This window comes from Helianthus annuus, chromosome 4 (assembly GCF_002127325.2).
Source record: "Helianthus annuus cultivar XRQ/B chromosome 4, HanXRQr2.0-SUNRISE, whole genome shotgun sequence".
Classification (NCBI taxonomy): Eukaryota; Viridiplantae; Streptophyta; class Magnoliopsida; order Asterales; family Asteraceae; genus Helianthus; species Helianthus annuus.
In genome coordinates, this window is record NC_035436.2 from 39,470,930 (window position 1) to 39,543,018 (window position 72,089).

General features: G+C 38.5%; 3 protein-coding genes across 5 annotated transcripts; all 3 read left to right on the top strand.

Annotated features, from left to right (window-relative positions):
• The first annotated feature begins 25,007 nt into the window (after positions 1 to 25,007).
• LOC110936376 lies at positions 25,008 to 31,876 on the top strand. 3 transcript variants are annotated; one of them, XR_004891700.1, is made up of 4 exons: positions 25,008 to 26,011; positions 26,505 to 30,053; positions 30,843 to 30,998; positions 31,085 to 31,876. XR_004891700.1 is itself a non-coding variant. In XM_035989580.1 (2 exons), the coding sequence occupies exons 1-2, from the start codon at positions 25,070 to 25,072 to the stop codon at positions 28,029 to 28,031; spliced, it is 2,469 nt and encodes an 822-aa protein (XP_035845473.1). In that variant the 5' UTR covers positions 25,008 to 25,069; the 3' UTR covers positions 28,032 to 31,876. The 3 variants fall into 3 exon arrangements, 1 of the variants encoding a protein (XP_035845473.1); XR_004891699.1 differs by having other exon boundaries at positions 26,505 to 30,998; XM_035989580.1 differs by having other exon boundaries at positions 26,505 to 31,876.
• LOC118491473 (xanthotoxin 5-hydroxylase CYP82C4-like) lies at positions 28,445 to 29,035 on the top strand. Its single transcript, XM_035989285.1, has one exon. It carries the CDS (start codon positions 28,445 to 28,447, stop codon positions 29,033 to 29,035), a length of 591 nt encoding a protein of 196 aa, XP_035845178.1.
• Positions 31,877 to 33,692: 1,816 nt separating the features above from the next.
• On the top strand, positions 33,693 to 35,729 carry LOC110933361 (PKS-NRPS hybrid synthetase CHGG_01239-like). Its single transcript, XM_035989286.1, has 2 exons — positions 33,693 to 34,047; positions 34,777 to 35,729. The coding sequence occupies exons 1-2, from the start codon at positions 33,693 to 33,695 to the stop codon at positions 35,727 to 35,729; spliced, it is 1,308 nt and encodes a 435-aa protein (XP_035845179.1).
• Positions 35,730 to 72,089: the final 36,360 nt, after the last annotated feature.

Genomic DNA, 72,089 nt, shown 5'->3' on the forward strand with positions numbered 1-72,089 from the left:
GGCCAAAACATGAGTTCTACAAGGTCTTTTGACCCGATTCCAGTTGCTACTGGTTTTAAATAATAAATAAAGTATTTTAAGCTTTATAAGCTGTTCGGGAAACTCAGATTTCCTGTAGAACTCGAAAAGCCCTTTTTAAAGTCTTTAAAATGACCGAAAAGCCCCTACGGGGCATAATAATAACTTAAACTCATTACGGGCGTCACGGAAGGTATCCTACTGATACCACAACCCATTTAAGGCATATTGACTTAGGAAATAAGCGTACGACTCTCATGGTTAACCGTTTCGCCTATTGCGCGCACGGTTCGGCTTATGAAACTAGTTTTCATAAATTAGCCGATACGGGTCAAATTATATCATTTGAACCCCAAAATCCAGAGTGTGAACCATTAACCCATATAAAACAAGTCTCTGAACTTGTTGGGACAGAATCACACTCCATTCTCGGTTTTCGCCTTTTCGCGCGATTAAACCATATCTATATATATCGGAACCAACCGGTCTAGGCTACGACCATTATAACGACTCGTTAGGATTCTAAGAGGTTAATTAAAACCTTCGTTCCAGATTAGGAGCCCCAGTAAAAGCTATCGGTGATTTAATCCAAATTAAGGAAATATACTTGCAAAGGTAAATACTTTAACTTATTTCCCATATGGGCTTGGGTTACGGTATATTAATACCGCTTGATTGAGCATTATATTCATCCATCGCTTAGGTGGTTATTTAAATAATATGATCGGCTCATTTAAACAGTTTTGTTGCTTAAAAGCCTTTGGGGGGTTTAATGACCGTTGTCCCGGATATCCTTGGCATCATTTTACGAAATGGCCACGACCATCGACATCCCGGTGTAGGCGTACACCCGGTATATAGTGTCGACATTAAATTAAAAGACGTAGCCGTTGGTTTTTATACTACGGTTTTACGCAAACGTGGTGTGTCTATAAATCTTTAACCCGGCACGACCCGGGCTACTGAACGCATAAAAGAACATGTAAAACGTTCACAAGATTTTATTATAATTTTCCCAAGTTATAAAAGAGTTTGTGCCTTGTGCATTCAAATCAATTTTTAATAAACATTTTCAAATGTGTCAGTTGAATGTATTTACCAGTGTAAACTGACGTATTTTCCCCAAAAAGATTAAGTGCAGGTACTAGACGAAATTGGCTGGTATTAGCCGCCTAAGCATCACGAATAGTCTTGCAAACTCGATGCCGTATCTGAATGAACAACATTTTAATATTTTGATCCGCTGTGGATACATTCGACTTCTGTAATACATTTGATATTACAACCAGAGGTTGAAGTTTATATATTTATCTTAAGCTTCCGCTGTGCATTATATAATTGTGTGGTTTGACTATATTGTTGCCAACATCGTCACGGTAATCCCCCACCGGGCCCACCGGTGAGACACGTGGAAATCGGGGTGTGACAGGTTGGTATCAGAGCCAACATTGAGTGAATTAAACACTATCCTAATGTGTTTAATCTCAATGACACAATTGCACATACTTGAGTCTAGACAAGAACTTAGGACAAATTCGGATTGATACTCCTTTTTGTCTTTATTTTCAATTCGATTTTTAATAAGTTTTGGAGCAGGAAAATGCCACCTGTTATATTCCGAGGAAGAGGAAGAGGAAGGAGAGGCAGAGGAGAAGTCGTGACACATCACGATAACGAAGCTGGACCATCTGGTACAAGACATCCTTCGATGACACGGAGCGAAGAGCCACAACGACGAAGGGATCTTTACGAACCCGCGAGGCATTCCACCTCGCACAGCTCGACGCCATCCTACCGGCACTCCTTTGGGCCAAACTCAGAAAATGATCCCAACAACCCACAGCCTTCCTTCATACCTCTACAACGTTCGGTATCGCACCAAAATTATGACGACCCTACTCCCTACTACATAGGTCAGTTTAATCCAGCTGACTACATACAGGAACCTTCAGGTTTTGTTCCACTAGGGCCACAAGACCACTTTTCTGAAGATCCCATGGAGGAAGATGAGGATCCTACTGAACCAGCACGTGGTACGCCCATGCATCCGATAGAAGTCTCTGATGGGTCATCCTTCCATGGCACACCCTATCAGGGACCAGACAGTTTCCAAGCGTTGTTTGACCGACATGAGTGGTACTACAAGCCACCTCAACAGACATCTCAACAACCACGACATCCACAGGATCCCTCTGAGGATTCACGCTTTGAGGCAGTTACGCCACCACCTCCGCCACCGGCGCAACCAGTAATACCTGATCCGCCAAGGCGAAGGAGGACAAATGCTCGTATGTCTACACGAGGAGGAGGGGGTATTCACTTCAGCACTCCTCGACATTCTAGTAGTAGCCACTATCCGCCACTACAAGAAGAAGGACCTTCAAGTCCTATACAGGAGGCGAACTCCGCACCAGCTGCACGAAATTCGCCACCATTTGGGTATGACCAACCCATACCTGCTTACACGGGTCCAACGGCTTACAACCCGTTCGAACCGTCACAAGCACAATACAACTACGGCTATGAGCGCGACCCATATGTGGTGTCGGCAAGATATAATGCGCGCTACCCTGACGGAGCACATGGAAACATGGGACCACCGGACTACTCAGCTCATGGGTATCCAATACCTCCCAGACCTCCCGTTCCGCATCAAGCGCCACAACCACGTTTCTCTCCTCCTGAACAGAAAGAAATACTCCATCGACTAGATCGTGTGGAGAGAGAGTTCGAAGAAGAGAAAAAGAGCCACCGAGGATTTCTCAAAGGCTTGGCGAACCTACTAAAGGGCAAAAAGAAGAAACGTGACCATTAACCCTTAATAGTTGTACTAATGTAATTTCTACTTTGAAATAAGTCCCTGCGTGGACACTTATCGTATTTCAGTCCCTACGTGGACTTATCTTTAGTCCTTGCATGGACACCTATCTTATGTTAGTCCCTGCGTGGACTTGTCACTTATTTTAAACCTCTATGGAGGTATGTATTATTTGAAAGACCCGTTTAGGGCAATATGTAATTGTATTTGAGATTTTGGAATGTATGTTATGAGTTTTGTTTTAATATGTATAAAATAAATTAAAACCATTCCTTTTATATTGATCTGCCTAAATAAAGAATCTTAAAAGGTGAAACCTAGCTTGGTGTCTTTTAAGATCCAGTCAAGATGGTACGACCTAATTGAAAAGATTCTGATTCCATGTTAACCTCTGTACGCATGTTAACGATCATGGCAGATGTGATTCGTTAAAAATCACGCACGTCATTCTTATACGTTAATCCTTTAAGGATTTCAGAACCCAAATAAATGATTTATAAATCGTAGGTTAAATCACCAATGAAGGTGATCAATCTTATTAAAACATCCATTAGTGATGTAGTGCCTACGGGCCAGTATTATTAAAACATCCATTAGTGATGTAGTGCCTACGGGCCAGTATTATTAAAAACATCCATTAGTGATGTAGTGCCTACGGGCCAGTATTATTAAAAACATCCATTAGTGATGTAGTGCCTACGGGCCAGTATTATTAAAACATCCATTAGTGATGTAGTGCCTACGGGCCAGCATTATTGAAACATCCATTAGTGATGTAGTGCCTACGGGCCAGTATTATTAAAACATCCATTAGTGATGTAGTGCCTACGGGCCAGTATTATTAGGCCATTAAACATCCATTAGTGATGTAGTGCCTACGGGACAGTATTACTAAAAACATCCATTAGTGATGTAGTGCCTACGGGCCAGTACTATTAAAACATCCATTAGAGGTGTAGTGCCTACGGGCCAGTATTATTAAAACATCCATTTGTGATGTAGCGCCTACGGGCCAACCTTATTAAAACATCCATTAGTGATGTAGTGCCTACGGGCCAAACTTATTAAAACATCCGTTAGTGGTGTAGTGCCTATGGGCCATAATAATTGTCTTATAAAGACAAAAGGCAGTGGTGGTCTATGACTCCCTGTCAGAAAGAGATAAAAGAACTACGGTTCAAATCTCTATGCCGATGATTCTCAGAAATCTCGGCTAAAATTATAAAACATCCTCGTGATTAGGCTTTATGCCGCCAATACTATTTATATAGCTGAAATAGGATGTATTCAAATCCTAATATGTAATGAAATAATAAGTTAACCAAATATGGTCTCTGTACCATGGTTGACAAATTGTCATAAAAGACAATTATATAATAATCTCCTAAATAAAATTTTGTTATCTTCTGTAACAGATTCAAGTTACAATGGCGGATCCCAATGGAGAGAATAGCCACACAAATGAAGATGACTATGACAATACGCCAGTGCATCTGACAGGCGCACAACTGAAGGCTCTGATTGACAATGCTGTTCAGGCAGCTCTTGAGCGTCAATATACTGAGTCCCAAGGCAGAACCGTGTCAAAACCACCCTCTAAACCAAAGACACACTCCAAACCACCCTCTGAACCCAAGAAAGATGACGACAAACACTCGTCCACTGAGAACAGCGTTCATCGCGATAGAGAATATACTGATGCATCAAATGCTAAGGGTTGCACTTACAAGTATTTTGTATCTTGTAAGCCCCGGGAATTTACAGGGGAGAAAGGTGCTGTTGATTGTATCACCTGGCTAGATGAGATGGACACTATTGTGGACATCAGCGGGTGTGCAGCGAGGGATGTGGTGAAGTATGTGTCCCAGTCTTTTAAGGGCGAGGCCCTGGCGTGGTGGAGGGCGTTGGTGCAGGCATCTGGTAAGTCTGCTTTGTACAAAATGACATGGGAGGAATTTATTGCTCTCATTAAGGAAAACTACTGCCCTCAGCATGAGGTTGAGAAGATCGAGGCTGACTTTGTGTCACTGGTAATGACGAACCTGGACTGCCAGGCATATCTGACGAGTTTCAATACAATGTCTCGTCTAGTCCCATACCTTGTGACACCAGAACCTCGAAGAATCGCCCGTTTCATTGGGGGCTTGGAGCCCGCAATAAAGGCGAGTGTAAAGGCATCTCGGCCGACGACCTTCAGGTCAGTTACTGACCTCTCCTTGTCTCTCACCTTAGACGCTGTCCGTCTGAGGACACTAAGGAACAAGGAGGCTGAGAAAAGAAAACGTGAGGATGATACCTCACGAAGATCAGGGAAAAAGCACCGTGGAAACGTTGAAGGCAAAAGAGGGTCGGAGGCAAAGAAGGATGGGCAAACTGGTGAAAGGCCCAACTGCAAGATCTGCAAGAAACCCCACTCTGGGAAATGCAGATTTGCATCGAACTCACAGTCGCAATCAAAGACTCCTTCCTGTGGACTATGCAAGTCCAAGGATCATAAGACTGTGGAGTGCAAGAAAATAAAGGATGCAACCTGCTATGGTTGTAATGAAAAGGGGCATATCAAGAGTAACTGCCCTAAGTATGCCAAGAAGGCGGAAGAAACAAAGAAGTCAAATGCGAGAGTTTTTCGCATGGATGCAAAGGAAGCGGTCCAGAACGACAACGTGCTTACAGGTACTTTTCTCGTAAATAATATATTTGCAAGAGTAATATTCGATTCTGGCGCAGATAAATCCTTTGTAGACCAGAAATTTTGCCAACTACTAAATATGCCAATCAAAACCCTTGATGCGAAATACGAAGTAGAGCTAGCAGACGGCGCGATAGAAACCGTCTCAACTGTTCTAGAAGGATGTGAAATGTCCATTAGGAACCATTCTTTTCCTTTATCTCTACTTCCCTTCAAATTAGCGGGTTTTGACATTGTGCTAGGCATGGACTGGTTATCCCATAATCAGGCCCAAATCATTTGCGGCAAAAGGCATATAGTATTAAAGACTCCGAGTGGTGAATCTCTTACCATTCGAGGAGATACGCAATACGGATTGCCCGAAGACGTATCTATGCTGAAAGCTTCAAGGTGTTTGAACAGAGGCTGTGTAATTTAGATGGCTCAGGTGATAATAGAAGAACCTAAGCCGAAGATCGAGGATCTTCCTGTCATTTCTGAATATCCCGAAGTTTTTCCCGAAGAACTACCTGGTTTGCCGCCAGATAGACAAGTGGAGTTCAGAATTGACATCATTCCTGGAGCAGCTCCGATAGCAAGAGCACCTTACAGATTAGCTCCGACGGAAATGAAAGAACTGAGGACCCAGTTGGATGAACTGCTGGCGAAAGGTTTTATCAGACCCAGTTCATCTCCCTGGGGAGCACCAGTCCTATTTGTAAAGAAGAAGGACGGATCGATGCGGTTGTGCATCGACTACCGAGAGCTAAATAAAGTTACCATAAAGAACAGATATCCTTTGCCAAGGATCGATGATCTATTCGATCAGCTGCAAGGAGCAAGCTACTTCTCCAAGATCGACTTGAGGTCGGGTTATCATCAGCTAAGGGTCAGAGATGAAGATGTACATAAGACAGCATTTAGGACTCGCTATGGTCATTACGAGTTCCTAGTGATGCCTTTTGGGCTCACAAATGCACCGGCTGCGTTCATGGATCTCATGAATCGCGTCTGCAAGCCGTATTTGGACAAATTTGTCATAGTCTTCATCGACGATATCCTTATATATTCCAAGAACCAAGCTGACCACGAGAAACACCTCCGTTGCATTCTCGAATTACTACAGCGTGAGAAACTCTACGCCAAATTCTCGAAATGTGAATTCTGGCTAAGAGAGGTTCAGTTTCTAGGTCACGTTGTAAGTGAGCGTGGTATCCAAGTGGATCCCGCTAAGGTAGAGGCAGTCATGAACTGGCAAGAGCCAAAGACGCCTACCGAAATCCGTAGTTTCCTGGGGTTAGCAGGATACTACCGGAGGTTTATTGAAAATTTTTCGAGGATTGCTGCGCCCTTGACTTCCTTGACCAAGAAGAAAGAAAAGTACATTTGGGGCCCAAAGCAACAAGATTCCTTCGAAATACTGAAGCAAAAGCTAAGCAACGCACCTGTGTTGACATTGCCGGAAGGGACTGATGAATTCGTAGTTTACTGCGATGCATCACACACGGGCATGGGGTGTGTGCTTATGCAGAAGGGCAAGGTGATTGCCTATACTTCAAGGCAATTAAAGGTGCATGAAAAGAATCACACCACCCATGATTTGGAGTTGGGTGCCGTTGTATTTGCACTGAAGTTGTGGAGGCACTACCTTTATGGTATTAAATTTGTGATTTATTCTGATCACAAAAGCCTCCAGCACCTGTTCAACCAGAAAGAGTTGAACATGAGACAGCGCCGTTGGATGGAAACCCTGAATGATTATGACTGCGAGATCAGGTACCATCCCGGCAAGGCGAATGTAGTCGCTGATGCCTTGAGCAGAAAGGAAAGGGTAAAACCCATTCGAATCAATGCCAAGAGCATTGAAGTCAAGAACAATCTAATTGAAAGGATATTAGCTGCACAGCGAGAGGTTGTGTTGGAAGCTAATTACCCTAATGAAAAGCTAGGAGTAACTGAGGAGCAGTTGACTCTTAGCAAGGATGGAATCCTTAGACTGAACGGACGTATATGGGTTCCGATTTATGGAGGACTACGAGATGTTGTTCTCCAGGAAGCCCATAGTTCCAAATACTCAGTCCATCCGGATGCAGACAAAATGTACCAGGACTTAAAGGCAAATTATTGGTGGATAGGCTTGAAAAAGTCTGTAGCCGCCCATGTAGCAAGGTGTTTGACTTGTGCTCAAGTCAAAGCCGAGCACCAAAAGCCGTCTGGCTTGCTACAACAGCCTGAACTTCCCGAGTGGAAGTGGGAATGCGTAACTATGGACTTCATAACCAAGTTACCCAAAACCAGGAAAGGAAACGATACAATATGGGTCATAGTCGATAGGCTGACTAAATCAACTCATTTTCTACCCATCAAGGAGACGTATAGCTCCGATATGTTAGCCCAACTTTATGTTGATAAGATTGTAGCCTTACACGGCATACCTGTGTCTATTATCTCCGACAGGGATACTAGATACACGTCTCACTTCTGGAAGAGTTTCCAGCAATCTTTGGGCACGCGTTTAAACTTTAGTACGGCTTACCATCCACAGACGGACGGTCAAAGTGAGCGTACTATACAAACGCTTGAAGACATGCTTCGTGCATGTGCGATCGATTTAGGTGGTAACTGGGATAAGAACCTACCCCTGATCGAATTCTCCTACAATAATAGCTACCACACCAGCATTAAGGCTGCGCCTTTTGAGGCATTATATGGTAGGAAATGTAGATCGCCTGTTTGTTGGGCGGAAGTAGGAGAGGTCCAATTATCGGGACCAGAGATTGTTTTCCAGACAACGGACAAGATTGTCCAGATCCGGGAACGTCTCAAGGCTGCCCGCGATAGGCAGAAGAGCTACGCTGATCCAAAGCGTAAGGATTTTCACTTCGAAGTGGGTGAAAAGGTATTACTTAAGGTGTCACCCTGGAAGGGAGTGATGCGTTTCGGCAGGAAAGGCAAACTGAGTCCGAGATACATAGGACCTTTTGAGGTCATTGAACGAGTCGGGTCAGTCGCCTATAAGTTGAACTTGTCTGAAGAGCTCAATGGAATTCACAACGTGTTCCACATCTGCAATCTCAAGAAGTGCTTCGCCGATGAATCGTTGGTGATTCCGCATACAGATGTGCATATAGATGAGAGCTTAAAATTTATAGAAAAACCTTTGTCGATTGAAGATCGACAGGTGAAGAAGCTTCGCAGAAAGCACGTACCGATTGTAAAAGTCAAATGGGATGCTCGTAGAGGTCCTGAATATACGTGGGAAGTCGAAGCTACAATGAAAGAAAAGTACCCCTATTTATTTGAGTAAATCTCGGGTCGAGATTTATTTTAAGGGGGTGAGGATGTAACACCTCGAATTTTTGCGTCCAATGATGTGTTAACACGTGTCATTTGTTTACACGTGGCATTGATATTAAATAAAGGACTAATTTTGACAAACCTTGAAAGTATATAAATTCGAGGGTTATAAATGTCAACAAGGGTATATATACTGTATAGTAACCCTAAATAACGCTTATACCTTCAAACGAATAAATCATAGATCGTACGGAAGCGAAACGCGGAAGAAAGTGAGAGATTACGAGCTACAGGGGTTAACTGTGTCAACATGTTTAATATTACCTCTGAGTGACCCTTTAACGTTCCCAAGGCTTCGTAACAGTATTATACGCTCACTAGAATATACTGTATAAATTCCGCGAAGTTCCGTCTTAAAACGAAAGAGTTATACTCAAATTCGTATGAGAAGGGTTAAAAGCGTCAACAGTGAAAGTTAAGGCTTTCCAAATAATTAATAAACTAACCGGGGACTTTATAATGCGGGTAAATAACACGAGGCCCCTATCGGTAAATAACCGAGGGCCAAACCGCAAAGTTACCCCTTCAAACCCGAAAGGTCAGGTAAATCATTACGAAAGATTTCGTTATTAATTACCAGGATTTCGTAATCATTTCAAAAGATTTTAAAAATCTGAAAAACAGGCCCCACGCGACCCGCATTGCATTTGTGGTTAAGTTGAGGCGGGCCGCGAGCCTCCTCTCTTACTCGCCTGATATTTAAATCCCAGGCGGCCCGCATTAGAAACGCATGGAACTCCCATGCGGGCCGCATTAGACGCCCAGATGCAGAAAGTTGTAACTACTTGCCTTTTGGAGCATTTGAACGACCAAACATCAATCAATGAGGCATGGGTGCCCTTTACTCAACCCATACACCTTAGGGACACCTGCCCATGATCCATGATCAAATGTAGGCTGAGTTGTGATGATCTTGAGGTCCTTTGAGCACTATAAATAGCAATGTTGAGGTTACAACATTCACACAACTCAAACACTTCCATCTGATCATTCCAAGAGCTCCCTAGCATTCTCTTCTGTTCCATAAGCAAGAACACACTTCTGTAAGTCGTTCACAACCATTTTGGTCATACATTTCCATAGTTTTAGCCTATAAACACAACCGTCGTAACTAACGGTTGTCATTACAATAACTTGCAAATGGTTCAGTCTTATGACGGATCAAAAGTAGTTTTGAGTAGGTAATTATGTGGGTAATAAACCTCTAAAAAGGTTCCCCCTGATCACCACTCTAACTATGTCAAATATCGAGTCAAACGTGCGGTTAAAAAGTCAACAGAAAGCTATTTTAGCGATTTATGCATAATCTGTAATGTATATGTTATGAAACCTGTTTTGACACTTATAAAACATGATAATAAGTATATAAACTTGTTTGCGCTCGTTTGAATCGACCATTTGCTATATTGAACCAGTTCGGAGCCGAATGTCGCAAAAGTTTGACTTTTGCTTTGACTTCAGTTCTGACCCGTTTTAGTGAGGTATAAATATACCTTAGGACTCTCTTAGGACCAGGTCACATGTTGGTATAAACCTCTGTGATCGGTTCATGAGTTATCCGTGTCTTTTGCGCATTTCCGTCATTCGCCTAAAAGTTGACCGTAACGGCCTTTTGAAATAAAAACGAGTATTTCGGACACGTGAACGGACCAGAACCTTGCTTATTAAATTATAAGCATGTCCTTAAAGTTTCACGTCAATCCGAGGTCTAGAATGAGAGTTATGCTAAATGGCGCATTTAAGGTAAACTTTAGTAATTAACGGCGGAATTAGCATAACACCTATCTAAACCAAGATTTCGTCACCAAAACTTTTACCCACTGTATTAAAATAATATTTTGGGAATTTTAAAGGTTTTTAATAATTTTTACCTCGCTCATAACCTGCGGTTATGGCTACGGTTCGGTAAATACCGAATATGCCCTTTTCGGCCAAAACATGAGTTCTACAAGGTCTTTTGACCCGATTCCAGTTGCTACTGGTTTTAAATAATAAATAAAGTATTTTAAGCTTTATAAGCTGTTCGGGAAACTCAGATTTCCTGTAGAACTCGAAAAGCCCTTTTTAAAGTCTTTAAAATGACCGAAAAGCCCCTACGGGGCATAATAATAACTTAAACTCATTACGGGCGTCACGGAAGGTATCCTACTGATACCACAACCCATTTAAGGCATATTGACTTAGGAAATAAGCGTACGACTCTCATGGTTAACCGTTTCGCCTATTGCGCGCACGGTTCGGCTTATGAAACTAGTTTTCATAAATTAGCCGATACGGGTCAAATTATATCATTTGAACCCCAAAATCCAGAGTGTGAACCATTAACCCATATAAAACAAGTCTCTGAACTTGTTGGGACAGAATCACACTCCATTCTCGGTTTTCGCCTTTTCGCGCGATTAAACCATATCTATATATATCGGAACCAACCGGTCTAGGCTACGGCCATTATAACGACTCGTTAGGATTCTAAGAGGTTAATTAAAACCTTCGTTCCAGATTAGGAGCCCCAGTAAAAGCTATCGGTGATTTAATCCAAATTAAGGAAATATACTTGCAAAGGTAAATACTTTAACTTATTTCCCCTATATGGGCTTGGGTTACGGTATATTAATACCGCTTGATTGAGCATTATATTCATCCATCGCTTAGGTGGTTATTTAAATAATATGATCGGCTCATTTAAACAGTTTTGTTGCTTAAAAGCCTTTGGGGGGTTTAATGACCGTTGTCCCGGATATCCTTGGCATCATTTTACGAAATGGCCACGACCATCGACATCCCGGTGTAGGCGTACACCCGGTATATAGTGTCGACATTAAATTAAAAGACGTAGCCATTGGTTTTTATACTACGGTTTTACGCAAACGTGGTGTGTCTATAAATCTTTAACCCGGCACGACCCGGGCTACTGAACGCATAAAAGAACATGTAAAACGTTCACAAGATTTTATTATAATTTTCCCAAGTTATAAAAGAGTTTGTGCCTTGTGCATTCAAATCAATTTTTAATAAACATTTTCAAATGTGTCAGTTGAATGTATTTACCAGTGTAAACTGACGTATTTTCCCCAAAAAGATTAAGTGCAGGTACTAGACGAAATTGGCTGGTATTAGCTGCCTAAGCATCACGAATAGTCTCGCAAACTCGATGCCGTATCTGAATGAACAACATTTTAATATTTTGATCCGCTGTGGATACATTCGACTTCTGTAATACATTTGATATTACAACCAGAGGTTGAAGTTTATATATTTATCTTAAGCTTCCGCTGTGCATTATATAATTGTGTGGTTTGACTATATTGTTGCCAACATCGTCACGGTAATCCCCCACCGGGCCCACCGGTGAGACACGTGGAAATCGGGGTGTGACACTAGTCCTTGGATAATACTTTCACCAAATGCTTGAAACATAGCATAAACCCTCAGCATGTAGATGAAACAATAAAATTGATAGTCGCTGCTGTTGTAACTAAAAGATCCACTAAAGGGGACATACTGAAAAGTCGAAATTGATATCTCTCTGCGCATACGGAAGTATCGACCTGAGATCCCTCAGTCCTCGCATACCTAATTTATGTACAGATATCATTGTAGTATAATTACCTGTAAGACTGAATATTGAGATTCTGGATACTGGAGTATATTCAAGAGGTGGGACACATGATTGAGTTAAGTTTCTTAAAACATCTAATTCGTTTCCTGAATCAGTTGAAATTTGTATGAAAATTTAAGTGGATCAGTATATCGACAATCTAAGTGAATTGTTTAATTCTTAATGTGTAACTAAGCTCAACGGTACTTGTGACTTGTCAAAACTGATATGATCCTCTGTCGCATACTCAAACAAAAAATATTATTTGTAAATATGTTTGTATATATTTCTTTACTGCTTTATATTTTCAGAAAATACAAAAAGATTTTGATTTCTGTGTTATTTTCGACAACCGATGTCTGACATGCTGAGTTTCAAAATCTAAGTAAGCTGATTGTGTTTCTAAAAATAAAAAAAGTTCATTAATTTGATACTTGAATTAAAATCAAAAATTTCAAAAACAGTTTGTGATATCTCCAAAGTCATTAGTTTGGACTTGGATGATAAACTGTGAGGGAGTTGGATTCTTTAACACTGTCAAATCTGTAAAGTTTGTTGATAGGGGGAGTGATTTAGAGAGTTGTATAGTGCCAGATTACAGTTTCTGGTTAATGGTTTTTAAAAACATTGTTACTTATAAAGGTTTGAGTGTTGCAGATGTTATACCAGACTACGATCCCGAAAGCCGAGTTTAAGGGGTAGTCTGAAGACGAGCTCAACGCAAAGGGAAGCGTGCAAGAAGACAGGTATCATTCTTGAAAAGAGCTTGTAACTGGAAAGCCAGGTGTCGATCCCAAAGCACGGAAGCTTGACAAAAGGGGGAGCCTGAAGAGTTTACCGAAAGGGGAAGCTGAAGCTGAAAACAGATCCACGGGGATTCTGTTCAATCAAAAGAGAGTCTACGTTGATGAAGACGTGTTAAAGTTTCAAGAAGACTCAAAGAGAGAAAGACAAGACGCTACGAGATTGACTGCGGCAATATCCAAGGGGGAGTCTGTTAGTACATTCATGTCTATAGCCTTCGTCAATCCGAGCCGTAGCGAGAAACAGAAGAAAATGAGTTGTTATATTAGTGATAACTAGACAAAAGGCAAGATGGCATAATTGTAATAATGAGAAATCTCATTAAATGCCTTAGGCTATAAATAGGGAGCTTTATGTTTAGTTTACAACTTTTGTCACATTTGTCATTGAGAGCTTTCTAGATCTAGAGAGAGAATCTAGAGAGAGAAAGTGATTCAAGGTATTGTACGATTTCAGATTTTATATAGAATCACGTTTATATTACATCACGTGTGTAAGGTCACGTTCGTGTACAGATTCCGCACGTTATATGTTCGTTTCGCAATCGTTTCGGAGTCAAAACCGGTCCTACAATTAGTGGCTTGTTGTTGGATCGTCACACACCTAGCAGGGACGTTCCCTAGGTGGTATTTGGGGGTGTGACAGTTTGGTATCAGAGCCACTGGTTATAGTGAACTTGGTTTTAAAACGTTTTTTTTATAAAACCAGACTATAACCGAACAGTACCGAAATCGACCATGACACTCAGCTCCAGACTGCAAGGTTCGTTTCTCATTTACTATTGCATAGTATATCTAGTGTACACTTATGTATGATATTGCACATGAATGCACACTTGGCACAACAGTATGAGCCCTTATGTTACCAACCCCTGTTATGTGAACTGTTAGTGTGACACTACCCTTCGATTATTGTGATTCTTGATCCTGTAAAACCTTTCGTTTGTTATTTGAATGTGGGGAACCTTTTAGCACAAGTTAAGAGGCACTGAGATAAGCATGCAAATCGCCTTATTATTATGGGTGCACACATAATAATAACGTGAGGTGCATGTGAGTCCCAGTGAGACTTAACGAGTGTGAAAAGGGTTCCGCTCGGCTAATTGGTGTTATGATTAGAACTCAGTAGTCTATAGAGGTCGTAGCAATACTTGATTCCTACTCGAACTTACATTTTAAATCCTTCCTCTTCTTCTATAGAAATATGAGCGGACGAGGCCATGGACGCGGCCACATTGCTATGACGCAGGCCGAATTAACCAACTTGATCAACACTCGTGTAGCTGAAGCCCTAGCGGCTCACCAGGCTGGTACGTTATGTGCCAATTACTTTCTATCCTTGTGTCATATACTCGAATCTTACCTGTGTGTTGTACGTTCTTACGTTTTAGGTCAACCTGCGAACCAAAACAATTTACCTGCTCCACCTGCATGTACGTACAAGATGTTCATGGATTGTAAGCCACAGACCTTCAGTGGGACCGAAGGGGCTGTAGGACTCCTGCGATGGTTCGAGAAGGCAGAATCGGTATTTGCAATGTGTAACTGTCCTGCTGGGGACAGAGTGAAGTATGCTACGGGCACACTCGAGGATGGTGCCCTGACCCCAGGTTCAGATGTTGGGTATTGAGATGGCGAATGCCACTACTTGGGATGATTTCAAGGAGTTAATGAGGGAGGAGTATTGTCCTCGTGATGAGGTTCAGAAACTGGAGAACGAGTACTATAACCTGAAAATGGAGGGATCTGAGACTGAAGCATACACTAGGAGGTCTAATGATTTAGCAACTTTGTGCCCTAACATGTCTTGACCCCCACATAGGCTAATTGAGTTGTATCTCAAGGGCTTAGCACCAGCTGTTAAGGGGTACATTACTGCTGCAAACTTAGACAATCTGCCCCGTGTCGTCCGTTTGGCACATAAGATTACTGACCAAGAGGTCGAACGTGGCAACCTGCCACCACGTGTTTCTGCCACTACCTCGACTGCTACAGCTACCATACCTGCCAGTGATAACAAGCGCAAATGGAATGATACTGACAAAGAAACCAGTGCCAGCCACTCTCAGAAAAGGGCCGACAACAGCATCCACCGTAGTTTCGGCCAGTCGTCTTCTGTGAATCAGAATCAGAGCAACAATTCAAATCAGGGTTCTTACGCGGGAAAGCTACCAAAGTGTGATAAGTGTATGTTCCACCATCGCGGGCCATGCACCCGAGTATGTCATAGGTGCAACAAGGTGGGCCATATGGCTAGAGATTGTAGGGTCTGGCTCCTAAAGCCGCCGCAGCAACAGGAGAGACAGCAGCCCCAACAGAATCGGGGAAATCAAAAGGGGTGCTTTCAGTGTGGTGAAGAGGGTCATTTTAAGAGGGATTGCCCTCAGCTTAATCAGAATGCTGGCAACAACAATACTGGGAATAACAGCAATGGGAACCATGGTGGGAACGGGGCAAGTGGAAGAGTATTTACTATTGGCGCTGGGGAAACTCGCAATGAAGAGCAATGTTGAGACCGGTACGTCTTCTTTGAATGATCTTTTTGTTTCTGTTTTATTCAACTCTATTTCCGATTGTAGATATGTGTCTTTGGGGTTCAGTCATCAGTTAGGACTGACTCCCACCCCTCTTGTAAGTATGCATGTAGTAGAATTAACTGACCGTAAATCGATAGAAGCTTCTCATGTTCTCTTTGATTGTAAACTTAATCTCATGGGTCAAGTGTTCGACATTGACCTACTTCCCGATACTCTTGTAAGTTTTGACGTGGTCGTTGACATGGATTTGGTTATCTATGCATCAAGCGGAATTTCTCTGAAAAGAGAAAATCGTGTGTATCCCTCTTCCCCGGGGGAATCCTTATCAGTCCAAGGTCATCGTAATGGTGTCATGGTTGACATCATCTCAGCCATGAGAGCCCAGAAGTGACTACGAAAGGGGCACCCTGCTATTCCAGTTCTCGTCACCAATTCGCAACCTGAGGAAAGGAAGATCGAGGATCTTCCGGTTGTTCATGAATTTTCTGACATGTTTTCTGAAGAGTTACCTGGTTTACCTCCACCTCGTCAGGTGGAATTTCAGACTGATCTTATGCAATTTCAGATTTCTTCTGAGATACAGCAATCCCTTGGGTTCGTTGGATACTATCGCATATTCATCAAGGGATTTTCGAAGATGGCGCAACTTCAACCTCCTTAGCACAGCGGGGAGCTGTGAATTCAGGGGAGATAAAACAGGAGAACGTCTTTTCAGCTTTTGAAACTCAACCCTGCAACGCATTGAGCATCACTTCTATCCGAGGGTACCAATGATCTGACGGTATACCATGATGGTCCGAATCAGAGTCCCAGTTACACATCGACGCAACATGAGAAGGAGATGACCCACGTGGTGGACTTACAGGAAGAACTGCTCAATTCATGACCTACGGTGGAAGCCGTAATCCTTGGATTTAAATTGGAGGCATTACTTGGACGGTACCAAATGCACCACTTAGACCGATCAAAAGGGCCTCCGGTGTACCCTTGTTTCAGGAGAGCTAAACAATTGATGGCATCGCAGGATGGAACTTCTGAATGAATACGATCGCGAAACCCGGACGTGCCCGAGCTTTGCAGCTCGCTATCGACTTTAACATACCTGATCAGACTCGTCCTGTTCAAATTGAAGAACTGAAGGAAGAGAGTTTTCATGATAGACCCATGCGGGGCATGGGGAAGCAACCTTTGGCAGGTCGAGCGATATTGGCCACCTCGTGGAACGAATATGGACCTCACTATACAGCAACATTAGGGAGCTAGTGCAAGCGAAGCACACGGATCTCGATACCCTAATCATCTGAGTTTCGATAGGACGTATTGGAACCTGAAGACCATGTACGGATGACCGGGCCTGGAGGCCCACATAGCCACGCATCAGAACGAAGTCAAGGTGGGATATTAGCAATCAGAAACACATATATGGAAATGAGAACAAACTGCCATGGATTTGGTCACTAGTCTACTTACAACTCAAAACGGAAACATTATCCCCTGGATGATCATTGATGGACACACGTTACCAACACACTTTCTTGCAATCATGAAAACTGACAAGTCTTCACCGTTGTGAATGTTCCTCTGAGAGAGGCGGCTTTCAAGCACGAGGTGCCAACTCTTGTTACCTCTAAAATTGTTCGATGCATGAATTATGTCAGGAAATACACAACACCCTTGGTTCACCCTGGGAGGGTGTGGAATGCTTGGAAAGCATGGCAAGCTTAACTGACGTCACGATGGACCATTCAACAGTCTGGAAGAATCGGTAGCGTAACCTACAAACTCGAGTTACCTGACGAATTAGATAAAGAAGCGTCTGTTCGACGCAACACTTGTGATTCCCTTGTTGAGAAACCCACTGTTAACACAGTCGAATTTCAATCGTGAGTGTTCGTGGAACTCAAGTCGTGGACCGGAGTTCACGCGGGAGCGTGAGGATCAGATGAAGCTCAAGTATCCTCAACTTTTTCCAGTCGATTACTCTGAATCTGATGCAACCGATGAATTTCGGGGCGAAATTCCTTTCAAGTTGGGGATGATGTGGCACCTGAGGAAAATTCGCAACAATCTTGATTCATCACTTCACCTCTCTGTGCTTACCAGTTAAATTTCGGGACGAAATTTCTTTCAAGTTGGGGATGATGTGACAACCCGAACTTTCAAAGTTTGTAACGTTTAAACCTCGTGATCTTAACTCCTCGTTATTTCTATTTCAAGTGTTTTACGTTCTGTGCTCGTATGATTTTGTAACTGTGCAATTATGTTTTTGGGCTGCAATCGTTTTGGGCCACACCATAATGTTACTTGTTCGAGTGAGCCGCACCCTAAGCCCTCGTAGCCTAATAGAATCTAGTTAGTTTAAAATCGGCCAAATGTGACAACTATCCACCTACAATTATGACAACCCAATTAGGTGGGCTTGGGCCCACTTCGGCTACCATGTAATCGCCCCAAACCCGAGCACGTGTAACTGGATCAGCATCTTGTTTGGGCCGGATAGAGCCCAAGTGGAACATGGTTTGGGGGGCGGCTATTAAACTTAGATTATTTATACATATACATAACTACGTAACTTGATAACACAACACCTATTTCAACCATACTTCCCTCAAACAACGTGCGGCAGGAAACCCTTCCCAGTCGTGATCACCATCACCATATTCCCCAGATTCTTTTGGTTAGTATTACCTTATGCTTGTTTAATATTGTGATTGTTTTGATTATATGTGAACAAGTACGATTCCTGGTTGATTAAGTGTTATGGATGCTTGTTACAACATAAACAGATTTATCATAACATGCTAGTATTAATCAATGATACATGGATAAGGGGTGATCAATATGTTAGGGCTTATGAAAAGGGAAATCCATGAGTTAGTGTTATAACATGCTGTTAGACGTGTGTTAGGGTGTCAAGATCTTAAATCATAATTGTGCTTGGTCAATTCGATTTAAATAAAGATCCGATATACTGATTCAATAAATTATAATGTGAAAGAGATGTTAGTGGGTCGGTTCTTTGGTTTGAGCGCACACACACATACGGTTTTGTGTGTGTGTTCTTTATATAATTGCATGGCACACAAGTATAATAAACTATAGCAAACCTAATTCTCCATCTTTGACGGCAGCCCCTATATCGAGACCCCCACCCTCCTCGGCTATTGTGTACTTGTAGCTTATCATCAGGTTAGTGGGTGTTTTTATAATTCAAGAATATAGATTACTAGGTTACATGAGCACATGAATATTAATTGCGGATCATGGGATGAATGATTTGATATGTTAGGTTTCACATTGTTATCAAAGTGTTATTAGGATAATAATCTGATTAATACTTAGCAGCGCAGAATTAATTGTGATCAAGCATGATTTTTGTATGATTGACGGAACGATGACATCAATAAGTGATCTAGGAACACGTTAAGTAGTAATGGTAAACAATAACTCTAAAATTATTTGCTATAGTTTATGATGACAAACTGTGATGTTGCTTTAGAAAACTATTAGAGGTAATTATCCGTGATCTTGCTTATGTGAGGACTCATATAATATGAAAGGGTTATGCAATCGACTTGGATACTGTCGGTCATTAGGGTTTAGGAAAGCATAGAGTTTGTTGTTGAATTTTTATTTGCAAAGATGAAGCGGACACACACACACCTCTTTCATTGGGTCACACTCATGGGTAGCCACAAAGTGAACATGGACCACTCACTGGTTAATGTCACACAAATGAATTGAGTTATTTTTATTAGTGGGCTGCATACATGATTTATGGGATAAATACTGAATTGGGCCGTATGTTGTTGTTTGGATAACATTGGAGCATTGCAGAAAGGGCAAAATAATCAGAAGCCGTCTTGTATTGGGGTATTATCAACATTGTTTTCAACATTACTTTCGGAATTAAATTCAGGGGATTAACTAATCACTTGGTAATTAACGTTTTCGTAAAACTATGAACTCACCAGCGTTGTCTGATACACTTGTTGCATGCTCACAGGTCGTTAGATTACTTGGATTTGGAACTTGCTGTCTGAAGTAGCTGGAGTGGTCATGGGTCGCACTGATTGGATATACATATTGGTTCATTGATTTTCGTACATTTGTTTTGAGAATATTTAAACCATGGTTTTGTTAATGCTTCCGCTCAACATGTTGGTTTTCATTTAAACTGATGATGGTGTTTTCATTAATATTTGAGGATTTTATTTATAAACTTGTATGGGTTCCATGTAATTAGTGGCTTGTTGTTGGATCGTCACACACCTAGCAGGGACGTTCCTTAGGTGGTATTTGGGGGTGTGACATCACACGCCTAACAGGGACATTCCCTAGGTGGTATTTTGGGGGTGTGACACCTATCCCCTAATGAGTAGTGTTAGTGGTGGAGTGAAAGATGGTAAAAAATGTTGTCACGTAGGTGCCACGTGTGTAAGGGTGGTTTGATTGTGTCGTGAGAATGTGAAATGAAACAAGGTAAGTAATAAAAAAAATAAGAAAAATGGTGAGGTTCTAGAGCTAAATAACTTGTTTGTACATTAATTGCTAGGTTAAAACCCGGTGTATTACACGGGTTGCATAAATATAATTATATATACTAAAAATAATGTCACATGTTAATACAAACAGTCATCAAAATTTATCTTTTAAAAATGAACATTGATATGATGTACTTTACTTATTATACCATTTTTTTGTTTTTATTTTGCATAAATGTAATTTTATATAATAAATTATAAAAAAAAGATATCTCTTAAAAAAAACTCGTATATTGCACGTGTTTAATAAAATATAATATCATATGTTAACACATACAGTTGTCAAGATTTATCTTTTAGAAATGAACTTTAGTGTACTATTTACTTATTATAACATTTTACTTTGTTAAATATGTATTTTTAACGAATTTTTTGTTTAAAATTATTATTATTATTATTATTTAATATGATCATAATAAAAATGAAAGTATATATTCTTATCTAATATTTTGTGTAAAATTATTATTATTATTATTATTATTATTATTATTATTATTATTATTATTATTATCATCATTATTATATATTATTATTATTATTTAATATGATTATAATAAAAACAAATGTGTATTCTTATCTAATATTTTTGTTTATTATTATTATTATTATTATTATTATTATTATTATTATTATTATTATTATTATTATTATTATTATTATTATCTATACATATAAATATAATAAAAGAAACCACTTTAAGAACACTTGTCATCATATTAGGCAATATCTTATGGATAATTATAATTTTAGTTTAATCTCTTCTAATTAATTAGAGATAATCCTCCTACTAAATATTATTTAGTTTAATTATTACTTTTATATTTATCTATTTAATTCAAATTCAAACTTAGTTATCTAATTTGATATTAGAGTAAATTACGATTTTGGCCCTTGTGGTTCTATCAGTTTTACCCTTTTAACCCAAAAGTGAATTTTTTAACATCTGAGCCCTCAACGTCTTTTTTCTAACCCTTTTGGTAGGGGCCAAAAGGGTTAGAAAAAAGCCAAAAGGGTTAGAGAAAAACACATTGTGAGCTCAGATGTTAAAAGATACGTTTTTTCGCTAAAAGGGTAAAAGTGATATCACCACAGAGGCCAAAATCGTAATTTACTCTTGATATTAACTATATATTTGAACGTTTTGTTTAGTTTGGTATCAAATAGATTTTACGAAACTTAAAATAAAATTAACTAATATTATTTATCATTTCTACATTTACAAGTTTTAAATAAAGGATTAAATTTATTGAGACTTTGTTAACAAATTTTACTACAATATAATAATCTATTTATATCAATAAAAATATATATTTATACTACACTATATAATAAAACATTAATGTGTAACACCTATCATTCATTGTAAACATTTATTTTATGATTTTTTCTCCTGACTTTCAAACTTATCTTATACTAATTAAATAGATAAATGAATAATGAGCTAATATTGAATTTTATCCTACTTTAAAATTTTAATACCATTCTTCTATTTTTCTAATAAAGTACTATTCTAAAATTTAAATTGTTAATTTAAGATATTTTTAAATAAAACAAATTATTTATCACGAAAACCAAATTTTGTATTAATATATGAAATATTTTTATTTTCATTACTAAAAAAATATTATTTCAATTTTATTACATAATTTATAAATCAATTTGTCGGAATTGGTACCAACATTTTATCACTCAAATAGATGTTGATTTCCTTCTTGAATAACATATCTTCTTTTCAAGAACCATCTTCACAATCACTATATCCATCGCGTATCGAGTATCATCTATTAGTATATTAAAAGATATGACTTTTTTATTATCAGTATATAAAATTAGATTTATTAAACTCGTCTAATACACGTGTTTTTTATAGATATACTTTTTTTATTATCTACTATACAAAATTACATTTATTCGACCCGTGTAATAGATGAGGTTTTTTAAGATATAACTTTTTATTATTTGATATATAAAATTATATTTATTCAATTCGTACAATACACGAGGGTTTTTGATGGATATATATTTTATATTATTTAGTAAAGAAAATTACATTTATTCAACCCGTATAATACACATATTTTTCAAGATGTAACTTTTTTATTATTTGGTATATATAATTACATTTATTCAACCAGTGTAATAAATGAGGTTTCTTAAAGACGTATTATTTTATTATTTGGTAAACAATATTACATTTATTCAGCTGGTGTAAAATAAGCGGTTTTAAAGATATAACTTTTTTATTTGGTATATAAAATTATATTATTCAACCCGTATAATATGATTCTTATAGATATAACTTTTTGTTATTTAATACGTAAAATTATATTTAATCAAGCCGTGCAATAAAAGAGGTTTTTAAATATATATATCTATACTATATAATAAAAGAAACCAATAGAAGGACACGTGTCATTCATTTAAGCCATCTATTTTTTATAGATAATTATTATCAATTAGAAGCTAATTATAAAATTAAATTTAATATAATTAAATTTAATATAAATTTAAACAACTCGTATAGGAGATAATCTAATATTTTAAAATAGGGAAAATTACTTTTTGAGTCCATGTGCTTTGAGGGTTTTAACCACTTGAGTTCAAAAGCAAAAAGTTTAACGACCTGAGTCCCAATAAGCATTTTCATTAACCATTTCAGTCCAAAATTCTAACACTTTTAGAATATGTAAATGATTTATTTATTTTATTAAAGTAAAGTAGTTAAGGGTAGAACCTTTTTCAAAAATGTTTATAAGGGGTAAACAAAAGTATTAATCAATGTTTATTGGTTCTATACTTTTATTTTCGTGTTCAACTCTCAACTCAAATACGGTAATTACTATGTTTACGTGACATTTATAAGAACCATCACCGCAATCACCCCACCCATCGTATATTGAATATATCCGTTAGTTTTTTTTTAGTATATAAATCTTTGTTAGATTCATTCAACCTGTGTGATAAACGGGTTTTCTAAAGATATAGCACTTTTATTTTTTACTATACAAAATTACATTTACTCAACTCGTGTAATACACGGGGTTTTTAAAAATATACCTTTTTTATTATGTAGTATATAAAATTAGATTTATTCAATCCATATAATAAATAGAGTTTATAAAGATATAACTTTTTATTGTTTAATATATAAAATTATATGTGCTCAGCCCGTATAACACATGAGATTCTTAAAATGTAACTTTTTTGATTATCTAATATATAAAATTAAATTTACTCAACCCGTACAATACACGGGGTTCTTAAAATTACAATATTTTTTATTATTTAATATATAAAGTTAGATTTATTCAACCCATTTAATAAACGAGATTTTTAAATATATATTGTTTTATTATTTGATATATATATAAAATTACACTTATTCAACCCGTGTAATAAATAAGATTTTTAAAGATATATATATATATATATATATATATATATATATATATATATATATATATATATATATATATATATATATATATATATTATATTATTTGGTATATAAAATTATATTTATTCAACCCGTGTAATACACGAGATTCTAACCTAGTTTAATATGATAGATAAATAGGAAAATAAGGTGAGAAATCACTAGGAAGTGACACATATCCATAAAAAAAAATTTCATTTATTAGTATAGGAAGATTAGTTAGGCTAGAGGGTATGGTGATGGTCCTCTAAGGGACGATGATCCGCCACGTAGGCGTCACATCATAATCCTCCCAAGGATGGTTCATCCCACAAAACTAAAGGGTATGGAGGATGGTCCTCCGTTATACAAGTAGTAATGCCTAATGTACAAATCACTAAGATTAATTTTGGAATTCAAACCAAACACAAACAAAGGGGCCCACCAGATTGGATCGTCGAGATCGTCTAGATGACGACGGAGAGGACGGGGACGGAGGGGGCGGGTTGGTGTGCCGGCGTCGCCGGAGCTCGACAGGCGTGGGGACGAACCCCATACCCCCTAGCGTTAACAATAAATATAGTAAACACATCGAGTCCCGACACGCATGAGATACGCAAGACATGCGTCCCGCTGGCACCTTTATTTGGCGTCCCTTCTGTAGTGGAGTGTCGGGCGCAAATGTCGACGTGGGCAGGCTTAGCGCCTCCACCACATAGAAAGTTTATTTTTATAACCATCACGTTGTACACTTTCAAAATTATCAATCATTCATATTATTTTATTCACCAGCAGCTTCGTCAATACATCATCATAGATTTCGTTTGTGGACTTTTCATGTAGTTATCCTTCTGGATTTCGAATTTTGAGTTGAAAATTAATCTATTTCTTTATCTTAAAACAACTTAAAGTGGTGAAGAACCTTGGAATCTTCTTGCACGTTTTCTTTAGAAAATAATTAACACAAATACATATTTCAGATAAGTTATGTGAATACAAATTCTATGTTTTTTTTTTTTTTTTTTTTTTTTTTTTTTTTTTTTTTTTTTTACAGCGAACTTCTTTTAATTCCTGTTTCAGAAACCAACACACGAAATAGTTTTGACATTTGAGTATTTGAGAGCTAAGTATAACCTAACGGTACCCCACCCACTTAATTTAAACATTCTGATCGACATCATAGCTGTCTTATCAATTTAATACTATATAAGCTTACTAAGCAGCAAGTTAAATGAGCTCACAGTGGCAATTTGTCAATTAAGCACCATTTTGCAATCTTTCAATATATACCAACAAACCAATAGTTGTCTCATGGATCTTTTCCATCTGCAAGAAAATTACACACTAGTTCTTGCAACTTGTTTCATAATTCTAGTCATCTACTACTTATCATTCTTGTACAAAACCATTACTACCCCACCTGAAGCAAGTGGTGCATGGCCTATAATAGGCCACTACAAAGTTTTTAATGGTCCTAATCTTCCCCATGTAACCTTGGCATCCTTGGCTGACCGATATGGACCCATCTTTACCGTCCGGCTTGGTGTACGCAAGGTCTTGGTGGTGAGTAATTGGGAGATAGTTAAGGACATCTTTACTACCCATGATCAGATTGTTTCCGACCGCCCGAATTATGTGGCTGCAAATATTTTGGGACGAAACGGTGCTTCTTTTTCATTCACTCCTTATGGTCCCTATTGGGTTGGAATACGTAAAATCATCTCCCAAGAGTTGCTTTCTAATACTCGGCTCCAGAAGCTTAGGCATGTTGGAGAGATTGAACTAGAAAGAGCTATTATCAACATCCATGAGCTTTGGAGGGAGAAGAGAGACGAGCAAGGGAAAGTGTTGGTGGAAATGAAGAAATGGTTTGGGGAATTGAATATGAATACGATGCTCAAAGTGGTTGCTGGAAAGCGGTACACCGGAGGTGATGGTGAAATAGATGAGGAAGAAATGATAAATTGTCGTGAAATCATAAGGGAGTGGTTTCACTACTTCGGACATTTTTTTGTGGCTGACGCTCTTCCTTTTTTGGATCGGTTGGATTTGGGCGGATATAAAAAGGCAACGAAACAAGTTGCAAGGGACCTAGATTCCATGATTGGGAAATGGTTAGAAGAGCATCGCCAGAAAAGATCTTCTGACAATGCGGGAGAGGTGAACGACTTCATGGATGTGATGATCCAAGTACTAGAAGACGATGACTTAGCGGGTTACAATGCTGATACAGTCATTAAAGGCACGTGTGAGGTACGTCGCTCTAGAAATCTTTGAGAATCAAGATCTTTTACACTGTTGTTGTCCTGATTTTGTTTAGGCATTTTATAGTTAGTGGTTTGGCTTGACCGAATCAAAACTCAACTGTCTTGATCAAATATAATTTTTCATATGCATGTGTCTTCTAACTACCTTGTTTTCAGACCCTTATCGCGGGTGGCTCGGATACTGTTAGAAATATTAAACTATGTTATGTTATGTAATTAATTCGTATGGTCAGACTTATATTTAGATTAGCTTATTAAGTTAGTTAATGATAGGATTACTAATGATCGGAAGATAAGCGGGAATTCTTTTCAAAATAACTGCAAATAGGTTACCCGCCTTATCTTAACCGCCAAAACTGATATGTATAAATATGTTTTGCCGGGAACCATAACCGGCATCAAGACATTCTTATTTTCCACTAAGAACTGTCCAATTCCTTTCTGTTATTCATTATTCTCAATCGATAATGCACATTCAGTTTGGTTCTCTTGTTTATGACAATATGGATTCTTCTTATAATCCAAACTTGTCGTCAACTCCCGCTGCCACTCGGTCATCAGACTTCCAACAAAGTGGTATCAGAGCAACGAAAGGGAAGATGCCGATGACTGATCTGAAACCGACGTCCACTATGTTGCCTTGTCAACACTGCACAGATGAAATGAAGAACAATAATAAGCGATTTCAGCGAATAAAGACATGTTTTTACTGTCACCAACCGGGGCATCAAATTTACAAGTGTAATAAGAAAGAAACAGATGAAGCGACACAGTTAATCCGGCAAGCGGTGAATGCGGGTATACAGAATCAAAGAGGAGATTTCAGTAATCATCAAGAGATGATTGTAGTGGGTACCGAAGGCGGGCTATGGAGCGATATTTGGTACGTTAGTTCTGTATTTAAACACCATATTGCCGGAAATTTAAACGTGTTTAAACGAATTAAACACATAATCGGGGTTGATACACAAACCGGGGAAAATAATTTCTTATTCACACGTGGGGTTGGTTCGGTTGAAATCAAAACAGGAAATGAAACTATGAGAATTCAAAGTGTTTTCTATTCACCGGAATTAGATAGGAACGTTTTGAGTATAGATCAATTAACCATGCAAGGTTTTACCGTTAACAAAAACGGTGATACTTGTAAGATCTATCCGATGTTCTCTACCCCGGTTGATAACTCTATGAACGAAACAAGTGGATTAACAAGAGAAGAAGAAATAGGGTTACACGAGAAACAGAATATTATCGAAGAAAATGTGCACGACAGTGAGTTTAAGGAAAGGTATCTAAATTCATATTTCGAAGATCTGGATTTGTCCTCACACGAAACAGATTGGAGTATGATGATTGTCAAGAACATGGAATTTAATGAATTTGATGACTGCATTGCATTCATAAATTTATTAGATGATCGTGAATTTGTGATCAAGTATAAACATATGCTTGATTCAAAATTTGAAGAATTAGTTAAATGGTTTTTATTTAACTATATGGAAATCACGAGTCGACCGGTTCCACCAGTTGCTTTGCATAAGAGAAAGGTTAATCTATTAAGCCTATACTTGTTGGTAGCCGCGGATGGGGGATACAAAACAGTAACAACAGAAAACATGTGGCCTGCAATAGCGAAGGATATGGGTTTTAACTACGAAGACGGAGATTACATGAGAACAACATATGCCATGTATCTCGATATCTTGGAGTATTACTATAGTTTCAATCAATTTCAGAGGAAAATGCAGGATAAAGAGGTTGTTGTTGAAGAAGGCAGACTTACCGAAAGTCAGCAGAGGGTATCTACCAATGCAGAAGGGGTTCAACAAGAAATTGCACAAGAAACTGCAGGAATGGGACAAGCAGCGCTGTTCACAAGCATTGACGATGAAGATTGGAACAAAGGGAAGAGGAGAAAGCGTTTCAATTTTGATTATGCAAGGTGGGCTGTGGAAGAAGCAAACAAGAGTGTGCTGGATCGGTCAATCAAACATAACCTAGTTTAAGGGGGGTTATGTTAGAAATATTAAACTATGTTATGTTATGTAATTAATTCGTATGGTCAGACTTATATTTAGATTAGCTTATTAAGTTAGTTAATGATAGGATTACTAATGATCGGAAGATAAGCGGGAATTCTTTTCAAAATAACTGCAAATAGGTTACCCGCCTTATCTTAACCGCCAAAACTGATATGTATAAATATGTTTTGCCGGGAACCATAACCGGCATCAAGACATTCTTATTTTCCACTAAGAACTGTCCAATTCCTTTCTGTTATTCATTATTCTCAATCGATAATGCACATTCAGTTTGGTTCTCTTGTTTATGACAATATGGATTCTTCTTATAATCCAAACTTGTCGTCAACTCCCGCTGCCACTCGGTCATCAGACTTCCAACAGATACAACATCTGTCATGCTAACATGGATGCTTTCGTTACTTTTAGACAATCACTATGCTCTCATAAAGGCTCAAGAAGAACTAGACACGCAAGTGGGAAAAGATAGACAAGTAAATGAGTCAGATATAAAAAATTTGGTCTACCTCCAAGCTGTATTAAAAGAAACTTTTCGGTTATACCCAGCCACATTCTTAAATCCACCTCGAGCCTTTACGAAAGATTGCTCTATAGCGGGCTACCATGTCCCAAAAGGCACCTGGCTACTGATCAACACTTGGAAGCTCCAGCGTGATCCAAATATATGGTCGGACCCAAGCAACTTTATACCAGAGAGGTTTCTATCTCCAAACCATATGAAAATTGATGTAAAGGGGACGGATTTTGAGCTGATCCCTTTTGGAGCTGGAAGAAGGCGTTGTCCGGGAATTAATTTGGCCGGTCAAACTTTACATATGGTTTTAGCCACTTTGCTGCAGAACTTTGATCTGTCGTCTCCAAATGATGCACCAATTGATATGAGTGCGAGTGCTGGATTGACAAACGGCAAGGCAACTCCGCTTGAAGTCCTCGTTTCACCACGTTTGCGTGCAAGAATAGATGTATGAGCATGTGAACATATTTAAAGCCAGTCTTGAATTTGGTGTAAAATATTGTGCCTTGTTGATCATATCGTTTGGTATTTGTTTAAAACTACTCATGGAGATCGAAATCGTATTGTTTTATTTTATTGTATTTTATTTTATTTTATTTTATTTTATTTTTTTGTAAAGTGTACATTTCATCTAATGATGCAAGTTCCAGAAGATTGATTTGGCCGTGTCTTATTGTCTTACAAGTCTTTTTAGACTTGGCGGATAATGCAATGCATGTTTGGTTAATACAGTGCGCGTTAACTTCAATAATTACAGTTACAATCATTTATTTGGAAAACTCATTACGTTGTACGTCCTTTAGCACTAACTAGGTTTAAAATTTCAGTATGGCATGTGTCTTGCACAAGAGGATATGTTAGTAATTTAAGAAGCATATTTAAAACATGTCTTCTTTTTCCTTTCACTTTCACAACCACACAATACAAACCCTTATCCCTTTCTCTCTCATGTCTCTCTCTCTAGACATAACCGGCCACCACCCTTGGTGGCGGAGCCACGGTGGTATGTCGGTGGTGTTACGCATGTCCTCGAAAGAACCCACCACTGCCGCCCATCAGACCCTCGAAAGAACCATCAATGTCGCACAACAGTTTTTCAGATCACAGGTGTGGCAAATATTTTCTTCATGTCTTTGAAACATGACTGCTTTGACATGAATCTTTGTCGTTGATTGAGGACAGTGTTTTTATGACCGAGATCGAGGTTCGACCGGAGAAAGGATCGGAATCCACAAGAAGTGATACGTGGTCGAATAACGGTGTTTGTAATTGCATAACTTTATGTTTTTACATGGGTTTTAATTCCGAATAGCCTACTTTTAATTAAAATTGTGTTTTGCAGGTTTACTGAAGTTTAAGAGGCTTTCTGGAAGCTTTACGGGTCACCGGGACGAAAAACGGACCACCGGGATGCGAAACGGATCAACTGGGAGAAGGGAAATTTAAAAAGAGTGGACGCCCCGTCTGGATCTGTACGTGTCTTCTATGTTGAGTGGCAACATTTATTTGTTTACAATTTGAATTTGGAAAAGTTTTTATTTAATTACCATTATACCCCTGAGATACCCCCAGTATAGGCCTCAATCAGGGGTTTAAAGGTAATTTTCGAAAGTGGACGCCACGTACAGACCTAGACGCGTTATATACGATGGGCGGTAACTTTTTGTGTTTTTTATTTTTGAATAATTAAAAAAGGAATTAGGAAATTACCATTTACCCCTGAAGTGCCCCAGTACAGGCCACATTCAGGGGTAAAATGGTAATTAACCATTTCAGAAATATCTTTTTGGAATGTTTAATTACCATTTTACCCCTGAATGAGACCTATACTGGGGGTAACACAGGGGTCCGCGACGGAGGCGACCACCGCTGGTGGTTCCGCCGTAGGGTCACCCGTATCTAGAGTTTATCGACGACACCGTCGCCTCCCGTCATTGCCAGAAGCTTAGGAGGATGCACATTGGAGCGCATGCAACGATCGACTGGGATGCGATAGATGATATTAGTGTGACGCCTAGAGTGCGTCGGTTTATACTTGTGGATTTGCCGTGGCATTGTCTTTTTGAGTTAGCGCACACGCCGAGCTACAGGGGGTTGTTGATCGAGTTCCTATTGACATTCACATTTCACCCTCCTCGAGGCGAGCAGCCGCCTGCACAGCCAGATGCTCCTCCCCCTCTGCCTGAGGTTTCTTTCATGCTTGCTAGCGTTTGGCGTTCGATGATGCTAACACAGTTTGTGGTTCATTGCGGTTTATACAGGGAGGAGGAGATCGAGACTGACTTTTATACACGGGGGCTAGTGGTGGTTGATAGACCCACTCTTTCAGGGTTTTGGCAGGTGATTACGGCCGTGGATACTTAGGAGCACGACAAGTCGAAGGGGAGGGCTTCATTTATTCGTGACCCATTGTACAGGTACACATGTTTATTACAGTAATTATTGTGATTATGTGTATTGTTTATTAATTTTTGTTTCTGTATTTCGTTATCACTATCTGCAGGTATATCCACCATATTCTTGCTACTTCTATTACAGGTGCGGCTACAGCCGTGAGTGGTGTACGACAATAGATATTTTTTTCTTTTATTGTTTGTTGTACAGGACGCCGTGCGCACTAGCACACAGTCTAGCCCAGTACTTCGCCTCCACCCATCACCGGCAGGAGCGCGGATTTTTGTATGGCGGCGCATAGGTGACCGTCATTGCCCGTTCATTGAGCCTCATATAGGAACAGGGCCCACTTTTACGGGCGCCCGTCATGCCGACGCGGATGGGTTTTCAGTCGTTGTGCGGGATGGGACTGATTAAGAGGTTCGACGTCATTGGTGTGTGGTTTAAAAACCACGCAGGCGTCTTATGGATAGCGCAGGACCTACCAGAGCAGTTCGATCTAGTCTATCCTCCTTCAGATCCTGCTGTAGTGCTCGTGCCGGACCCTCCGATGAATTTAGACAGTCCAGCGATGCCACAGCCACCACCACCTCCCGGGGCGCTTAGTTTCCACGTCACGTTATTCCAGGTCATTGTCCGGGAGCTACAGTACATCCGGAGATACGAGCCGAGCTTGACAGGCTCAACGATTTGATAGGTTGGTTGGTTCGGGCTGAGCAGGATAGACGAGAGAGATAGGGGTTACTCCCAATACCGCTAACAACACCTCGAGCACCACATTAGCAGCAGCAGCCAGATCCAGATTCGCATGAGGCATAGACCAGTGGTAGCTTTTATTTTTGTTATGGATGTACAAACTTATCTTATATATTTTTGTTATGGATGTACAAAAGTTATCTTATATATGTCATATTTACGTTTGTTTTCAGTTATTCGGTTACTTAATGATGTTGTCTTAAATTGATATAATACGAAAACAATATATGTTTTGAATATAATACGGAAACAATATTTAAACGAGATAAAATTTTAATCGGAATTTAAAGAGCCGATTTTAAAAATGGTAAAATTTTTTATAGTGTAAAAAATAAAACATTTTTAAAAACACAAAATTTTCACTAAAAAAACACCTCCAAAAGCTATCAAAATACCCTACCAAAACACCCCTTCTTTCAACAAAAAAAAAAAACATCCAACACCTGGACGTCTCGTATAGGCCTGTACGAGGCGTCTAGGGTTTCTTAAACTTTGTGCCTGACATTCCCTGAAGACCCCCTTAAATTCTGTGCTTAGACGCCTCGTATATGCCTATACGAGGCGTCTAGGGCACCAAAAGTGTCCAAATAGCCAGCGAAGATGTCCGAATAGTTTGTGCCTATTGAATACTATAACTGTAAGTGTATTAAGCCCAAATTATCTATACCCCAACACCAAATCTAAGTCAATAAATGTTATGAACCTAATTGATCTAAACCAAGTGATCCAATCAGGTAGCCTAGTACACGTTAAAGGGGGGGGGGTTCGTAACAGGATTTAAAGAACATAGAGAGAGAGAGAGAGCGTATGGATTATGAATGAATATTGTGAATGTTGTTTAGCTTCTTCTCTTCATCTACTTTATAATTTCTGGTTTCCCATCCTCTTCTCTACTACTATCATGTACTACTTTTAGTTTCTTAATTGTATTCGTTCACAAATCAATATAAACCTACCAGATTCGATTCCTGTTTGAATTACTGTTTAGCTGTGAATTATCCATTCACAACACTAAACCTAAGTTGTTTTGGTTTTGACTTCACACGTTCACCGACTCAAATCAAATTAAGCTACTTTTGAATGAAATAATTTCATGTTTATATTTGTTGAACTCATATGTATCTTGAGTGAATGACAATTGAGCTGTAACGAGCAGCATCAAATAATTTTGAATGAAGCAATGGGGACTTCTAAATTTAAAGTATTTATATTAAAATTTAATTTAATATCATAACTGAGCGAAAACGAGCAAAATCGAGATGCTCGGTTGTAAACCAAGCGTGTTCGAGCAACATTTTTTATTTGTTTTTTAAATTTGAACAGAGCCGAGCCGCTCGGTTTCAATTCGGGCTTAGTACGAGCAGAAGCTCGCTCAGTTTGGCTCGGCTCATGAACAACCCTACATGTAATGTTCTGTAATCTTTTCTCAGAATACCAAGATATGCCTTTTTTCTAAACATGACATTCCATCAGGTCCTTTGAGAGAGACCCTAAACGGGTTAAACTTTTCTTATTGGCTCTAACTATTTGCACACCTTGGCAGTCTATCTACACACTTAGGGTTTATATACGCTGCGTAGAGACCTATACGCAGCGTATAGGGTTACCTATATACGTTGCGTATAGGTCTCTACGCAGCGTATGTAAGGGGCAGATACACGACCAGACAGTCAAACCTAGTACCATGTCAAATCAGTCTGACATACGCTGCGTATAGATCTTTACGCAGCGTATGTCAGACTGATTTGACACTGATACGATGTTGTCTAGGCACGTGAATAAAGCAATATGGGGAGTAGAGAGCTATACGCTGCGTATTTCAGTAAATTTAAAAGTCTATTTATCGATGCATCTCTGCTTCCCTTCGACTTCATCTGTTCTTTCTTTTCATCTTCTTCTTCAGCAACAATTTATACCCAAACCAAAATCATTTGTTCTGTTTTTTGTTCAATATTGTTACAATGTCATCATTTTGGAACGAGAATTATTTCAGTAATCGCTATTCTAACGACACATGGGGAGCAAATGATGCCAATGAGGAGGAGGAGGAGGTTGTCTCTGGAGTCCCTGTTGATCAAAAAACATACTTGCCAGACTTGAACGAGACTCCCACTCCACCTGTTGATGAACCAAATTACCCGGCGCATCAAGTGTATCCGGATTACGGATACGGGTATGAATCTCCGTACGTGCAACAAAGTGGATACGGTGCTGAGAATGCACCTGTTAATGAACCATATTACCCGACGCAGCAATCGTATCCGGGTTATGGGGGATACGGGGGTGAAGGTGGATACGGTGGATACGGGGGTGAAGGTAGATACCTTGGATACGGGGGTGAAGGTGGATACGGTGGATACGGGGGTGAAGGTGGATACGGTGGATACGGGGGTGGAGGTGGATACAGTGGATACGATAGGTATGGGGGTGAAGGTGGATACGATGGATATGGATGCTATGGTGGATACGAAGAATACGGTGGATACGGTTATGAGCCCCGTAACACACCACTTTATGATGATTATGATTAATATTTGTATTATTTTTATAATAATTATTATTATTGTTAGAATTATATTGTTATTGTTATTGTTATTGTTATTGTTATTGTTATTGTTATTGTTATTGTTATTGTTATTGTTATTGTTATTGTTTTTGTTTTTGTTATTGTTATTGTTATTGTTATTGTTATTGTTATTGTTATTGTTATTGTTATTGTTATTGTTATTATTGTTAAAAATATTATAATTATAATAATAATTATTATTATTGTTGTTGTTGTTGAAAATATTATAATTATAATAACAATTATTATTATTATTGTTAAAAATACTATTATTATTATTATTATTATTATAATTATAATTATAATTATTATTATTAATTATTATTATTGTTAAAAATATTATAATTATAATAATAATTATAATTGTTGTTGTTGTTGTTGTTGTTGTTGTTGTTGTTGTTGTTGTTGTTGTTGTTGTTGTTAACGTAACTTTTTTTAGCGTTTCATGTCTCTAACTGATTTGAAGAATTGGGTACAAGAAACGGGAAAGAAGAATGGTTACGTAATTGTTACCCGCCGATCGAAAAATATTGGCGGTACTAATGGGATGGTATGGCTTGTGTGCGACCGTAGTGGTGAGCACCGTAGTAAAGCAACAGTTAGGAAAGCTGGTAGCAAAAAAATCGGTTGCCCATTTTCATTACTCGCCATCCGGGACGTGACGAATGACACGTGGGAGTTAAAAGTGGACAACGCGAACCATAACCACAAACCTACGACGAGTCTGTTGGGCCACGCTTTTGTGCGAAGACTTACTGAAGTCAAATACAAGCTAGTGGAGCAGCTAACTGCTCAAAACATGGAGCCACGTATGATATTTCAGACCTTAAGAAAGCAGTTCCCCGACAGCCTGCATGTTCAGAAAGACGTGCAAAATGTCGTACGAAAAATTAGAGCAGCACTGATGGACGGAAAGACTCCTATGCAGGCACTGGAAAGCGTGCTACATGAAAACCGATTCATTTACGACACCCGACAGGAACCCAAAACAGATGTTGATCGATGCGACCTACAAAACAAACATCTACAACATGATGTTGATCGACGCGACCTACAAAACACTATGTGGCGTGCATTCCCGCACGTGATGTTGATCGACGAGACGTACAAAACAAACATCTACAACATGCCATTTGTCAAGGTTGTGGGTTTGACGTCGACCAACAAGTCTCTCTGTATCGCACATGCCGTTATTTGCAAAGAACGAAGGGATCACTATGTGTGGGTGCTTGAGCGGATCAAGTCAATGTTGCATGAATGTATGATGCCGCTTGTGATAGTCACGGATAGAGAGCTTGCCCTAATTAATGCGTGTGCTAAAGTATTCCCGAACGCATCTAGGCTTCTATGCCGGTTTCACATCGAACAAAATATATGTAAACATTGCAAGCAAGGGTTCAATAAAGAAGATTGGGGGAAATTTATGTCGTAGTGTGTGAATCTGCTTCAGAGCCCATGTACAAGTACAACTTGGAGAAACTGTATAACCGACTCGTGGTTGCCAACCGAGAAAGTAAGTGTTCCTTCAACAAAGGACTCACCCAATCTATTATATTTTACACACGCTTTTACATTTCATTATTTTATTTTTGCAGGTGTCTTTAATTACGTCTACGAAAACTGGCTCAAAGACTATAAAGAAATGTTCGTTTATGCGTGGACCGATAAGTGTCGCAACTTTGGTCAGCGCACCAGCAACAGAGTTGAGAGCCAGCACGTAAATTTAAAAAGATACGTTACGCGCGGGAGTTCATTGGAGCGAATAGAAAGATGCGTCATTGATATAGTTGAAACTAAGTACGATGAAATACAAAAATGTTTCACCGAGAGCATCGAAAAACCGATTAACCACCACAGACACCCACTGTTGGACAACCTACGTGGAAGGGTTTCCCATAAAGCACTTGATTTGCTGGCAAAAGAGCTACTGAGGAAACTGGAGGTGTTGCGGAAACTTAACACATCATGTGGTTGCCATATGTGGCTTAGCTGTGGGTTGTTGTGTGCTTGTAGGCTGGAAAACTACAAATGTACATGTAAAAAATATTAAAACTATAAACCTTTTGTTATTTAGTACGATTTAGCTGATTCTCACACCGTATTAACTTAGCTGATTCTCACACCGTGTAAACTAGTAGATGAGGAAGTCAATGTTGTAGCAGACCTCAATAATGTGCGGCAACATTTAGAGGCGCAGTCCCTCGTTCAGCAAAAGAGTTTGTTTTCAAAGATAAAAGCGGTCTTCACCCCGAAATCGTCAACCAAGAAACCACCGATCGTCCAGCAAAATACTCGCGGTCGGCCTACATCAAAGAAAGTACAAGAAAGGCTAGATGAAGCTGCGAGGTTAGACGAAGCTGCGAGATACAACTCCTATGGCGAGGACAGCAACGTATATACCGCTTCCCCAAAACATAGGAACGATTTACCCTGACACAGCTCATACGTACCGTCAGAGGGCTCTCCTGGAACTGGTTCGGTTGTAAAGTCTGAAAAACTTAAATGCAACGAAACAGTTCAACGAGTTCTAAAAAGAAGGAGACACGGGATGATCATGGTTCTCCATTAATGAAGGGGGACGAGCACTTGTTAAGCATTATGAGGTTTAAGGATCAAATTCCATCAGAGTTTCACTCTTACATATCGCGTATACAAGATGTGACCCCAGACGGTCATTGTGGGTACAGGTCTGTGGCTGTCGGGTTAGGTTTTGGGGAATACGTATGGCCCCGTATTCGAAGTCATTTACTACTGGAGATTGACCATAACGAGCCGCTATGGAAGCATGTATTCGAAAGAGACGAAGGAGACTTTAAACGAATACGTAACAACATCGAATGGCATTCAGTGAAAGGGTGCGATCGAAGTCACTGGATGGAAATGCCCCACATAGGGCTTCTCGTAGAGCAAAGGTATAATATTGTCCTCCACGTGCTAAGCATCGAAGGGAGCTCTACCATCTTCCCATTAATGGATGCCCCACTAGATCCACGACCTCAAGCGATAACGCTCGTACATGTTTACGTGGACACTTCATACATGCTAAGTTGGAAGGAGACTACCACATGCCTACACTGACCCCATTGTGGTCGACACATCGATCAATAGCTGCGAAACAGTGGGAAGAAATGTATAGACCGCGGTTACAGTACTACTACAAGTTAACCAATCCTAAATCAGACTCAGATAAAGACAGAGAACCGAGTTTAAATCTTATCGAAGATTAAGCGGAAACTTGTATTTTTGTAAATTGTAGAAATTTTTTAATTTATAAAGTTTGTATCATTTTTAACTTTTCTAAATTATATTTGTATTATTTATCAAATAATATTGTTTTCTATAAATAAACAAAGGAAAACACAAAAAAAAATGGAGCTTTATATACGTTGCGTAGGGATCCCTACGCAGCGTATGAGAAGCAAATGACAAAACAGCCCCTGTGTTTGGCTTCGTATAGCCTCAGCACAAGGGTAAAAAGGTAAAATGATAAACCGAATACGCATCGTATTGATCCATACGCAGCATATGTAAAAGGCGGACAATTCCCCCCCCCCCCCGAAATCAAAGTTTCAAAGATAAATATGTTAAATTACCATTTTGCCCTTGTGTTGGGGCTATACGGAGCTGATTACAAGGGTAAAAAGGTCATTGTCTGACCTTTATATACGCTGCGTATGGGGCTCTACGAAGCGATTTCGCAGCCGTTTGGGGCTACATTTGCAGCCGCAAACGGGCGTTTCTCAGGTATAATTCTCAGTAAGTGTTGTTTAGCGATTTACCTCAAGATGACAACTCTTTTATGAGATTAGATATGATGCGGACATGCAGGACCAGTCAGATCCTATTAAATGTCAAAAACAATATGCTTTTAAGATTTGTTTTTAACACTACATTTTTGTTTCATTACCTTCAATTCAAAAAAAGCTCACCCAAATCATAAATGGTACACTGAGAATGACTTCTGTCATCACAGTCATTTTTTTTTCTGATTGTATCAAAAAATCATGGGTGCTTTATGAGATCCAGCATTACTCTTAATACAATTTGAAGAGTCTTAGTGCCTATAAAACACTTGTAACACAAAATATTAATTTTAACACAGTTATAAATATGGTAAAGGGTTATTGTGCAAACGCAGCCGTTTTAACGCCCGTTTACGGCTGCAAACGCGACCACAAACGGCTGCGAAATCGCTTCCGTTTGCGGCTGCGTTTGAAGCCGTAAACGGGCGTAAGGCGCATAGGTGACTAACGAGTGTCGAAACTAAGTTCGTCGTTAAAATATTTTTTTTCATTATTTAGTCGAAGTCGAACCGTAAGGCGCGTAGGTCCCTAACGAGCGTCGCAACTAAGATCGTCGTTTTATATTTTAACGACGAACTTAGTTTCGACGCTCGTTAGGGCCGTACGCGCCTTACGAATGACGTCGACTAAATAATAAAAAAAAATATAATTTAACGACGATCTTAGTACTTCGCCTCCGCGCATCATCGACAAGAGCGCGGACTGCTATACGGCGACGCCTACTTGACTAGGATAGCCCTTTCGTTGGGCTATCATCCGGAGAATGACCGCGACCGTGTAGGCCCGACGAAACAGCCGAAGCGGATGGGGATGAACACATTATCCGGAATGCACATTACCAAAGATTTCCCATGCGGGAAGCGGTTAAAGAATCAGGATGGTTCACAATACGAGCTTACACAGCTGCCGGCACAGTTCTAACCAGTATTTCCCCCGCGCGATCCGGAGGTGCCGGAGGTGCATGAGCCGGCTGTCGTCATTCCGCAGCCACCACCGCCGCGTGGACCACCAGGGGCGCCTCAGTTCCCACGACATGTTTGGCCCGATCCGGACCCATCATATCAGCGGCTAAGTCGCAACGTTGAAAGGAACAACTATCTGTTGGAGTGGGTGGCTGCGGAGCTGCAGGAGCGCCGATAGCGTGACGGGTTACCACCACGACCCTTCATTACGGATGCGGAATGGGATCAGCATCAGCAGGAGCAGCAGCCATAGTATTTTATCATTTTATCATGTATGCACAAACTTTTGTTGTATATATCAAACTTTTGGTGTACATATAAAACTTTTGCTGTAAATGGTTAACATATTCGAACAGTACCCGGGTATTTCCACTTATTTAAGCTATAATATTTTAACGTTATAGTATTCGAACCGTATATACGCTTTTCAAAATTTTAACATTATACGCTTTTCGACGACATCAACTAAATAAATTAACGACTACGTCGACTAAATAATAAAAAACATTATATATTTTTAATTCGTTATATATTTTAAGCGAGTTAACGTTGTAACAGGGTGAGAATTTATACCACAAATAGGCCGAATATTGAAACAAAATTCTGAACGGTTATATACGCTGCGTATTGACCTATACGCTGCGTAGATAAACCCTAATTTTGCTAGGGTTTGGTGTGCCAATAGGCACACCCACAAAAGCATGTGCGAAATTTGAACAAGCTTCTTGAGTTATTTCTGAAATATGATTGGAAATTTAAACTTCTACAACGTTTTAAACCATTAAATCATTTAATTGCGTTCAACAAGAATCCAGTGGCAACTAGAAGAATCTATGGTTGTTACTTTCTTAAAACTACGAAAGGAAAACCGGTAATATTATGGAAATAGAATGTGATAACCAAAATGAAAAGGAGAACAGAAAAAGGTCTGAAATCGGTTATTCTATAAATCACTTCAAAGTCTGTTAATATATGATTTGGCCAAGAAAGTGTAATTTAAAGTGAATCTAAAGTACCACTACCCAACTAACATCATTACCTGTAGAACCATTTTCAAATTATAGAGGTGAAGTATCACTAGGGCCCTTCAAGTTCAATGGGAAAGGAAACTGATAGCAAACGGTTCGGTAATGGCTATGAAATTAGAACTCTAAATAAAACGGATAGATCGAGAAAAGAAACTGCTACTAAAAACATGGAAACTACCTTTGACCACTTACCACTACTACATGACTTGAAATAAAATAATAAAACATGTAAAAGAAAAACAATGCAAATAAAACGTGGGATAACTGGGGCATGGTTGGTTACGCATGCATGCATGGGTGGTATTTGGATCACGGGTCGGTGCAACTCAGTTCGATCAAACGGTCGGTGACCCGATATATATAACATCCTCCCCGTCCTAAAAAAGTTTGTCCTCAAACTTGGAGCATGAATATCTGGTGGCGGCTCGGGAGGTATTTCCGATGGGTATCCAATGGTACATAGCTTGAAACGAGACTGTGGCTTACGTTGATTCTTTAAAGTGCTCATGACTTCAATTGAACTCCAATTTTGCATTGATTCTTCTGCTCCGAATTTAATGATCTGTTCTAGTGGATATGTGAAAACACCATGTGATGACCCAGTAGAGGTTGGCATAGATTCTAGAACAACAAATGAATCATCCCATGCAGACGTTTCCTTTGGTTTGCTAGCTGGTGTAGGACTTAGTTCTAGAGTCCTTCTACAACTGAACGCACGTCTCTTGTTTTCATAACCATGAAACAAATCATCCAAATCATCAGGGCTGACATGAATTTTTGACTGGCCTTCTCCTTTACTAAAATTCTCAAACGCACGTTCTCCTTGATTGGAAATTCCGCCAAGAGCCTTTAGTATAAACATGTACTCTTCCTCATCTGGCTCAATTCCATCTTCATCGTATCGAGGTTCCTCATCACATTCGGCAGAAATGATCTCTTTGGAGGCTTTGAACTCGTAAAACTCAGATTTTATGAGAAAAGTATAGAACTTTTTTTTTTTGGTTTTCTGAAACTTTGAACTGGTAGGATATGGTATTATGGGAATGGATCAAAATAGAGTTTTTGAAGGAAAGTAAGTCGAAACAGGTCGCTTCGGTTCTGATACCAAATGATAGCAGATGATATAAGTCAAAGTATCAAACGGCTAGTAATCGTAGAATTCAAACGAAACGAACAAGCAACGGTCGAATGGGATACATAAACACCACCCGATTCAAACCGAGGAGCTTCCTAAACTGAGTAGAAGGATACAGAATTCACCACCTAAAACTCGAGTATAGGTTACAAAGAACACCACTCAAGATGCTACCTTGGATTAGCAATGGAAGATAATAAAACTGGTTTGCTCAAAGAAGAGAAACACAGAGAATTTTCAAACATAAAACAACCTTGAGAATAATTAATTCTTCCATGCTAGTTCAAGTGTCACAACTTGAATGGTGTTCTTGGAGTCTAGATTAGAATCAAGTGGTGTATCTGTATCTTGATTCTCGTTTAGTTTGCCCTAATCGTTTTCTTGTGTGGTGTTCCTATATCACAAGAGACTGTTAGATATATCCGTTTTATTTAGAGTTCTAATTTCATAGCCATTACCGAACCGTTTGCTGCTATCAGAAACCTTTAGCTTTCAAACGATCAAGAACCTACAAACAAAAAATAGGAAAATGAGAACAGATTCTAACATTATATTCATCATCCCACCCTTTTATTTTGCTGGTTGGTACAAACAAAACTTGATCAATACTAGGGTGGCTTATAAAAATAGTTTAAATAGTTGGTTGGCCTTAATATAAGTAGTTGAATAGTTGGGGGGTATCCTTAGAGCATCCACAAGGGGAACCATACCTTAGAACAGGAAATCCCAAGAATAGTAGATATTTTTTAGTTTTTTTTTTAATTTTTTTTTTACAAAGACACACATTGCCAAAAGAAAAGTAACCATACTTTAGAACAGGAAATCCCAACTTTGAGGTGCTTGACATGTCGAAGGTTGAGTATAAATCCTTTAAGCATCTCTTCTTCACCTTCTTCAAGGGTGGTCACATAATCCCAGGAAGGAATCTTATAATCTAAGTGAGCTTCAACTAAAGAAGACACATTTAGCAACAAAAAATTCCTCAACGCTAAAACATCTTGCACTATTAGCGTCAAAATATTGGGAGCATTGAATTCGATAATATCATAATAACAAGCATGCACGTATCCAGCAAACACCAAGTTCTTAACACTCTTTGAAGTGATATTTAAGCGCGTGTAACCATAGCAATACTTCAACTCCAGAGTTTCCAACATAGGACTGCCAGATGATACATTTTCAATAAAATCTTCATCAAACTTCCTAAGGTTTTTCCAACTAATCGGCCCAGTCGGATTAAATGCACAACATGACAATGTAATATGAGTAAAACAAGAATTGATGAAAACAAGCTGATCTAGCGGAAACTCGTCTATATCCCCGATTCCATAACCTCAAAATAAGGTGTTCAACGTTACAATTGACAGCATAATGAATCCAGTTTTGGATATGAGATTGAGATCCATACAGACAACTATTGTAGTAGGTATGTAGTCTGAATGTGTAAAGCTTCAGTCGGGGTCGCTGAGTAAGGGTTTTATCGACGAAAGAAAAGAAATCCAAATCAAGTATGTTTTTATTATGATCTAGAAAAACGAGATTAGAAACAGAAGTCCAAAGATGTTTGCATCGTTTGGAGAGAGTGCCTGTTCTAATGGCTTCTTTTGTAGTGGGTAAACGAGAAACTATTTCAACAAGTAGCAATCTGGTTACTTACTAATTAGATCTTCATCTTTGTCTTCAAATCGAATCCCTTCTTCCACCAATTCTTTCGTAAGCATTATGATTTTAGGGTTTAATGTTTGATACAAATTCGTGTATGTATATGACTAGGTTATAACCCATGAATACTCACGGGTTGTTAATCTATCTTTCTAAACAAATAAATATATACATATATATTAATAAACGAAAAATTCTATGATGAATAAGGTGTATAAATAAATGGCATGTTTATACTTCTGATATAAATGATTTATGTTAGTTATAAAAAACGGACTGTACGGATAAAATTATAATGACAATCTGAATTTAAAATACTAAAAAAACAAACGCATTGTACCACAAACGTAAATAAAGGGGATCGAAAAGTAAATGTAAGATATATGTTTTTTCGGGTTTTAAGTAAAAACTGAAAGTCTATTACTGTAGCGCTTCTGCTTGCTGGAGATTCGTATCCAATAACTTGGAATTCGTTTTAGACCAGTTGAAAAAACAATCGTCACCTAAGGAAATATGTTTAGCTTCAAGTATATCATGCCATCCAACAACACTGTTGGTGCACTTGTGTCTGTACTTTGTCTGTATTTTGTCATGATATAAAACGATGTCCTTTGTTAGTCCTGTAAGTTTGACCAAGTCAACCATCCTCCTGGTTTGACTTGGACAAACAGTTGGTACATGATTGTAATATGTTGTGTCGAAGGATGAGTTGTCGAAGGATGACTCATCGAAGGATGAGTCATCGAAGGATTGTTTAGATCCTTCGATGAGCTCGAAGGATAAGCCTTCGATGGATGTTGATGGACCTCGAAGGATATCATCATTCGAGGTATATGTGGATCCTTCGATAGGTTTCAGATCGATAGATGATCTTTCGATCATCTATCTGATCCTTCGATCAGCCTACCTGATCCTTCGACCAGACGATCTGTGTTGGGTATATATACCCATGAAATGTGTTCACTTCATTAGGGAGAAGCAAGCAGAACACAGAGAGCATATTTATGAGAGCACACACATTGAGAGAGAGTTTGCAAAATAGATTTGTAAACATTGAGCTTGTAACCGAACCTTTCATTCGTATTAATACAAGTGGTGTTAATCGGTGAATATTGTGTGTATCTTGTATTTGCTTGTTTCATCTCGTTTTGCCTTTCCGGTTGGATTCCGCACAACCGGGTTGGTTAGTATACAAGGATTGGACGACTAGATCCTCCTAGCCGGACCTACAAGTGGTATCAGAGCCGTGGCTCTTTTCCTTGTTAAAAACCGAGTTTATACAAGACTTTGGAGAGTTTGTACAAAAACTCACATGGTTTAGCACCCGTTTTTAGTGTTTTTCTCGCATTTCTTGACGTAAAAACGTGTTCTAAACTAACCGGGTGTGTTAAAGGACGAGTTGGGTAACTTAAAAAATTTGTTTTTAAGAAGTTTGGTCATTTCCGGCCAAATTCCGGCTTACTCCGGTGACCGGTTTCTGGATAAGGATCTTCTATTTTTAGTATATTTTATTGATCAAATCTGGTTTTGGTAAAAAGGCATGGTCTGAACATACCTTTCTGCCGAAAGTTTCTACCAACCAATCACCTTTTCACCAACCTGTCACCTTTTTGTCAACTGTGTCAGTGCAGATCGAAGGATATCCTTCGAAGTCGAAAGATCATCTTTCGATCAAAGGAAGTTTCGATAGATAATCATCCTTCGAACATCCTTCGAAGTCTGAGACTTATCCTTCGATCCAGGGAATCTTTTCGAAGGATATATATTCGAAAGATAAGGATCTTTCAATTGGAGGATCTTTCGAAATCATTGTTCGAAATTCAACAGTGATCTTTCGAACACTGTTGATCCTTCGAACAAGTCTTGATCCTTCGATCTTAGTCTGTTTAGATTTAACAAGTTTGTGTCTTTCAGGTCTTTCGATCAGAGATCCTTCGGCTGGTTGTTATCTTTCGAGATATTAACATAGAATTCATTTTTCTTATCAAACATGAACCCAAGTTGGTGGGGAACTCCGGCTCCAGACAGTGGAAAATACACAAATACAGGTTCAACTCCCTCATGGTGGGGTACACCAGCTCCAGATAGTGGAAAGTACACAAATACAAGTCTATCTCCCTCATGGGCCGAATCTCCGGTGTCGACATCTTCGCAAGCAAATGCCATATCGACAGGTCAATGGGCATTAGTATCAAATCAAACTCCGAGCATTCAAAGTATCTTATTGAGCGAAAGCGAATCCGGAAGTTTGAATCGACCTCCAAAGTTGATGCACTTAAACGAGTATCCGGGTTGGGTTGATAGGTTCTACACTTACGTGCTAGGGCAAAATACAGAATTGTGGTTACGTTTCACCACAGGTTTCGATCAAACAATAGAGGTTGCCGCTTCATCTGCCGGCACGTTTGCCGATCTTCCTGAAGATCAAAAGAAGACGCATGATCTGGAAAAGAAAGCATACGCCATTCTCACTCAGGCGTTAAGCAAAGATATTTACCATCAGTTTGTCAGTTTCAAGACAACCAAGAAACTGTGGGATGCGTTGAAGACCAGAGGAGTAGGGAATGAAGCAACACGTCAATTGCGTCATGATCTTCTCAAGAAAGAATTTGACGGTTTCACGTGTATGGATAAGGAGTCTTTGGGAGATATGACAAGCCGGTTTTATCACTTGCTTACAGAGTTGAACAATTATGGAGTAGTGACAACTACAGCAGAGGTGGTGAAGAAGTTTGCTGATGCATTGCCTCCCCAATGGAATAGTTTCTTGGAAATCTTGAAGTATAACGGAGTTTTGAGGACTACAAACATCAACGACTTCGTGCAGCTTTTAGAAAACAAGGATCAGGAGGAAACCTTAAAGGCAAAAAGAGTTCCAGTGCCACAAAATCCAGAGATGTATTATGGAACTTCCAGTTCTTCGTCTGCAAGAACCGGTCCACATGCTCCACTTCAAACGGCGTTTGTCACAAGCACGGATATGTATGGCAATCCAGTACAAGTTCCTGTTAAGCCGGCTCCCACCACAGATATGTATGGAAATCCTCTACAACCATCTTCTCCTGCTCAACAACAAGCGTGTTATGGAGGGACATCATCTGCTGGTCAGCAATCAAAACCAAATACAGTACAGCTCGACACTTCAAGCTTCTCTAAGGTCAGTGTAGAAGTAGCAAGGGAACACATGGAGCTGCTTAACACTTTCGTGAGCGCGTACTGTGGGTTAGTGGAAGGTCAGATTGGCAACATTAATCTAACACAAGAAGACTATCGGCAGATTGACAAGGAAGAGATGGACTTGATGGATATCAAGTGGGCCTTTGCTAGTGCTGTAAGAAGGGCAAAGGATTTCATGGAAAGTACTGGCAGAACCAGCTTGGAAAGCAAGAAAGACACCAAGTATGGGTTCGATAAACAGGCAGTAAAGTGCTTCAATTATGGTGAACGGGGTCACTTTAAAAGGGAATGTACAAAGCCAGCACAGCATGGGAACCAGAATCCCTTCAGAAACCAAGGCAACCAGCAGAACCAGAACAGGAACAATGAGCGTACATTAATACCTGTCAACAACCAGAGCCAAGCTGGAACATCGAATGCCAACCGGGCACTTGTAGTTCAAGTGGATGAAGGTTGTGACTGGTCAATCCAGTTGAGTGGTGATGCTCCAGATGGAACAGCATGTTTTGCTGAAGTGGTTAAGGATTTAGTTCACACCAGTGGTGGAGAATCTTCCGCCAATGGTGGTGAATCTTCTGAGGATGAAGACTCTTCAGGATATAGCAGGAGTTCAGATGAAGAATCCTCAAGTTCAGGCGATGATCATGTGGGTGAGACATCAAATGCTTCAGTCGATGCAGATATTGATGAGCTTTTGGAGGAAGCTGCAGCAGGAACTCAAATAAGATCTATCCTGGTGGATCAAGCTGCTTATTCTTCGTCTTCTCTTCATTCAGCCTTTATGGCTAATGTCGACAGTTCATCAAGTCAGGTATGTGTCGATGAACCCACTGCTATTAGTTGTGATAATTGTGATAGTTTGCATGTTAAATGTGCTGATTTAGAGGCAAACATGTCTGAGTTGCAAGGCAAACATGATGCTTTACAAGCTAGTTTGTTTGACTTGCAAGACAAGCATGTTTCTTTGAATGCCAGGTGGTGTGAATTGCAGAGCGAACACGAGGCTTTGCAAGAGAAGTATGATGTGGCATTCATCCACAATCAAAAGTTGACCGTGGATCTTTCAAAATGCACTGAAGCCAATATGTTTTATGAAAACCATGAAAAGGAGTTTAAATCGGTAATTGAAAAGTTAAAGAAAGATAAAACCGAGCTAACTAAAATGGTTTCCAGAAAACAAACTGACATTAATTTGTATATATCTCGCCTTGAGATTATGCAAAAAGAGATGGCTTGTGTGAAAACCGAAAGTGAGGCGATATTACTTAAGCTAGACAGTTATTTGAGCTCTAGCTATGTGTTGGATCACATCATTGACGTTCAGAAAGAGAAACGGGATGTCACATGCATAGGTTACAAGAAATGTCCACCACCAGTGAGACACAATTATGATGCAATGCCTGATGAGGAGGATAGAGTGTTCTTTGAACCATCTGTTCCTCTAGATGTAAAGGAGTTTGCTACAGGGCTCGGATACAAGAAAGAAGTATCATCAGATTCAGATGTATCAGCAGATACATGTGAGTCTTCTGCTGAACTGAATCCGGATCCTCCAGTCATTACTGAGGATGCTGATTCTTCTGATGATGAATCTGATGATGCTGTCCCAGCAAAGTCTGATGCGGTAGTCAAAGATGAGGACATACCTCTTGAGAATTACATTCTATGTGATCCTCCTACAAAACCCGCTAAGACTGTTGCAATCGAGTCCTCGTCTGCTAAAGAGTCGGAGAGTGTGAACTTGTTGTACACTCTTGTTGGTGATGATAAAATCTACTCTGACAAAGATTTTCCTATTAAGAATGTTAATCAATCTTTAATAAGTAAAGTCTTTGAAAATTCGACAAGTAAGTTTTTAGGAAAGACAGGACCACGTGTTACAGTTACACAGTGTCCTCCTATTCCAAAGGCCGAAATTCAAAAACAATATGGCAATAAGAAATTACCAACAGTGCAGAAACAGCAAAATCACACCAAGCCAAAAGGAAAATCACCGACTCAAGCACAAAAGAAGCCGAATCAAAAGAAGAACAAAAATGTAAACTTTGTGAAATCGACGGGAACGGACAAAATTGAAACGTTTGAAAACAAATCTAACTTAGATTTTGTTAAGAAAGCAAATGTACAGAAAAGAAATGAACCAAGTAGTTCAAAACCTAGTACCTCGGGATCACAAAGTTCATCATCATCGGCAAGACGATCACATGATACTTCGGGGTTTGTTGAACGAAGATCGTGTTTTGAGTGTGGAACAATTGGACATATAATTCGAAATTGTCCATATCTTCATAAACAAAAAGGAAAAGTTGATATTCCCCGTGACCAAACTGACCGCAGGCAAACTGTTTCGGTAAAACAAGATCCCCGCCTTGTAAAAGAAAGGGAAATGAAACAGAGACGCCAACAGGTCAAGAAAATTGAAAAGGCAATTAAGGCCGATGTGGTTAACAAAACACCTGTTTCTGTCAAACCAGAAAATTCAAAAACTTCAGACAACCATGAAGTTAAAATTTTAAAGAATAACACTGGTAAAACAAAACAGACCTGGAAACCAAAAACGGTTACTGAATCAGGGGGACCATCACAATTTACCAATCATCAAAGACAAGAAGTTATTGTTATTGATGAAAATGGAAGACCCAAGACCACAATGGCTTGGGTCCCCATCTCCAACTAATCAATTAAGTTCATGTGCAGGGTGTTCTAGGAGGAACTATCAGTAGTCATTGGATTGTTGATAGTGGGGCATCCAGGCACATGACAGGCGACATGAAGCTTCTCTACGACGTCAAATCTATTAGAGGAGGTTATGTTGCTTTTGCTGGAGATAAGGGTGGTTATATTACGGGTGAAGGAATGATATCCAACGGGATTGTCAGCTTTCACAAGATCAACTTTGTGCAACAACTTGATCACAATCTTCTTAGTGTTTCTCAAATTTGTGACAAGCAATTCTCAGTACACTTTGATTCTAATGGATGTTATGTGCTGAAACCCGGCTTCAAAATTCCAAAAGAATGGATTCTCTTGTCAGCTCCAAGGATAAATGATTTGTACGTCCTTGATATGAGCCAAGCTATTACTACGTCTGCACAAGCAACTTGTTTCGTTTTCAAAGCCACAGAAAAAGACTCTATCTCTTGGCACAGACGAATGGGTCACATTCACTTACGCAAAATGAATCATTTGGTTTCAAATGAATTGGTGAATGGTATTCCTCTCAAAAATTTCCATCTTCAAGACGTCTGTGTTTCGTGCAAGAAAGGAAAACAAACGAAGAAATGACATCCTTCTAAGAAGATCAACACGGTGGCAGTTCCTCTTGAACGTTTGCACATGGATTTGTTCGGTCCTGTCAAGCACAAGAGTATTCGGAATGATCAATACTGTCTGGTGATAACTGATGACTATTCAAGATTTTCTTGGGTGGCATTCATGGCACACAAGAGTGAAACCTTTGGTATTATCAAAAACTTAATCATTCAGATTGAGAATTTGTATAAGTTGAAGGTTAGGCGGATACGTAGCGACAATGGTACTGAATTTAAAAATCATGCCATGGCGGAGTTTTGCACTTCAAAGGGTATTCTTCATGAGTTTAGTGCAGCTTATACTCCTCAACAGAATGGCGTCGCTGAACGTAAGAACCGCACATTGATCGAGACTGCTAGGACAATGTTGGTAGAGTCGCAGTTGCCCATTCCATTCTGGACTGAAGCTGTGGCCTCTGCATGTTACACATTGAACCGAGTCCTTATAGTTAAAAGGCACAATAAGACCTGCTTTGAGCTTCTTCAAAAACGGAAACCAGATTTGTCTTATCTTGAACCGTTTGGAGCTCCATGTACAATCATCGATCCTAATGGAAAGTTTGGGGCAAAAGCAATTGAGGGATACTTTCTTGGGTATGCCACCCCTAACTTGCGAGTCTGGAATCTAGAGACTAAAAGGGTCGAGGAATGGTCTGAGGTCAGAGTACAAAGGCACACTTTGCCAGTCAAATGTCCTGGTCAGCCTTGGATGTTTGAGTACGATGACTTTTTCAATTCGATCAATGTTGAAGCCGTTGAAGAAAGCGCTGCGGCAAGGATGTTTTTCGAGAGTGACAATGCAACAGTTTCACCGGTGGTGCGTCCAATTCTTGTCAATCAAGAACCATCTTCGATGAACAATAATACTCTCGACAATGAGGATTTTCATGATGCAACCGAATTGAACGAATCTTCAGAGGATGATGAATTTCTAGATGCAGATCAAGAAGCTCCAACAACAGCAGTACATGGTACTTCAGAGGGTACTCCTCCAGTGGATGCCCATAGAACAGCTGAAGCTACTGCATCATCCTCTTCGTCAATTCCGGGCATTGATTTAGTTGTTGATCTCAATTTCAACAATCTGGGTATAAATATTCCAGTTCCAGATAATCCAGAAACAAGGATTCATAATACCCATCCTCAACAAAACATCATTGGAAATGTGCAAAGTGGCATTCAAACAAGAAACATGTTGCGAAACAACAACAATGCAGGCCTGTATGCAGCTATTCGAGAATCCGGGCAACAAAACGATTGGTCTTTCGCGTGTTATGTTTCACAGGAAGAGCCAAGAACTTGGAAGGAAGCCATGAAAGATAACTCTTGGGTTGAAGCAATGCAGGAAGAACTGCAACAGTTCCAGAAGCTTGGTGTCTGGAAACTCGTAGAGAAGCCTGCTGGCTACAAGAAGATTGGTACCCGTTGGGTTTTCAAATGCAAAAAGGATAACCGCGGAGTTGTTATCCGGAACAAAGCACGTTTAGTCGTTCAAGGTTTTCGTCAGATAGAAGGAATCGACTACAACGAAGTCTATGCACCTGTTGCATGTCTGGAAGCAATTCGGATCTTTCTGGCTTATGCCTCATTCAAAGGATTCAAAGTTTACCAGATGGACGTCAAAAGTGCATTCTTACATGGTGTGGTTGAAGAAGACGTGTACGTCGAACAGCCTCCAGGTTTTGAAGATCCTATCCATCCCGATCGGGTTTGGTTGCTCAACAAAGCTCTCTATGGTCTACATCAAGCACCGCGAGCTTGGTATGCAACCTTATCTAACAATCTGCTGGAGAACGGTTTTCGAAGAGGTCTGATTGACTGTACTCTTTTCATCAAAGAACAAGATGGAGATCTTCTTCTGGTACAGGTATACGTTGATGATATTATTTTTGGTTCTACTAATGATGTCTTGTGTAGGAATTTCGAGCGCATTATGCAGGATAAATTCGAGATGAGTGCTATGGGGGAAATGACTTTCTTTTTGGGCCTACAAGTGCAACAAACTGAGTCTGGGATATTCATTCATCAGACTAAATATGTTGGTGACATCTTGAGCCGGTTCCAGATGTCTGATGCAACGCCCATTGGTACCCCATTGCCACAAAATCACGGAATTACCCCAGACTTGAAGGGTGAAGCTGTTAGCCCCTCATATTACCGCGCAATAATCGGATCTCTTATGTACCTCACAGCATCAAGGCCAGACATAATGTACCCAACGTGCCTGCTTGCCAGATATCAAGTCAACCCGAAGGCCTCACATCTTGCAGCTGTCAAAAGGATTTTTCGTTATTTGAAGGGTTACCGTGACACCGGTCTATGGTACCCTAGGGATAATAACTTTGACTTGATCGCTTTCAGTGATTCTGATTTTGGCGGATGCAAAATCGACGGCAAATCCACAACGGCTGGATGTCAGTTTTTAGGAAATCGCCTAGTCACATGGCAGTGCAAGAAGCAGACATGCGTCGCTACTTCAACATGCGAAGCTGAATACATTGCTGCCTCAAGTTGTTTCTCCCAAGTTCTTTGGATCCAACAACAATTACGCGACTACGGTTTTGAATTCCTAACTACTCCTATTTACGTTGATAATTCTGCTGCATTACAGATCACTAGAAATCCTGTGCAGCATTCAAAGACCAAACACATCGAAATCAAATATCACTTCATACGTGATTGCTTTGATAAAAGGCTAATCGATGTTGTTAAGGTCCACACCGATGACCAACGTGCCGATCTATTTACCAAAGCGTTTGACAAATCAAGATTTGACTTTTTATTATTGGTAAACGACATTAAGGTCAAGCAAGAGTAAACCAACATCCGAAAATCATTTTTGTAAATACCTTTGTGTTTTTGAATTTTATCTTAGTTTATTGATTTTAGGGGGAGTAAATCCAAAATCTGAAAATCCAAAAACATCGAAAAATTTCAAAAACACAAAAACAATAGAAAAACAAAAATGAGTTTCCTGGCGAGCAAAAGAGAAAATGATAGTACATCAGTGGTCTATCCAAACCTCTTTAAACCTTAAATGAAAAACGATAAGCAGCTCTATATAAGATGTATCGGTAGGCTCACAATCATTTGAAAGTGTGCAGGGTGATATAAACTTAAATCGACTGAAGACCAGGTGGGAACCATTCATTGGCATATGGTCTTAGTACCGAAATTTCGTTTGATAGATTGCCGAGGTTCTGAGATATTCGGTCTTTATACTGCTTATCATCTGGGTATCATGGTTGTATCTTTTACCGAAAAATAACGGGGACGCAAGTCTAGATCTTCCATGATACTATACATACGTGTAAATACTGCATTCGACCTCAATAAGTGATAAACAATCACATGTCCATATCAAAGTAAGTGATATAATATCACATTTATCCGGGAGTCAAGCTCGTCTCTCTGCTGTACGGAAGTACTGACCTGTTCACGGACTTGCTCCTGTGCCCTCATGCATATGAAAATCAAGTTCCTCATCAATAAGTGATTATATCACATAGGGCTTGTTTTCAAATCAAAATAAGTGAGAATCTCACATCATATACGGTCAAACAGATGATAATCGGTATACTCACCGGTAAGATGAACCCTCGTGCATACCTTGATACGGGAATGTGTCGTGATGTGGATGAACACCGGTCGGTAAGTATAAATCATACCTTAACGTATCCCCTCGCCATGATTACATCTGATAAGTTGAGCTTAAGTGGACAACAATACCGATAATTGTTATAGGATGCTTATCTTAATGTTAACTAATTGAACAACAAGAGCGTTTTGGCATGACCGTACACTGATATGATTCTCTTACCCTCGAAACTCGCAAAAAGAATGTCTGTATATATTTATGTACTGCTTTCAGTCTTTACATTTCAAATATTCAAAAATACCAAAAAGATTTTAGGTGTGTTTTAATATAAACTTTATAAAAGCCAAAAAGATTTTATTTCTACTTTATTTTCGATCGTACGATGTTGGATCTCGAGTCTTCGTTACCTGAAACCTGACTGAAAACCGAATTGACTAAATCTTCATAAACGGTCGAAATTTGCAAGTTTTTGAAAGTTAAATCTAAAATTGACAGATTTATTAAACTTTCAAACTGTCGGACGGTGTTCGATTGTGACATGGTCATTCGTGTGTCATTTGTTTATACTAACTATATTCCAAGCAGTTGTTCTCATTACGCGTTTAGATTTCTTGCATGTGCAGATTCTAAAGGCAAGGAGAACATGGTCGACGACAAGCTTCGGAATGAAGACACGACGTGAAGGCACTCAAATGATGAAGATGATCGAGTTGCCGCTGACCATCATCAACACCACAAGGATCTCAAGCATTGATGATCAAGTCAGTCACGAGCATAACTCAAGGGGGAGCTTATGTTAAGGGGGAGTTTGTCAACACACTTCCTACATGATACGGGTAGTTTGTTGATACACTTTCTACTTTCAAGACGTGAAGACTTTGAAGATCCTCCGACATTGAAGACTTGAAAGGACGTCAGAGACTTGAAGACACGAAGATCGAGACAAAGCTACAGCCAAGGGGGAGTTTGTTGGTGCACTTGTGTCTGTACTTTGTCTGTATTTTGTCATGATATAAAACGATGTCCTTTGTTAGTCCTGTAAGTTTGACCAAGTCAACCATCCTCCTGGTTTGACTTGGACAAACAGTTGGTACATGATTGTAATATGTTGTGTCGAAGGATGAGTTGTCGAAGGATGACTCGTCGAAGGATGAGTCATCGAAGGATTGTTTAGATCCTTCGATGAGCTCGAAGGATAAGCCTTCGATGAATGTTGATGGACCTCGAAGGATATCATCATTCGAGGTATATGTGGATCCTTCGATAGGTTTCAGATCGATAGATGATCTTTCGATCATCTATCTGATCCTTCGATCAGCCTACCTGATCCTTCGACCAGACGATCTGTGTTGGGTATATATACCCATGAAATGTGTTCACTTCATTAGGGAGAAGCAAGCAGAACACAGAGAGCATATTTGTGAGAGCACACACATTGAGAGAGAGTTTGCAAAATAGATTTGTAAACATTGAGCTTGTAACCGAACCTTTCACTCGTATTAATACAAGTGGTGTTAATCGGTGAATATTGTGTGTATCTTGTATTTGCTTGTTTCATCTCGGTTTGCCTTTCCGGTTGGATTCCGCACAACCGGGTTGGTTAGTATACAAGGATTGGACGACTAGATCCTCGTAGCCGGACCTACAAACACCGTACCTATGGTTGATAAAATATGAAAAAATTTGTTAGTAATACATATACAAATAGGGTAAAAGATAAATAATAAATAACAAATAAGATAATAAATTGATTGACAAACCTTCTTTGACCATCAATATTGTGTGTACGAAGATTCTTAACCCAAGTATTTCCTTTAAGAACTTTGATCTTTAGTTCAGAAAACTCATTTAAACCACTTAAGTCAGTAATCAATTTGGGAAGGATCTACATTTTGTAAGAACATTAAAAATATGTAAATGTTATTAAATGAAAAACACTAAAAATAAATAAAATAATAAACATAAAACAACATAGTATAATACCAATTCATTAGTTACTGTCATTGCGAAAAAAGGATAGTTAGGATCGTCACTAACTTGTCGATAACCTTCCACATTGCTAATATGTTCATATTTTTGCTCAATCAAAGGAGTGTTCTTTAACAAAACTTGACGACCGTGTTTACTGTTTACTGAATATGGTAATATTAAAATGTTCCACGTCGTTTATTTTAAAACACAGAATATCCCCAGGATTTAACCTTAGATCTTCAATAAATTTAAACCAACCATCAGCAAAACAATAATTTGGACCAATCTTTCTAATACGGACATCCCATTTATGATTCTCGGATACGTTAAGTATAATCATGTTATCCTTTAAAGGATAATCATAATGTTTTGAAAGAAAAGTATCTGGTAGAAGCTATAAAAAAATCAATTATTACAAATTTATGATTATTATGTTTTTTAATAAATCGAAATAAAAAATTAAAATCTATAATAAAATTACGTACCATTGGACTTTGTAAAGGATTTTGAATAATTTTACAAAATGGTTTTTCAAAATCTTTATTTGGATCATGACAGAAGAGCTTGAACTTGAAAGTACGATCACCAAGATACTTGAAAATAATGAAGAAATATCCATGGCCAAAGTAGTTTAAAACCTCAGACCATCCATCCGTAAAGTAGAATACATCTTCTATTAATTTGATAACAACACACCATGAATGCGTTTCATCAAATTTAAGACTAACAGTTGAGAATTCTAACTTATTTATCCATATAAATCTACTCATACATATAGGTATAGCCTGAAAACCAAAAAAAAAAAAACGCAAAATTTCTTTCCAATAAAAGATAAAACAATACGAATCATTAGTTTAAAAAATATAATAATGAAAGTTATGTACCTGTTGAAGGGATAGCGGATCAAGTATGGTTATGATAAAATACGGACCATGACGATACATGTTAACCCAAACACGAAAGTTCAGAAAGAAGACTAACAATCGAATAGTACTGGCAACACATAGAATGAAAGAAAAAATTATGAGTATGTATTTATAAGAAAAAAATGCCAAATTATAATTAAAAATACAATAGAATCAAAAGTTGTTATAACTATTTATGTAAGTTATTATTCAATATTGTGAAAAAGTATACAAATTAATGTAAATGTGTAATAAAAATTTAACAGATTTATAAAATCTTGCTAAAAATTTAACCGATTTAACAGATTTATAAAATCTTGGTAGTAAAAAGCCAACATCTATTTATGTATAATATTCAAATAAATAATGGACAAAAAAAAATTCAACGTTAATGTAATATCATGAAAGGAATGGATATATACAAACTAAAAAAAAAATCAATACTTAAATATTAAAATTAAAATACCTAATACAATCATAACATATCAACTCAAATCTCCTTCAACACTCATATCATCTTCAATCAGAAATCACATAGCTCAAGAAACTTATAAACGACGGTTGAAGAAGAAATTGGTAAAGTTACTTTACCGACTTATTTTCCGATCATTTTAACGGCAATCTTAGCTTTCATTTACACACTTATTATCCAATCACTTGAACGCAAATTTTCGGTTTGAGTTACCTTACGGACTTGTTTCCGACGAGTATTGAAAAATTACAAGTGAAATCAGGTTTTAGTTTTTTATGAAATTAAATATTGTGTATCTTATGTGTATCTAAAAGAGATTAGATTCTATTGCATGTGTTTCAAACTATAGAATTTCTGTTAATTAGATGATTTGGTTGATATTTTTGTGGATCTTGTTGTGAAAATTAAAATTTCTTGATTAACATTGTTATTTGGATGATTGAATAGGTTATAACATTAAATTTAAGATTGAAATATTTTTTCTTGACTCAAAAGGTGTTTGTTTCCGGCTATTTTAAATTTAGACGTGAAAACTGGTTTTAGTTTTTTTTTTTTTTTTTAAATTGAATGTTGTGTATGTTATGTGTATCTAAGAGGGATTAGATTGTATTGTATGTCTTTCAAAGTATAGAATTTAGGTTAACAAAGTTATTTGGCTGATGTTCTTGTGAAAAAGTTATGTATTATTGAAAATCTACATAGACAAATTTTATGTAGATTATCAATTAGCATTAGGAATAATGAAAATATTGGGTTTACATTATATCAGTATGCATTTTAGAAATATAAGAATAATAATGGAATTTTTATAAAAACGTGTCTATCAAGTATTGCTTAAGATGTAATTTTGTTATTCATATAAACTTATATGTATGAATTCAAGTTGAATACTAAATGTTTATAACAGTTGTTGCTATGTTACAGGTATATAAAAATGAGTTCATCATGCGTAGCTGTGTTAGATGAGGATTCCTCGTTAAAACTGGTATGCTACAAATGTTAGAAAAAGGTATATATAAATTGTGTTACATACGACCTAAGACATAAATTTAAACACAGGTGCTACCAACTGACTTTGTTAAGACTGTATATGGTGATTATTGGCAAAGAACAAAATTAATGATACATCATGAAAGTCAAAGAAGTTGGCCAGTTTATTTGAGAAGTGTAAGCGGGGAATCTGTTATCACTGACGGATGGCGTAATGTGGTAAGGGATCTTCAGTTGACACAGCAGATGTTATTGCGCTTAAGGATTATGGAAGATAAAAATATGAAAATGGATTGTTTCCTCGAGAACATGTGTGGTGAATCTTTTGTAACAGTAAACCGTTACGGCATTTTAAAGATAATAGTAAGTATACTAATATGTATGAATCACTTTTTTTATAGTTGTAAAATGAATGGTATACATATATATTTAACAATAAAATGCTACATAACTTTTCAGGTGATTCCAGAAGCGTATGTCACAAAATGTTACTCTTACACGCCAGTCAACGATTATTATAACATACATGCAGCAGGTCAGATTTGGAAAGTTGAGACGGAAAAAATAAATGATATTTATGTTTTTACAAAAGTTGTCCGAAGTTATTTCATGATCTTGGGATAGAAGATGATGATATACTGTTGTTGATGAAGACGGACAGCAACACATTTGAGTTAAAAATTTATCGTCGAGGAGTTAAGGTTGTTTTGACCAACAAAGAAGAAAGTGAAGATGATTTTGTACTGGAAATACCTAAAGACACATACTACAAAAACGTTCAGTTTGTAAGTATTTTCAACTAAACTATAACGGTTTACTAATAAATACGACTTATTTACGTATGTTATTATATAACAGACATTCTGTGATGATGATGACTCGATAGATCAGTTGATTTCTGAGGTACTAACTTCACATTTATGTAGAATAAAATACATTACAATCAGATTTTGTAATATTATTAACTATCATACACAGATTCATGAAGGTACTAACAAAGAGGAGGTGAATAAAAACATTGCTGGAAAAGAAAAGTCGAAGGAAGAAATAAAGATTTCGATGAGAGAAGAGAAGAGACAAACCAACCAACAAAAGATGATGTAATTATTTCAAACATAGTAATAGATGTTTTGTTTCATTAATATATGTAGACATATTTAGTTAATAATCGTTGCTTATTGTTATCTAAAGTTAGTGTTTCTCTTAACAGCTTAAGAAGAAAGGAAAACAGGTTGAGGCATATTGTCATGCAGAGGAAAGTAAGGAGCTGATATGCGGGACAGAAGTTGAAATGCCAAACGTCTCAACAGTTGGACAGAGAACTCGGAACCGGTTGGTAAGTATATGATAAGATAACAACATTGATTGATCAATATTTTTTATAAATTAAGATATTAGTCTAAATATAATATATGTCTTCAAAAATAAGATAAACGAAAAAAGAAAGAGAAATGATAATGCTTTGAATATATTGGATGTTGAACGAAAGGTTGTTGCAAGGAAAAATACTGTTGAGAGAAGTGGTAAATATGAATTCACAACAAAAGGAGAAAACCGCATGGTATGTCTTTTTTAACATAGTCAATAATACACAGAAATACTATAACATGCATAAGCATAATTTACTTGTTAATTATGGCATTCATGCAGAGAATGCCTGCTAATGTTGTAAGATTTGCCAGATTCATAAATAAAGTGCATGAGTTAAAAGTGACAAACATGAATGGAAAAACCATCGATATGAATCTTAGGCGACAGAAGAATGGAGATCGTGTAAGGTATGCAATCGAAGGTTGGCCGATGTTCATGAAGGAGAATGGCCTTCGTTTGGGTGACACAATGCATTTCACATTTGTAAGTTCAGGAAATCTCCTGATCTTATCACACGTGGATGGGGTTAATGCAGGTTAACAACTACTCTAATGATGAAGGTGTTTGTGTAGAACAAATGATGACTCTTTTATGGTACTTATTTTATGATAATTTTGTTTTGGACACGTAAGCAGTAAGCAGTGGTTATGATGTTTTATTTTGTTACTTAGTAGTTTAAGTTTAAAGACAATTAGTGTTATATCATCAACCCAGAAACCATATTTTTGTATGTAAGTAACGTTGGTATCGTCTATAAACGGTTGTTGATTATCAATGTTTAAGTAGATATATTTACATAATAAGTTGTTGATGTTTATATGTGATTCGGATTGTTTATATAAGTTGAAAGTAAGATGTACTAAAGATGTAATGTAACAAAACAAAATGAAGTAAAAAATTAAAGATGAGTATCGAAAAAAAAAATTCAACGAAAACAAATACAGTTATGCATTATATTTTACAATACTCAAACTCTAAATCAAACTATCTGTTTGTTTTCTAGTAGCTTAACATGTTTGATGGTTACTGTCTTTATGTCGTTTTGACTTCTATTATGTAACCGTGTTTATAAATATCTACTTGGTCTAGTTTTTGTTTATATGTTATATTTAATACATAGAAATATCGCCTTATATTGATATAACAATGAGGTTAAGTATATTTAAATAATAATATTATATATTATTAACATGAAAATTAGGAAAAAGAACAATGATAACATATATATATGAAAAAAATAAAAATAAAAAAGAATTAGTAAAACATTGATGTTATTTGTTTGTAAACAAAAGTTTAAACTACAATTTCCCGAATATTTCTTTGTAAACAACGTTTGCAGTTTTATTTGTTGGCCTCCCATCTTTGTCGAATATTAAAACATTAACGTCATCTTTAGTCTTTACTCTCGACAAAGCAACATAAAGCTGACCATGTGAGAACACAGGGTCTCTCAGGTATAGACCAACTCTCGATAGAGATTGTCCTTGACTTTTGTTAATAGTCATTGCAAAACATATGGTTATTGGAAACTGCCTTCGTTGAAACTTGAAGGATATTTTCTTGTCAGATGGTATCACACTACAAGAAATTGGGGTGTTTACCCACACATAATTTACCTACACATGTAAATGTGTGGGTTACCTACACATGTTTGTATATGTGTGTGTAATAGTTGATGATATATTTTCATAATAATTAACACTTAATATGTGTTGGTAATACATTTTAGCCACACTTGGTGTTGGTGGGAAAATTTCCCCCCCAAAATTGCCTACACATGTAGCAAATTTTCGTCATGTGTAGCTAAATTATCTACACATATGTAAAAATACTAATATATATGTAGGTAAATGATTATGTTTACCAACACATAAGAATTTAAAAAAATATATGTAGATAAACTAAGTTAATATATACTTTTTTTATTTTCAAAAATGACGTGGCTGATTATTACCTACACATGAGTAAAAAAGTACAATATATGTAGATATTACATACCTATAAAGTAAGTAAATATATATTTTTAGATGATGTGACAAAACAAATATCTACACATATTTAAAAATGTACAATATGTGTAGATATTGAATATGTATATAATAAATAATTAAATCTTTTTTAAGATGACGTGGCAAAAAAATACCTACACATATTTAGAAATGTACAATATGTGTAGATATTGGACACATAAATAATAGGGTCATTTACATATATCCCCTTATTAAAGTCACTTATTATATATTTACCCAATCCTTAAAATCAATTATATATTTTCCCTCCCTAACCCAATGTTTTAAAAACTGGTAAATACTGGCCGGTAATATTACCGTTTTCGGATGTAAATCCGGTCTGAAACACCCCGGCAAGTAGAAGAAACGACATAGACTTTGTACCGCCGGTAAAACCCGGTATACCGGTTTGAACCGTTATACCGGTACCGTCTCAAGTCTGTTTTTGGGTTAGGATTTACTTTTTATCGTCCTATCTCCATGTTTACTTTTAGCTTTAACCTAACAACTTTTAGTATTTTATCTTCATCGATCAAAATTCAAAATTTGCTTCATCACTACATCATTCGTTACTTGTTCCAGACTTCGATCACCCCATCGTTCGTTCCAGATTTCCATTTTAATCCAATTTTGGATTATTTTTTAAGTTAATGTTGTAATTTATTAAATAATACAATTACCTAGTCAACTCGATTGAACCGCCCGACATAACTCGGTTCAACCGGTTAAACCATTTTTGTGCCTAATCCGGTATGATTAAAAAACCGGATTTTAAAACATTGCACTAACCTATATATATTACATATATCCCCTCCTTAATCTAATCTATCTATCTATACTATCTATACTATATTATAAAGCATATTAGAAGGACAACTTAAAGTAATTTGTCACTTCCCTTAAAACACTTTTCAAGCATGATGTACAAGTCTTTTAAGCACAACTAACACAATTATATCATCACTTTCCAATAATCTATACTATATAATAAAAGAAACCAATAAGTGGACACGTGTCATTCATTCATTGAGAGTATCTTATAGTAGATAGATTAAATACATAAAACAAGAAATTTATGTGTTTGTTTAAATTTTAAAAGGATTATCTTAGAATATGTTTTTAAGTAAAATAAATTTACGTCATATCCATTTATATTAGATGTTTTTGTTACTTTTACAAAGAGATAATTGCATCTAATAATAAAAGATGATTTTGCTTTTCATTTATTTTTTGTTACCTTTTTCAAGAGATAATTGCATTTATTTAAAAATAATATATCATAATCACTATAAATAAAAGTTAAGTTATGAATTATAATACACGAATATTATATAACTAATTACCAAAGCAAAATTCTAAAAATTAATATATGTTTATTAAACATATTTTATGCATTTTATAAAATCTATACTTCTTTACAATATAATAAAATAAACCTATAAGGAATACATGTCGAGGAGCTCTACATTAATTATTTATCCTTCCTATTATTTAAAACCTACATTAAATTTAAACTAAATAATAATTATTATTTATAATTAGGTAGGAGAGTTACATATAATTAAGTAGAAGGTATTCAACTAAACAATAATTATCTACAATCAAGTATAAGATATTGGCGGGTACCGAGTATATCCGAGAGTTTTTTTAAAAATATAAGTTTTTTATCTTGTATATAAAATTTGATTTATTCAACCCGTATAATACACAAGATTTTTATTTAATATATAACTTTTTATAAATTAGTATACAAAATTACAATTATACAACCTATGTAATTCATGGGTTTTTAATAATATTTTTTTTATTATTTGGTATATAAAGTTACATTACTCAACTTGTACAATACATGGGGTGCTTAAAGATATAATTTTTATTATTATTAATACATAAAATTACATTTATTCACCCCGTGTAATACACGGGGTTATAACCTAGTACCCTTATAAAAACAAACAAAAACACACAGATCATGATCCTACCATCCATCACTTCACATGGATCATGATCCTACCGTCCATTACTCTTCACACTGATCATGATCCCTATTGTGCACTCACCATCGCCAGGTACAGCTTCCAAAACATTTCCCCCAAATTGTCAAATTCCTCTCTCTCTGCATTTTCAAATTTTGAATTCCCAAATAAAAATAGAGGAGAGGGAGACAGAGAGAGAACGAGAAATAGAGAGAGAGGTGATGGAGAAGGAGAGCCAACTGCCTAAGGGTTTATGTCACCGAAGCAGAACAGATGACGGCTAGGGTTTCACGTCTAATCCCGACGACGGCGGTAAGGTTGCTTCTCCAGTAGCAACATAAGGAGGCTGAGGCGATTCAAATCAGTTTTCGGCAGCTATGATTCCGGTAAGTTTCTTGGTTAACCATTCCACTTCTAGACCTCTTAATCTAGCTTAGATCTCTTTGTTTCCATCTACCAGTATTGGGCCCTGAAGTGAAAGTTCGGTTATTGGTATGTTGCAGTTTGTAGAAGGTTGTATGGGGGCAACGAGTTTGATCGGAACATAAATTAGCAGGTATTTTTGATTTATTATTAGATGGTATTGAACTGTTGTTTCTGTTGGGGCAAAATATTCATTCAAATTTCAAAGCACATGAAACCCTAGAGTATTAAAATTCAAATCACGCGTCTTGTCACACCCCGACCGCGTATAACATGCAACCGCGGCGGAAAACGTCGGGGAGTGTTGTGGACAGAATTAATTGTTTCATAACCATGGCATACAAAGTTGTATTTTATTTATAAACAAGAGTGCTACATCGTTCCAAAACAAGAAATACAAAGTTCATAACATATTTAAACTAGCCTATCTTCATTTTTAGGCTCTAAGGCACAGGTCCGCCCTAGTATCGTGATCATCGTCCTATGGAATAGCTCCTGAAAACACATGTGAAAGTAGGTACGTCAGCATAAAAATGCGCATAAAAATGCCTGTGAGATACATAGGTTTTGTGAAAGTGGGATTCATGACTTGAGTTTTAAAGAAATGTTTAATAACAGTCAGTCATGAACCTTGTAATTTTGTCTTGCTTTGTAAACCATTTGAAAAAAAACGATAACATCAGATGATATGTATAGATAAGTGCAAGGTTAAACGAGTAACCAAGTAAAATGAGTTGAATATAATAAGTTGTTTTGTAAGGCAATGTTTTATGAAAAGTATGTTATTTGTATAAAATGTTATATGTCTAAACTGAAATGATTTAGATAACGCTAAGATATGTAATATTATACAAACATTTTTATATAGGAAGTACCAGCGGCGTATCCACCATGTTTGCATCATATTACATACTCCACGTTACTCAAACCATTTACCCAAACCAATCCACCATGTAAATTGTTCATGTATAAACCAAATGTCAAGTGTTATTGTGTAAACCATGTCAAATGTTTATGTTCAATGTAAATCATGTAATGTGCATCCCAGATGTATCATGTATGGTAAGCGAAATGTATCAACTTAAACCATATGTAAAATGCACAAAACAAGTCGTTGAAGTAAAACGTGGTTTAAATCAGCGTTATGTTCTGTGGAAAAATGCATGCTCTATTGATACTAACATTTATGCGGTATTGTAAACTATGCATACATCCAAGCCTTGAGACTGCGGCGATAAACCCTTAAACAAATTAAAGGTTTATCTAAGTTATGTATATCGAATTCGGTCATTCCTTCCAATCCTATCAAACCCAGGATTTCAGAAACGGGAGTTGTCAATTCCTATGGTACCACTACCTACTAACGAACGGCGTGATCAATGTTAATGAATGTATTGTCCCATGTTAAACAAACCAAATGTCATAACAAAATGAAGGCATGTGATGTAAACAATTGTACTAAGTATGCTAAGTAAACATACGAAGCAGAAATGTTCATGTAAATCAATGTGCCCATATGCTGAGTAAACATATGCAGCAGAAATGTTCATGTAAATCAATGTGTCCATATGCTGAGTAAACATATGCAACAGAAATGTTCATGTAAATCAATGTGTCCATATGCTGAGTAAACATATGCAACAGAAATGTTCATGTAAATCAATGTGTCCATATGCTGAGTAAACATATGCAACAGAAATGTAATGTAAATCAATGTGTCCATATGTTGAGTAAACATATGCAACAGAAATGTTCATGTAAATCAATGTACTAAGTACGCACACAATGGGCATACATAGCATAAAATGTAATGAAATCATGTACTATAATGTACTAATGAGCATAGCAGATATACGATGTGAAAACATGGAAAGCATGAAAGTAACAGATAGGCACATGTGTTTCACCCCAAAACAGTTGGAAAACAGTAAAAGAGGGGTTCTATGTACTCACCTGAGATTGCTTTGGAGTTCTTGTATAATAACCAGATAATGCTAAAGATCACGGGATATCAAACGACACCTAATAGGTAGCTATGTCAATATACCGGACCAAATCGGAAGGATCGGATAGTATGCGGGTTCGTAAACCAAACGAGCATAGAGACTCGTGTAACATGGTTTAACAAAGCCTACATACTAAAATGAAACCTAACCTAAGTGCTTGCGACCCATCACGACCCGTTTAGGTAGCTTATGCTACCTTACGCGTCGTTCGCGTAGAACGCGTCTGGAACGCCTAACATCGTGACCACAAGGTATAACCTCGGAAGGTTATAGCTATGGTCACCTAATGTGTTTGGTCGGATCCTAATGATCGACCAAATGGGTCGGGTTCGAAAGTATAAGCGATGGTTTAGATCGCTTACCTTACGACCCTATATACGCACTATACTAAAAGTGACGAGCTAAGCATGTTAGAACATGCTTAACTAAGTTTAGAAAACAGGTTTGGCATCAAAACAAACGGCTTTGATGCTCACGAGTAGTTTGGTTACAAAATACGCAAGAATGCGCATTTTGGCCGAAACTACGACTCGTCACTGAGCCTAGATAACGTGGTGATCAGTAGGTATAGTCACTACGGACTATAACCATCATGATCACGCTCACGTTATGAAGTTCTAATGAACTTCGCATCAACCATAAACTGGTCAATGCAGAAAGTCAACAAAACGTTGACTTTCGGACTCGAAAAGCGAATAAAAGAACGAAAGAATACTTACGGAGGGTCCCCGAATGCTAATCTAGACCAAAATGGCTCAGGTATGAAACAATGGTTCCAACTTAGAGCCTTAAGATCAGATTGTATGGGTTTTGAGCAAAATGGGGGGGGGGGGGTATTTATAGGAAAAGTGGAACCGTTAGGATCGTTTCTTGGATTTCGTGCCACGATCTTGTCCGTCCACTTGTCACAATGTTGTGGTAAGTCAGAGGTTGCCCCTCATTTGCTGGAAGAGGCAAGGGCCATTTGGTCTTTCGAAACTTGAAGAGCCAATCAGCATTTAATGTGGGTTCTGCTGTACTGGGGACTCCTTACGGACCGTATGGCTTATGGCTTACGGTCCGTAAGCCCCTAGTTTGGCAGAATTGCAGTTTTGGTCCTTGCAGCACCAAAACTTGGTATTTGATGCGTTTTTGGCACGTTTAAGCCCCGTTAACCTCATTTCAAAGCTCTAAAATGAAGTTAAAGTATAGGGAACTTAAAATGTGCTCAAAAATATCCCGGATGTCGGTTCGTTTGGCCGTACGGTCGTGATGTTTGGTTAATTACGACGGAGTGCGCATAAGCGCGAAAGACTATCCAAATTGCGCGACGAATGGATTTTTCTCATGCCAAACACTTAGGCATAATATAAGGATGCTTACATAAATTTTTGGATGTCCGGATGTGTTCAGAACGTAAGTTATGTGCAAAAGAGCAAACTTGTGCACTTTTTGACACTTTTAGTCCCTGAATGATCCTAAAGTTTATTTTAGCATACCAAACCCCTCAAGGCCTATTTCTAAGCCATGTAAAGGATATTTAAGGTATGTTGAGTATATGTTGATGTTCTGGAGTATTTGTCGCATTAAACTGAGCACGTTTACGCACCAGTTTGCGTATAATGCTCCAGAAAGCGATGTAGAGTTTGAAATTGAGCAAAAGTCAAAACATGAAAAATGTAAAACACAACCAAACAAACATTTGGATAAAATAACATTGTTTTATTGATAACTGAACTGTTCATAATGATTACAAGCACAAATGTTACAGTCTCCCCTACTTGTGGAAATTTCGTCCAGAAATTTATTTAGAGGAAACTCATGGAAAAAGATGCGGATATTTTGCCTTCATTTGATCTTCACGTTCCCAAGTAAACTCGGGTCCACGCTTTGATTCCCAACGAACCTTGACCAAAGGAATGCGCTTGCGTTTGAGCCACTTGACTTCACGTTCCATGATTTCCACCGGTTTCTCGACAAATTTCAATGTTTTATCAACACGAATTTCGTCAAGCGGTATGTGGAGGTTCTCATCGGCTAAACACCTCTTGAGATTGGACACGTGAAAGGTTGGATGAACATTTCCAAGTTCAGGAGGTAACTCAAGTCTGTAGGCTACCTTACCGATTCTTTCGACGATCTTGAATGGTCCAACGTATCTAGGTGCAAGTTTTCCTTTCTTTCCGAATCTGATCACACCTTTCCAAGGTGAGACCTTAAGTAATACACGATTACCGACTTGAAAATCCAAGGGCTTGCGTTTTAAGTCCGCGTAACTCTTTTGACGGCTTCTAGCTGTCTGAAGGTTATCACGAACTTTCTTAACCTTTTCTGTTGTCTCTAAAATGAGGGCAGGTCCAGTAAGTTGAGCCTCGCCAATCTCATTCCAGCAGACCGGTGAACGACATTTTCGACCATAGAGAGCCTCGAAAGGAGCCATGTTGATGCTGGAGTGATAACTGTTGTTGTAGGAGAATTCAATCAATGGAAGATGTGAATCCCAACTACCACCAAAATCGATCACACAAGCTCTAAGCATATCCTCCAGTGTCTGGATTGTTCTTTCAGATTGACCATCCGTTTGCAGATGATAAGCTGTGCTCAAATTGAGTTGAGACCCCATAGCAGATTGCATGGTTCTCCAAAAATGAGAAGTGAAACAAGCATCTCTGTCAGAAATGATGTTCAAAGGAACACCATGTCGTGCTACAATTTCATCCACGTAGATTTGAGCAAGTTTGTCAGCCGAAAAATCCTCACGGATTGGCAAGAAATGCGCTGACTTTGTAAGACGATCAACGACTACCCAGATGGCATCGTGACCTTTCTTTGTGCGCGGGAGTTTAGTAATGAGATCCATAGTAATGTTTTCCCATTTCCAAACTGGGATCTCTGGTTGTTCCAATAACCCGGAAGGACGCTGATGTTCAGCCTTAACCTTAAGACAAGTAAGGCATTTGGATACGTATAAGGCAATGTCTTTCTTCATACCAGGCCACCAATACTGAATACGAAGATCCTTATACATCTTATCTGAGCCAGGATGAATAGAATAACGAGACTTATGGGCTTCATCCATAAGCAAGGTACGAAGATTATCTTGGCTCGGGACCCACAAACGGTCCATGAAGTAATACGATCCATTGTCCTTCAGTTCAAGAGCAGGTGTTATGTGATAAGGAAATTCCTTATCCATAAAACCTTGTGAAACACAAGCTTGTTGAGCCTGAGAAATACGAGCTTGGATATCGGTTTGAATAACAGATTGGACACGTACACAATGAAGCTTAGTACGTTCCTTGCGACTCAATGCATCGGCTACAACATTCGCCTTACCAGGATGGTAGCGAATCTCGCAGTCGTAGTCGTTTAGAAGTTCAACCCAACGTCTTTGCCTCATGTTGAGTTCCTTTTGATTAAAGATATGTTGAAGACTTTTGTGGTCCGTGAAAACCACACATTTCGTACCGTACAAATAGTGTCTCCAGATTTTGAGAGCGAATACAACTGCACCCAACTCCAGATCATGAGTGGTGTAGTTCTTCTCATGTATCTTCAACTGCCTTGATGCGTATGCTATGACTTTGTTCCTTTGCATCAGGACGCAGCCAAGACCCAACTTAGATGCATCGCAATAAACGACGAAATCATCATTGCCCTCAGGCAATGTTAGGACAGGCGCGTCGCAAAGCTTTTGTTTCAAAGTCAGAAATGCTTCCTCTTGTTTGACTCCCCAATCAAATGGCTTGTTCTTCTGAGTTAGAGCAGTTAGAGGAACTGCAATTTTTGAGAAGTTCTCAATGAAGCAGCGGTAATAACCCGCTAGACCAAGAAAAGAACGAACTTCAGTAGGAGTAGTAGGCGTATCCCAATCCTTGATCGCACTTATCTTGGAGGGATCTACATAAATACCTTGTTCGTTGACAATATGTCCTAAGAATTGAACTTCTTTAAGCCAAAATTCACACTTGGAGAATTTGGCGAAAAGTTGCTCTTTCTTTAGGAGTTCCAAAGTAAGACGGAGATGTTGTTCATGGTCAGCTTGCGTCTTAGAATATATCAAAATGTCATCAATGAAAACGATGATGAACTTATCCAAATAAGGTTTGCAGACCCTATTCATCAAGTCCATGAAAACAGTAGGAGCATTAGTCAAACCGAATGGCATGACTGTGAACTCATAATGTCCATAACGAGTACGGAACGCTGTCTTGGGAATATCTTCTTCATGCACACGGAGTTGATGATATCCAGATCGCAGATCAATCTTTGAAAAATAAGAAGCGCCATGCAATTGATCAAAGAGATCATCAATGCGAGGTAGGGGATATCGATTCTTGATGGTGAGCTTGTTAAGCTCACGATAATCGATACACATCCTGAAAGATCCATCCTTCTTCTTTACAAAGAGAACGGGAGCACCCCAAGGTGAAAAGCTAGGACGGATAAAACCTTTGTCGGAGAGCTCCTGAAGCTGTTTAGATAATTCTTGCATCTCTGATGGTGCAAGACGGTATGGAGCTCTGGCAATGGGATTGGCACCAGGTACGAGATCAATACAGAACTCGACTTGGCGTGCTGGAGGTAGACCAGGTAACTCTTCAGGGAAAACTTCAGAATAATCCCGAACGACAGGAATATCTGAAATAGTCTTACCCTTGCCTTTATCTGCTGTAACATCTGCTAAGAAAGCCACATAGTTCTTCCGAAGATACTTCCGTGCTTTAAAACAAGACATAAGTCTGAGACCACCGGCAGGCTTCTCACCACGAACCTGTAGGATCTCGCCTGTCGACAGCGGTATACGAACAATCTTCTCAGAACAAACTATCTCTGCGTGATGCTTAGATAACCAATCCATACCTACTATAACGTCGAAGCTTCCCAGTTGCATTGGCGTGAGGTCAATAGGAAAAATATGGTCGTTAAGGTTCAACTGGCAGTTGCGTAGAACATAATTAAGAACAATGGGTTCACCACTGGCAACCTCTACTGTCAAAGGTTTACCTAGTTTCGTTCTAGACACGCGAAGCATTGTCTCAAAAGACAATGACACAAAACTCTTGTCGGCACCCGAATCAAAAAGAACAGATGCTGGCTGATTATTAATAAAGAACGTACCGTTCACCACCTCGTTGTCTGGTTGTGCTTCTTGTGCATTCATGTTGAAGACTCGGCCTCGAGCCTGAGCCTGATTCTGGTTTGCATTCTGGTTCTGGTTGGCTAGTCTTGGACACCGATTTCTGTAGTGGGTCAGATCCCCACAGTTATAACAAGCACCTGGTGGGTAGTTTGGTCATGCAGCCTGACCCTGTTGCTGAGCAACTTGTTGAGCAGGGTTCTGAGCTGCGCGATTCTGAGCAAACCGACAAACATCGGCAAGATGACCCGACTTCCCACAGTTAGTACAGAAACGACACTGATATTGCGGCTGATGGTGACTGTTGCATTGATTGCACAAAGGTGCACTTCCTGAATAGGGCTTCTTTGCTGGAGGCTGGTTGGGAGCTGCCTGGTTAGCTTGGGCAGTGACAGCATAGTTTTGGGAAGCCTTACGCTTCCTTGACCCCCTTGAGGAACCAGAATCCTTTCCCTTCTTGTTTTGACCTTTCTTGCTATCTTCCTTGTCAGCCGACTGTTTCTTGCCCTTGTCGCCCTTCCTGTGTAGCTTATTCTTTCGAATCTGTGACTCAGTCAGTGTCGCTGATAACTCGATCGCCTGACGGAGTGTGGTAGGGTTGCTACCAGTGAGGATGTCTTGTACTGAGTCAGGTAGGCCGTCGATGTACCTTTCGATGGCCTTATCGAGTGGGGTAACCATAGTTGGGCAAAGCAGACTCAACTCCTCAAACCTATCAGTATAAGCCCTGTGCTCGCCACTATCTTGCTTCAAAACATCAAATTCTTTCTCCAACGCTCGTTGTTCATGACGAGGACAAAACTCCCTCATCATAAGAGCTCTCAGTTCAGCCCATGTCTGAGCTAGAGCAACTTCTGCACCTTGATCTCTCATAACCCCGTTCCACCATGTAAGAGCCCTCTTCTGAAACACACTCGAAGAAAACTCGACCTTGCGATTATCCAGACACTGCACGTGGTGAAAAGTGTTCTCGATGCTCTCGAACCACTGAAGAAGCCCAGTTGCTCCTTCAGAACCACTGAACTTGAGTGGCTTAGCCGAGTTAAAATCCTTGTATTTGCATGTACCGTTATTGTTGTTGTTGGCCTGGTTCCATTGAGCGAAAAGATTTGGGAATTGAGCAGCCATCTGCTGCGCAATAATTTCTGCCAGCTCGGCAGTAGCTATCTGGTTGTCGCGTCGAGGAGGCATTCTAGAAGAGAAAAACATGAAATGAAACGAGTGAGATGATTGGATGAAGAGAATGAGATGAAGCAAAATCAACAAAAGCAAAGATGGCGGTTATGCATCGCAAAGCAAACAAGCGACATGAAATGTCTAGTCAAAGTAAATGGGTCAGAATTAGTGTATCGCGAAGACATGCTCGCCTATAAGTGAACACTCACCCCAAGAGTTCCCAGGTAAGAGTGACTGGTCCGATTATGTGGATTTGTACGAACACTCTAGCCTTAGACAGAAAACCCAGGGTACAGGCATTCACTCTTCCAATTCGCACGTGTTCAGACTATTAACCCAAAACTTTGACAAGATTTTTGAGAATCTAAAGAGGGGTTCAAAACCTTATAACAGAGGGTTCAAAACCTAGTAATCAATCATCCTAGAACAGATGATTAATTTTCAAAGCGGATTCGGAACCGAAGTTCCCGCTGTGGTTATCACCTAAGGATAGGTGATGTGCATGTTTTAAACTCTAAACACAAGATACCTTGTGTTAGGGTCCTAGAAAGTTATAGTATAGGTCAAAGCATTACTAATAACCTAATTCCCTATAACCAATGGCTCTGATACCAACTCTTCTGTCACACCCCGACCGCGTATAACATGCAACCGCGGCGGAAAACGTCGGGGAGTGTTGTGGACAGAATTAATTGTTT

Bases quoted from the DNA above. Each gene is read 5' to 3' on its own strand.
- LOC110936376 (XM_035989580.1), top strand. From the start codon at position 25,070: ATGGATCTTTTCCATCTGCAAGAAAATTACACACTAGTTCTTGCAACT. The intron at 26,012-26,504 runs GTACGTCGCTCT...ATGCACATTCAG, and splicing joins TCATTAAAGGCACGTGTGAG to TTTGGTTCTCTTGTTTATGA.
- LOC118491473 (XM_035989285.1), top strand. From the start codon at position 28,445: ATGCTAACATGGATGCTTTCGTTACTTTTAGACAATCACTATGCTCTC.
- LOC110933361 (XM_035989286.1), top strand. From the start codon at position 33,693: ATGTCATCATTTTGGAACGAGAATTATTTCAGTAATCGCTATTCTAAC. The intron at 34,048-34,776 runs GTAGATACCTTG...ATTGGGTACAAG, and splicing joins CGGTGGATACGGGGGTGAAG to AAACGGGAAAGAAGAATGGT.